At 44.4% G+C, this 72,089-nt stretch overlaps 3 protein-coding genes across 4 annotated transcripts; 2 read left to right on the top strand and 1 right to left on the bottom strand.

Moving 5' to 3' along the window:
* The first annotated feature begins 5,312 nt into the window (after positions 1 to 5,312).
* LOC127342090 (uncharacterized) lies at positions 5,313 to 8,483 on the top strand. Its single transcript, XM_051368029.1, has 2 exons — positions 5,313 to 5,731; positions 6,656 to 8,483. Exon 2 carries the CDS (start codon positions 6,664 to 6,666, stop codon positions 8,257 to 8,259), a length of 1,596 nt encoding a protein of 531 aa, XP_051223989.1. The 5' UTR covers positions 5,313 to 5,731; positions 6,656 to 6,663; the 3' UTR covers positions 8,260 to 8,483.
* Positions 8,484 to 16,636: 8,153 nt separating this feature from the next.
* Positions 16,637 to 19,831, top strand: LOC127342091 (probable protein ABIL3). 2 transcript variants are annotated; one of them, XM_051368030.2, is made up of 9 exons: positions 16,637 to 17,189; positions 18,013 to 18,095; positions 18,182 to 18,332; positions 18,483 to 18,582; positions 18,673 to 18,768; positions 18,847 to 18,883; positions 19,000 to 19,146; positions 19,250 to 19,367; positions 19,449 to 19,831. In XM_051368030.2, the coding sequence occupies exons 1-9, from the start codon at positions 17,067 to 17,069 to the stop codon at positions 19,605 to 19,607; spliced, it is 1,014 nt and encodes a 337-aa protein (XP_051223990.1). In that variant the 5' UTR covers positions 16,637 to 17,066; the 3' UTR covers positions 19,608 to 19,831. The 2 variants fall into 2 exon arrangements, with proteins under 2 accessions (XP_051223990.1, XP_051223991.1); XM_051368031.2 differs by having other exon boundaries at positions 16,640 to 17,189; positions 19,000 to 19,142; positions 19,252 to 19,367.
* Positions 19,832 to 23,170: 3,339 nt separating this feature from the next.
* LOC139837959 (uncharacterized) lies at positions 23,171 to 29,228 on the bottom strand. The gene is made up of 6 exons (XM_071827291.1): positions 28,566 to 29,228; positions 28,358 to 28,469; positions 26,901 to 27,826; positions 26,633 to 26,852; positions 26,339 to 26,509; positions 23,171 to 23,205 (listed from the first exon to the last, which is right to left on the bottom strand). The coding sequence occupies exons 1-6, from the start codon at positions 29,226 to 29,228 to the stop codon at positions 23,171 to 23,173; spliced, it is 2,127 nt and encodes a 708-aa protein (XP_071683392.1).
* Positions 29,229 to 72,089: the final 42,861 nt, after the last annotated feature.

A 72,089-nucleotide genomic window follows, 5' to 3' on the forward strand; every position in this document is an offset into this window, starting at 1 on the left:
ATTTAATGGCGTAATCTTCAATATGGATTCATCTCAAATATTTTATGTTGGATTCATCTTCAATGACTTTATCTCTCATGGCTTAATCATCAATGACTTAATATTCAAATGGCTTTAGCTTCAATGGGGTCGACAATTTCATCGAATTTTCTAGCGGAAGTCAAAAACAGGTGGCCACTACTTCGACGCAACATTTTCAGTAACACTCGGGGGCTCGACAACGACTTCGCCCTGGGTAGCAACTGCGACACGGCATATAAACAACAATCATGACATCACCCCAGCTCGGGGGCTCGGCTATTTCTTCATCAACAATTTGGCGGCATCCACTTTCGCTGTTTGGTAGCTTTTACTTCGGCTCAATTTCTTCGCTGTACTCCAAGACTTCATCGACTAAGTTGCATGATATACATCCGCGTCGACTCCGTCGTAACCAATGAGCTAAGTGTTCCTTTAATCTACACAAAGTTGATTATCATTTATTTTCGCTGCACCCGATACTCGGGGGCTGCGCAACATAAATTCACTTTACATATCATTGAATCCAAGCGTCTGACACCACATGTGAAAGAGAGATTCAATGAAAAGATAGAAAAAGTTTGTTTATTTGTGCAGGGGAAAGCAAATTTCAAAGTATACAAGTTCTTGAGCCTATGCCCGGATGCGCGCACCCGACCATAGCCTCGGGGGCTACGCCCATCAGGAGCGCTGGCCGCGCACTCGACGGAATTCTCTTCAAGGAGGACCCGACGAAATTTTCCTCAAGGAGGAACCCGACGAAATTTTCCTCAAGGGGGAACCCGACGAAATTTTCCTCAAGGAGGAACCCGAAGAAATTTTCTTCCAGGAGGAACTCGACGAAATTTTCATCAAGGAGGAACCCAAAAGAAAAAAAGAGAGGGTGGAAAAATCTTCGGGTTCATTGACTCGTCATTTATTCTGATCAAGAGCATCGGCGATGTACCTGACGACAATATAGAAGAACCCAGTATATTCGGCCATCCCATCACGCCGTGGAAAATATAGAAGAGCCTGAAAAATGCGTCATTACATCAGCCAAACAAGGCGCTAGACAACATATTCTCGGAGCGCATCCGCCGTGGTAAAAACTCCGAATGCCGTGACTCGTAAAAAGGTTACGAAGGTAATACCCCAAGATCCGTCCTATGTGGCGTGGCATCGCACCCGAATGCGCTCTGCCACGTTATCCACATCAACAGATGTGAAGAAAAATCTCGGCGGACGCGCTGTGGACCCGATAATTTTGCTAGAATTCAGTTTCGGTAAGTCCTAAAGCGGCACGTTCTGAATTACGCCAGTATCCCGAATTCGTGTCTGGGGACGCGAGTTTGAAGTAGGTTTATCTAGATTTGCAACTAGAGCAATTAACTGGTACCTGATCCGTCAGATGAACCAACCGAATTTACCAATATCCATGTACAATATATTTGACGAAGAAAATATAGTGTCTCTTTGGTCTCGAAGAATTTGAAAAAGATAAAAAAGCACGGAAATTTCATTCGATTCTGTAAATATATAAAGGTTTGTAGACTCAACTCGACTCTGCGACTCGAGTGGAGCCTACTCCCATTGGGAGCGCTGGATTTCATTAAGTCCTCCAACAGGAGTCGACAAAAAGAGGGGCTGCGTCCAGAAATATAGTCAAGTTTTTCATCGAGTAGTACGACTTGAGTCTATGCCCGAGTGCAAACACTTGTCCATAGAGTCGGGAGCTACTCCCATCGGGAGCGCTGGCCGCGCACCCGATAGAAAAATAACTTCGAGAATCGTCGACATCATCTACGCTACACGTGATCTACGATATTGGCCTGATATGGCATCGCCTTGTATTTCTTCGACTTCGAAGATGATTATGCTTGGAGTCTCTACGCAAGTCTTCAACTTCCCTAGACACTCGGGAGCTACTGACATGGGCATACCCTTTGGGTACCCATTATTACCATACCCAGCTCGGCCCAATATGGAGAAGGCCCAAGAAGGCAACCCGAAAAAGTAGTCGATTATGACTCTTGTAAACCCTAGGCTGGTTGCATATATAAAGCTAGCCAGGGCACCCGATAAGGGAGGGGACAACATAGCTCCGCCTACGGAGGCACATTGTAAACATACTTATGATCATATACCAGATTGCTATCAGCACGTAGGGATCCTCCACCGAGGGGACCCAAAGCTGGGTACATCGTGTGCCTAATCTCGCTCCCGGAATCTCCATCGTCGCCATTTCCCTAAACCCAAGTCTACAATATGTAGGCATTGGCGAGGTGATCCCTCGTCACCACCCCCTCGAGATATTTATACCCTCGGCCTCTAGATATGTGCACTGAATCCTATGGTGGTAGCTCAGCAATCGCTCCTTTACACTTCAACCACGTGTCCTAGGTCTTGAGTGGTGAAACGCCACGAAGGTACTTTTACTGATGAAATCGCTATCTTCCAAGAAAGCTATCTTTGCCGAATTTCCGCCCTGAATTTTGGAAGATTCTCGGTACAACCGTTGCCATGGAATACACGTGAAATCTGCGTAGTTACCATCGACATATCATTTGACTGTTGGGAGTCCATCTTATGAAGTTTCTGACCAATATTGGTCTGAGACATAAATTTTGGAGTCCTTCAGGATTCTCTATTATTCGTTCTAGGAGAAGACAAAGATGTACGCGCGAAGTGAGCTGGACGGAAGAATGGCGAATCTCGGAGAACGCTGGGGCCTACTGTTGGGGATATGCCAAGTAGGTATACCACAACAGGGCCTTGATTCTGGCAAGCACGGGTGGCCCATAGATGGTGGTGAGGCTTATGGCCCAATCGGGCCAGTTGTCGTAGAAGAAATGTGGCCGGATCCGGCTTGGAGACAAGCAGCTAGATTTGGCCCATGACTATGTCGGTCGGATCCGTGACATGTACGTCAAGGAATAATTAGCGTAGACTAGGCTTAGTCATATCCGGTAGGATCTCTATCCCTGTAACCCTAGATCCGGAGCCTTTATAAGTCGGATCCTGGGAGCCCTCGATGCACAACTCAACTCATTGTAAACTCGCAATGGTTCCCTGAATATTTCTAGACAAGCAACAATATGGCCTCGCTACCGCCGTGAGGTTTCTGAAGCAGGGTAGTTCGTGTGTCCCCCGTTCCGATGACTCCTCGCCCTACGTCCCCTCGCTCTCCCTCCCGTGAGGCTCCCCTCACCGGAGTACCATCGAACACGCAACGACAAAAGATTACTTTTCGTCCCAAAAATTATTTTTTGTTTAAAACGGATCTTGAACTCTCAGAATAATCCACTTTTCATCCTTTTTCGGGTGAGTTGAGGAAATAGCTCACGTGAAAAGAAGAAACAGTCCACCAACTGAATTGGTTTTAAACCAGACCAAGTACAAGCTAGTTGTGATGTGGAACCAACATCTTAATGCAAAAAAAGTTGAAACCCCTGTGTCCCAGAACCAGCCACTCGCTTGGTTTCTCCCTCTCTCAATTCACTTGAAGCGTTGCTCTACGAAGGACCGCTTGCTTCGTCCATCAGCATTGTCCTGCCTCTTTTCCCTTGCACTGTTGGCTTGAGTTTTTTTTGCCACGATTGGCAGATGTTTAACTGGCTCAACCAAGATAAGAACTAGAAGTGAACGATTCTCAGGTTCATGCATCTTAAACCAAACAGAAGTTCTAGTACCCAAAGTAAATTTTCACCAGAATTTAACGATGAAAATGAACTTTCTTCCACAAAATACATGGGGCAAATTTATGAAACTGAAAACTTTCATTTACAGCCATGCCACTGCCAAGTATACATGTCCATGTCTCGGGCCAGGCCAAGAAAAGGTTGATGGTGGAAAATCATGCCCAAGCTCGACTCAACCCAGTCAAAAGCCCGAAAAACCATGGGCACCGGGTCGTGTTGGGTCGTCGGGCCGTGGGCCAGACCACTTTGTTAAACGTCGTTTTTGGGATGCACAGGCCCGACCCAGCCCAGCCCAGGTGTCGGGCCAAAGTTTTCAGGCTTCACGCTCTCATTTCCCCCTTCCCCTCTCTTGCTCTACTACAGTAGTTGATAGACCTTTCTCTCTGGTTGGGCCGCTCTGATGTCCTCTCTGCCAGAATATCCGGCCGGAGTAGGGCAGGAGCAGGCGCCGAAGTAGATAGTTGTAGTGCTAGGTTTAGGGTTTGGTCCTATATGGCGTATGATGTCTATGCCGGGAGGGAGGCGGTGGATCTTCTCAGTCATATCTGGCGCTGCACCATTCTCTTCCACTGCTTCATGGTGCTCTGGTGGTTGGAGCCGGTGCTGCGGCGGTGGAAGGAAGTGGAGATCTCCATAAATAAGGCTGATTCGACGAGATCTGGTGGCCAACACCAGAGCCGCAGGCTTTTCTCCCCGACCCGTCATGGTGGCGTGATTGAGGAGGAGATGTTGCTCTTGGTCGGCTGCCCACGGGATCTGCATCAGGGGAGCGGCTTAGCTTCTCACCGAAGGTTCCCTACGGCGCCGCTATCGCCGTTCTACATGGCCGAAAGGCGCCCCCTCCAACCTCGAGTGATGGCGTCCGGACGTCACTTCCAGGTCTTCAACAACGTCCAGGCGTTACTGCCACTGTGGAGGCCCTCTGGTTGCGCCGTAGTTGGCTCCCACCTCCATGCCCCAAGTGGTCTTGTCCCCGGCGGCATGCAGGTTGACTACGGCGAGCCCTAGTGTGGTGGAGAAGGAGCTGGACTGGATTGCTTTTCCTGTAACTTTCTTAAGGTCCTTTGTGCAAATTGTAGGGGTCAGTTTGTAATTTCCAGTTTTATTTCAACCCTTTCTGTAATTTGTACCTCCACCGCTTTGACTGCAATGAAGCTCTAGGTTCTTCGGAGCCTCCCCTGTTCAAAAAAAAAAGATTTTCAGGCTTTGGGTGGGCTGTCCATGGCCATTGGCCAGGTATGGACGCTTTTTTTTAGAAACACGGTACAAACGTAGACGTTCACGTACACGCGCATATACCCATCCATATGAACGCGCACACGCAAACCCTACCCCTATGAGCACCTCCGAAATACTGAGCCGACAGATTGGATCTTAAAATTAATGAAGTCACCACAGGCACCTCGCTGTCGACGGGAATATCGCCTCCCACTGAATGAATATTCCACCTTCATGAGATACACAGATGTCAAACCTGGAGTTTGAACTCTGGTGCTAGGGGTAGAACCACCCTCCTAATCACTGAGGTTGGTTCTTGCCTGTTTGGTTTTGTTCCTCTGCGCATGCACGTGACGTGACGCACAGGTCAAGACCCGAGAGAAAGAAACGAACGATTCTAAAGAAGAAAAAAAGCAAATCGAACTCACACGGGCCCTTCCTCACCCGACGAGACGAACCCTATCGCAGCCACGATCTCCATCCCCACCGCCGCACTTCCGGCGCCAACCCTGCCGCCACCCCGCCGCCGCACTGCTCCTCCTCGCGCCGCCCCCGAGGTCGCTGTCTTCTTCGTCGCGAGTACCCACCCCCGAGATCGGCCGGATCCAGTCCCCGTCTTCCTCCAGCAGCCTACTCCGTCCGCCGCGTCCCCGACCTCCTCTTCCAGCAGCAGCTCCGCCCGCCTCTGCCAAAACCTCCTCCTCCTCCTCCTCCTGCAGCAGCTCCGGCCGCCTCTACCCAGACGTCCTCCTCCAGCGGGTGCTCCGGCCTCCGACCTCAACCTCCCGCTGGTGTACCCGCATCACCAGCTCAAGGTGAGGTTACGCAGAAAACGAACGGGGCCTGTGCTGCTCCTTCCACTGTTAGACTGCTATGTGAAATTGCTATTTGTCTTTCTATGTGAAGTTGCTGTGTCTATCTGCATGTAAAATTTCTATGCACACGATTGGTTAGTCGATATTGCTATATACAATTTTTTTGTCTGAGAGTAGTCGAATTGGCGTGTAAAATTGCGATGTACAAAATTATGCTATAGAAGTGACACTAATTTCATCCCAAAAAAAAGAAGTGACACCAATTTCAGGGAAGACTTTCAACCACTATGGTAGTATGTACATGCATGAAAAAGGGCCAAAGGGTTCTCATACGGAGTCAGAGTCGTTTAATCCACTTTTCTCAAGACACAAAAAGGGAAACACATTGTACCTGGTGATGCCGTGATGACATCACCTGGTGCGCGTGGTGGGATTGCAAAAAAGTGGGTGTTTGGAAATTTGCTATAAATGCAGATGCTGCTAAGCCAGGTGGCCTCCATTTGGGTGCACTCACCGAATCAGTCTCTTCCTGTTATCATGCCATAGCTTATCATCCCTTATGCATGTCCAAATTTTGCTAGCTGAGGTCTTGCAAAGAAAAGAAAAACTAACTTAAGTTGACATGGTTGGTGGTATTTTGTTTAGTAGATGTGTAAAGCGGTTGCTTCAACTGTTTTACAGAGCTCTAGGATGATCACCATCATATCTGCTAACATATGTCATTGGTTACTATATTTTTGTATACCATGATAGATGATTGTTATATAAAAACTGTGACGTTTGTGCTTCCTTATCATTGTGAGCTGATGGAACTACAAACTTGCACAATTGTTGTTGCTCACTTAAATGCTATTATGATTGTTGAACACATCAACGTGGATTTTCTTTTAATCTTTATCTCCCCTTCGCAATTTTATTATGCAGGAATCATAATGTCTTTTGAAGATAAAGCAATCGCTAGCCGTATGACCTCACCCTCACCGAAAGCTGCGGTATCAGAATCAGATCTTCGGATCATAAATGCTGCATCAAATGTGGATCATTCTCAAGCAAATAGCCAGGCAAATGCAGTCCTTGGTCCAGTGGCTATCTTTTGGGACATTGAGAACTGCCCTGTTCCAAGTGATGTACGGCCAGATGATGTGGCTGGGTATATAAGAACAGCAATACGGATGCATCCTTTTGTTAAGGGCGCAGTTACAATGCTATCTGCTTATGGAGACTTCAATGCTTTCCCTAGAAGACTCAGGGAGGGCTGTCAGCGAACTGGAGTCAAACTTGTTGATGTCCCAAATGGACGGAAAGATGCAGCTGATAAGGCCATACTGGTAGATATGTTTCTCTTTGCTCTGGACAATCGGCCACCGTCGTCAATTATGCTTATATCTGGTGACGTTGACTTCGCTCCTGCACTCCATATACTTGGTCAGCGTGGATACACTATTGTCCTTGCCATTCCATCTTCAGTTACTGTCTCATCAGCTTTGAGCAGTGCTGGGAGTTTTGTGTGGGACTGGCCTAGTCTTGCCCGTGGTGCAGGCAGTGTGCCCCCCAGATCCTTAGGACATCGTGCTCCTGATCCTTCATTCTGTCTCAATAGTGTAACGGTGGGGAAATTTCCTGAAATACAGACTGAAGAGGAGGCCATTGTTTATATGGGAACTTCGAGGACCGAGTACAGTGGCAGAACAAGCAACCAGACATATTGCTATAACTCTTCACAGATGACTGGTGAATTATGCAAAGCTTTCTATACTGTCCCAGATGGGAATTGTGGCACTAGCACATCATTGAGGTCACATAATGTATCATGCGGTTTGAATGAAGTCCCAGTGGTAGACCAAGGTTTTACAGGTGAACAGTCATGGTGGGTTCGTCCTGGTGATCTTCAGGGCTTGAAGGGTCAACTTATAAGGTTATTTGAGTTATCTGGTGGATCTGTTCCACTTTTCCGTGTTCCTTCAGAGTACTTGAAGCTCTTCGGAAGGCACCTGTATGTAGCAGAATATGGAGCTGTTAAACTTGTGCATATTTTCGAAAAGCTATCCGAATCTTTTGTTGTCATAGGGAAGGGTCAGAGAAAGATGATTTGCCTCCGCAATTCTGGTGATAGGAACCTGAAGAAATTCTCGAGTACGCCAATGATTCTGAAAAATGATAAGAGAGGCAATGCTACTCTTGAGGTAGGTACTACCGGAACATGTCGGCAGGTGAGCAGTTCGTCAGATGATTTCTCAGAGGATGAACAGAACATTAGCCCTGATGCCATTGGAGCATATGTGTTTGATAGCCATCTGGACAATTGCAGCAAGGAGATTGAGGCTCTTCTCGTTTGCTACTTGCACTACCCTATTCCACTGTGTCAGTTTGAGGACATGTACGAGCAACGGTACAAGAAGTCTCTCGACTACCAGAGCTTTGGAGTCGATGGTCTGGAGGAACTACTTTGCAAGTTAAATGATGTTGTCGAGTTGACTGTGGATGAGGATGACACGAAGTTTATCAGAGCCAAGTTAGGGAAACGCTAGTCTCTCACAGCCAATTTAATCAGCGATTTGGCCTACTGTTGTTTTAATATCAGTAGTACAGTTACTTCAGTACTTCAGATTTGGTTTCCTCGCCGAGCGTTTTTGTCAAGCACTTGAGCCGACGTCTATTTTTATCACGTCGGTACGATAAGTGCAGGCGCACAGCAAATGCTTGTAACAGTATATTGGTTACTAATCTAATCTTATACTCTTTTAGTTGTTCATCTATTGAAACGAAGCCACATCTTTTAGTTGTTCGTTGCTTGAATGCTGGATACCTATGTTTTGTTTAGGTTGGACATGACTTTCTCGTGTTGATAAATTCTGGAAGTCCCTTTTATTACTCCCTTCGATCCATATTACTTCAATCTATATCTATATCTACTAATAAAGGAAGGAAGGTTTCTCCCCAAAATTTTCGTCCGTTTTTGAATTACCCTTTATTTTCAGTTGAATTTACGAACAATGCCACCGCCCATGTTACATAACCATTCGTTTTGTCGAAATTACAGCGCCCTACCACCGGTAAGTCAAAAACAGATCTCGCATTTGATGTCTTCGTGCGTCAGAAGGCCTCGCACCAACTCAGGTCGTCTGCCCCTGCACGCTAGGAAAGGCGACGGCCATGACGCCCCTCGGGCTCGCCGGCGCAGCCCCTCCCATCCCCTGACTTGATCTCGCCGGAGCTGTACCTCGCCTGCCCCGCGCTCAATCGCACCTACCTCACCATGAGTGCCAGCGATTCGGAGACCGGCGGGGGCGGCGCGCCGGTGACGGGGACAGCGTGTAGGGATGGGGCCCCGAAATGCTAATGATTCACCGCCCCCGGCGCCGGATCTGCCATGTACGGCTCAGGAAAATCCCAAGGTGGTGGCTTCGTGCTCTGGCTGCCCGTAAAGCTGTTCTCCGACACACCTCAACCTGAGATGGAAGGGAGTCCGCGAGTGCCGGCAAGCGAAGGGCGGAGGCGGCCGGTGAGGGAAGGGATACGGGGGTGGGCCAGGTAAGGGAGGCGGCGGAGGAGGAGGATGATCCTGCCGGCGTCGGTCAAGGAGATGAGGCGATTTGAGGACTTCTCTTGCAGCTGATCGTTGCGGCGCTGGACGATAGCTAGATGGCAACCTCTGCTTCTTTTGGTCTTGTTGGGCTAGCATGAGTGATACGGCCCATTAGCTTCTATCGGCTATGTGCAAACAACATGAAAATAATAACTAGCCCAATTCATATGCTAAAAAAATATATAATTAGCCCAAATCTATGTGCTTGATGTACCAATGCATGGTTTGTCCAAAAAAAAAAGGTACAAATGCATAGTTCTAAACAAAATGTACGGACGCATAGATGTTTTTCTCCAAAGGAAAAAAAAAGAACCATGTTTGTGCCTACCAATGCCCCGTTTCATGCTGAACAATTATCTCTACGGTTACGAAAAGAGTAGTAGTCTGACGTCCTCTCACGTTTGGTCATCGTTAGAACTTGTCGCCAATCCAATAAAGTTAAGAGGAGATTCAGCATGTGGAAGGAGGGAGGATTTTGAAGATAAAGGTAGCTTTTGGTCGTTATGATAATAAATGTTTTATATGGAATTTTGGATTGAATTCAGCTCTTTTAGATGCACTGATTCTGCTATACGGATATGATACAATTTTCTCCGGTCGAATGTGATTTCCCGGTAAATTTGGTTTTACTTAAAAAAACAAATCGATCACTTTTGTTCTAAATTATAGTTTTTGGTTTGTGCTTTTCGTCTGAATATTTCTGAAATATCGAATGTTGGCCATTTCGTCAAGGCTTAGTGAAAATACATATCTTTTCTCATTATTAACAATTACAATTACATATGTAAAAGTAAAAGGCAGTTGCATTTAACCTCGTGGGTCACATGACGAAGATAGCGAACAAACATCGTTACCAAATAAGTAGTTTTGAATCGCTGAAAAAAATTTGATTTTTTCTCTCCCGATGCAACGCACGGGCATTTTTCCCTATAATAATAATAATAATAATAAAAGCAAAAGCGTTTCCGTCGTTTCGTCCGTTTGGTTTCTTCCGTTCTTCTCTTCGTCCGTTGTCCGTTGTCCGTCGTCCGTGTACACGTCCTCGAGGCTCGAGTAGAATCCGTCCCGATTACGTCTGGATCGCCCTGAGTACAACTCGATTACGTCTGGACGTTTTCTGTTCTTAACCTAGAGAGCCCATGCACTTTGCACCGGCCCAGCAAGAGCCATCGTATCCTTGTGAACTGCACTTCGCCACGTCAGGTTACGCTCAAAGTTGTACGTCGATCTGGTTTAGGCTACGTCGCACCCAATGGTTTCCTATTTATTCACGTGAGATCGAGCTCTTGAGGAGACGAGATCCACGACGAAAACAAGTAGTGTTTCTCCTGCACAAATTACTACGACCACGACGGAACCGAAAACGAGATCGTCGCAACGGAAAGACGAGGCCACGACAAAGACGAGGTCAGCCGGCTTTTTCTGCACCTCTCGGCGTTGCCGCCATAGTCGACTTGCCGTGGTCGAGCGCTGCCCCAAGTGGTCTCCGCATGAGAGCGTCTAGCACGCAGCTCAGCAACCTCACTGCGTCAACATCGGCCATCCCACCTGCACTGCCGGTGCAGCTCAGTTGAATTCAAGGTTATCGTGCTGATATGTTGGAGCGTGAGTGCGTGACAGGAGGAAGGACGTTGCTAGGTTGAAGAAGAAGAGGATGAAAAAGCACTGCTGCTCATGGACGGATACAATGATAAAAGAAGAAGTAAAGAACGGATGCAATGAAAAGAGAAGTAAAGAGCCGGCCTGAGGCCCTGAGCTCGTCGACGGTAGGAAATTACATGGAAGAGCAACGGTAGAAAAAAGATAACTATTCCGGTGAAGGGCCATGATGAGAAAAGCAGGAGGCCGTGTTTGGCCGTCGCTGACGATTCAAGGCATCGTGCGCCTGGCCGACGAGATTGGTTCTCGAAGGTTCCGCCTGTGGATGCCAACGGCAACATGGTCCGATGCGAGATATCGGACCTGCAGCACGCCGCAACTACAAAAGCAGAAGCTTGGAGGAAATCTAGCATCTCTGCATCGTGCCCGGCCATCGGCGACCCTATTACCTGCATCACACGTGGCTGGTGGCCAACTAGCAGCTGCTAAGGATGCTCCAGGATGACGCGGCACTGGATGCTTAGGTAGTTAGGTGTTGAAGTTAACGAGCCTCCTGCTCGATGTGCCAAGCAAGATCGATGCAGTCAAACGATTCTGAGATCGATCAGAGCGGCGATGTATCAGGACTTCGGGAGAAGTTGGTGCTGCTGAAGTGGCGGATTCCGTGGATGCTGCGCTTTGCCTCAGAATGACGTTATTCAGAGCTCTCCGCACATTTTCAAATCACTGGTGCCTTCAGATGCTTTGCTTTTGCTGGTATATTTTCCATCCCATGTCACATATAGCCCGCCTAAATAAATGTGTTCTATTGGTAGAACGTGAAGTAAACCTGCAATGTCAAGTTGGGGACGTCCGTAGCAACCCGAGGAGGACGTTCCGGCCCGGGAGTCAGCTCGAGTATTCGACGAGCCGTCGCGCGCTAGGATCCTCGCAGTCTAGCTCCCCGATGTCGGGACGCCCATGCTGCTTTTCTACTGTCCTAAATCATCAAGATCTAGACGTCCAGTACAAGCAGGTATGTGCGCTCCTTCTTATCTTCAGATTTGGGGCTTTATTTTCCCGTCTATTGTTGTCGCTACATGATTCGGTGCCATGGGTCGGACTGGGAGGCGTATGTTGTGCTAGGTGATACTCTCCCCATCCCAAAAGTTATCTAAAAATAGTATATAGATACATTCAAATTTTGACAAACCTCTGATAATTTTTATGCTACAGAGGGAGTACGTTTCTTTCAATGCCGTCACGTTTGTTAGCCATTCTGATTCATCCCCAGGATATGGTTTGGAATTCTATACTTAAAAGTGCTCCAAGAGCAGGAGCCAAAAGTGGGTTGCGTTATGTTTTAACGGTTGCACCAAATGGTTGGTTGGATTCTTGAATTGTAGTCGGAATTTCAGCAATTTGGTGCAAATACTTGAGACCATGGAAGAAGAGAAAAATGGAGATAACATATGCGCTGGTGGAAAATTAAAATTTCGGTTCCCAAAGTGCCAAATGAAAAGTAGAAACAACGAATATTAGGAAGTACAACAATTCAGTTCAAAAAGTATAGACAAAAATTAAAGAGACTGGCATGATTTTTTTCCGTCATCCGTTGCAACGCACGGGCAATTTTCCTATTTGAACTCAAGATGCTAAAATAAATGTATCTGTCACTAAAATGTGTAAGATACATTTATATTAGCATCAACTAATATGAAGCGGAGGGAGTAACATATGCAAATATATACCCTCTCTCCGTTCTGGAACGCAAATCACAAATGTAGCCTTCGCTACATTTTTTGAAATAATTGAAAACGACATTTAAAGTTTTAAAAAAATTCTTAAAGAATCTGGATGTATACAATGTTGTGATCTATCAACATACAAAATTTCGACTCGAACTACCTCATAATTGGTGTTATGCAAAAATGAAAAAGATGTAACATAGTAAAGAATAGTGTTAAATTTCAAAACCTGCAAATCTGTCACATTTTGTTATTTTTGGGCAGCTTCAAATATAAGTATCTTGAGTTCAAATTTTACATTTTGGTACATTTTTCAGAAAACGAAAAAAAACTTCAAAATGTCGTTACCTTTTTTTTAAAGAGTTGCCCCAGCTAAAAAATCTATTTGCAGAATATCTTTTGAAAACATGCAAATACGGAAGCGCATCCATGTAGTTAGGGTTAATGACACCAAGCACTATCGACGTGCCACCCACCAGTCATCCGCTTTCTATTCATGTCCACATTGCTTTGTTTCGTATATGTTTTCGACAACCTAGACCTCCCCATCGTGGTGGTGGTGCGCGGTGGCGGCATCCGAAGCTAGGCGGCGGCGCGGTGCGATCTCGGCCCTTGGGGCCTGGAGGAGTCCATGTCGGCTACGCCTCTTGCGCGCGACGGGTTGCTTTGTCCGCATCATATGGAAGTCGGGACGACGCCCTTGGGAACGATGACGACGACCTTGCGGGGGCAATGATATGATGGTGTGGGTAGCAGCGGCCAGGACCGCGTGGCCGCACGGCTACACCGACGTTCGTCGGGCGGGCTCGATGTGGGATGCTAGGCTCGTTTCTGGGCTGTGCGGACTAGATCTGGGTCGCGCGGGCCTCGGTTGCTGCTTGTCCACCGATCTCTGAACCTCCTTCCTCGTCGCTGGGCGGTGGATAGGGGCGTGGGGGCCTACTCGTCCGGGTGGCAGTCCTAGGTTTCCTCTTCTGCGAAGATGGTGCCCATCCTCAAGTGGGTCCTAATTCATCTGGCTGGAGTGGTGAATTTCGAAAGGCCCCGCCAGCGAATGTAATAGGACACCTTATGTCTGGAGTTTGCTGGATCAGCTGGTACTCGGTCGTGTGCACCCATACTTTTATTCCGACCATTTGGTTCTGGAGGAAGTGACGCAGCTGTGTTGCCATTAGATGATATTCTGGCCCATGGTGAAATCAAAGACGGAGAATATCATGAATGCCGGATTGGAGGACTAGCAATGAAGGTTCGAGTATCTGTGATATTGAGGGACTTAATTGGTGTTCTGTGAAAGGAGGAAGCTTCATGCTACATAGTAGAAGACTGAAGAGAAAGGAGGAAGGACGCACGGCAGACAACAACTGACCAGACCAGCCCTGCGTCCCAACTGATAATCGACCAGAAAAGAGGGCAAAACCACCGGCCCGGGGCAGATCGTTCGTTCGCAGCTTGCATGCTGCCCGTGCTCCTGCTCCTACTCCACCACGCAACAACCGACCTCGCCACCTGACATTGCGGCAGCAGGCTGCTAGCGCTCATGTTTGGGTGTGGAAAGTTTCCCCTCCACGCACCTGTGAGATGTTCACGTCCATCAGGTCTCGTTGGCTATGGATAGGCCCCATTTTTCACTCATGTTGTCAGCGTTGATTAGCATTTATTTTTTGGCAGGACGATGGATATAACTACAACGTGAGCGGGGCCAGAGTTGAGAGTACGATAATTGCCAAATGCAGACCGTTGTAGAAAAGGAACAAAAATTTAGTACAGTCACGGACGGAATCCTTTCTCCCAAAACCTATATACTGCTACACCATCATGCCATGTGGCCATAAGAGCATCTTAGCTCTAAATCGTACTAGCCAGCAGTGATTTGGAGAATTGGAGGTTTTAGACTACCCACAATGGGAGTATCATAGGTAGTATCATGCACCACATGCATGCAAAAAGCTGATGTGGCAGTGCAATTAAAGAAGAGAGAGATGGTAGTAGTATCATAGGTAGATACTGTATCATAACACGTAGTACTAGAAAATTTAATGCCAAACAAATCTTGTACATATATTTGCATTGAGATTCTACAAATTAATTAATATAAAAAGATTATGATACTAGCATATGATACCATGCATTGTGGACATAATAACATATAGTAGTATCATACACATGATACTTCTATATGATACTATGCATTGTGACTAGTCTTAGGGAGTGAAACTGCTTATAGCGCTGGTCCATTAAAAATCCACGCCACTTTGCTCCCAGTAAAATCGTTAGGGAACCCAACCCGCGACATGTACAAGGGGGTTAGATTGGGAGCGCCGGCGCGGTTGACAAACAACTCCACGTCGGATTCTCTTCTATATGGCCCACATGCTAGTGACATGAACTACCCGGCCCCGTCTTTTCTCTCCCCCGAACTACCTCCACCTCTCTCTATCCAACTGCGTCGGCACTGGTTTGGGTTGAACACTAGTGTGGGCACCTTTCCTCAAAAATTGCCGGCACTGTCGCCGGTGCTCCCCAAACGTGTTCGGCATGTGCGCCGCCGGCTAATATTTGGGGCTGCCCAGAGAAGATGCCCAAATTAAAATCTTTCGATCTCACACACTTGTTTGAGTCGTAACAAAGAAAGATGCAGATTTTCGATCAATGGTCAAGGATAGAGTCTACAAATATTAACAAGCACATTGATGCCTTTTTTTTTGTCGCCGAAAGCCATCTTAACTATTGCCTTCAACCGGTCGAATGCCAGAACAGTTAGGCGATAAACCGTAGGAAATATGATGTGCTTTTCAAATATTAAGACAATCCTGAAATCTTTAGTTCTCTACATATGAATAATGAATAGCCCAAGATTATCTTGTACATGCTCATGCTCATAATAAGATCCATAATAATACATATTAACTTTACTTACATTGAACCTAAAAATGAGTCTCTTAAGTCAAGCTAAAGAAGTTCCGAAGCAACTCTAAAGATAGCTCATTAAAAGTGAAGGCCAAAATCGGTGGAAACAAAGTTTATAGCAACGTAGAAGGTGCCCACACTATAAAAATAGTAATATGCATGGTATTTTCCCATTTTTTATCCATCCCCCCATTTGTACCATTTCATCTATAATTAGGATTGTGATGTCATTTTCTCTATGAATTGACATCTTCCAAAATAGGCTTTCAACCATCATTTCTTCATTGGGCAAACATGTCCTCGAATTCTTAATCAAGACATTGACTGAAGTAATAAAATTGTGATTTTAGATCAATAAGGTATGCAAAGCTAAAGTGAAACAAAAAAAAGACACAACTCATCGCATACCTACAGCTCGTTTCACCCACATGCCATAACCTGGAAAGAATACACTCATGACTTCCTTAAATACCCCGACATGTTTTAGGGTCGTTTTTTGTTAAATTGAAAATTATATATTGCAAAGAGAAAGAGTTAGATTTTTAGAGTTCGAAATCTGTTTTGCGCATTGTTCACTAAAACGAGCATAGCTTTCTCATACCGTTTTTAACGGATGATCACTCAAATTGTTGAAGAAAAAGATGTGCACGGCTTGTTTTCGGGCCTCCTTGTAGCCAGATATCACCATGCATGTGAACAAAAATATCATAACCAATAATGTAGAGGAGTCACTAGTTATTTTAGTAAATGGTAATGTATTGATACTAAAATGGTTTGAAATTTGCTCGGCCTCCGCAACTATAAAGCGAAAAAAGAAAAAAGAAATCAGCCCCAACAAAGTGTGCGTCTCACAGCAGCAGGAAACAGTTTTCACACCACATTGCTAACACCTAGAACGCGAAAGAAATGTTTTCGGAACAACAACACCTACATTACAGGAAGGGAAACAGTTGAGCAGAACATGATCTTTGCGGGTTAGTAACCCTGAACAATGGACCTACGGCCCACATGGCAGTGACACGGCCAAGATAAATCTAGCCAAAAGAACAGCAGTCCGTCAGTGGTAGCTCAACAACCTCTGCAGTTTGCTCCCATTGCTCCGCTCCCCCACAAAAGTTTGCAGCCAAAGCGCCTCTTTTCCCCTTCATCATCTTCCTCCCGTCGCCCCCTATCTATCCTCCCCTCCCCTACCCTGGGCCCTGCCCCCTCTCTCATGTCGCTACCAATCTTCCGAGCCCACGAGGACCCGACCCAGATCTTGCCGTGAGTAGCTCAAGTGCCCAACTCACCGTGTAGGTGAGCCGGCTCCTCACCCCCACCCCACCACCACAGACGAGCCGGCGCCTCTTCTTCAAAATCTCTCTCTTTGCTTCCCTTGTGGCGTTCCCAGAGGTTTTGGTCCGCGGAGCAGGGTTTTGGTGCGCTTGGTAGCGGCGAATCTTGGCAACAACTGCCCCCTACTCTCCGCTCGGTTGGTTGGTAGGGGGTTGGTGCCGGTGCCGCGGCTTCACTCATGGAGGCAGCCGCAATGTCGCCATCCTCCGTCTCGTCCCAGTCCCACAACCTCGACGCTGCCTCCACCAGCGACGACATGCCGTCCTTGCAAGAGGGCCTCCTCTTCTCGGACAGCCTCAAGGTAACCTCAACTCCACCCGCAAGGCGCAATCTCTGCGTTCCGCCCCTCTGTTTCCTCTCTCATGGATCTAGGCAGATGGATATGTTCTTGCGGAAATCGGGCTGCATTTCTTGATTTTGCGGCTGCGTCACCGGGAAATCTGGTGGCCGGTCTAATTTTGGGGGCCGCACTGGACTGTGCCCCGCGATGTCCCTGTCAATCACAAGATTTCCTATTTTGGGAGTCGACTCTGCACTGACCTTTCCATACTGAGTGTAGTTATTATTACTTCTGAAAATGTTCTACGAATTCCTTCTATCTTTGTAGTCCTTGTAGTTTGTATATGCAACCATGTAGTATTACTTCTTTTTAATAAGATCTCATGCTGGTTATACATAATTGGGTGTGCAACTCTGTAATAGCTGAACCTTTTTCTGCTTTCCCCCTAATTGAGCAAAAGCGCCACCACATTAAGCTTTTAAAAATGCGCGTTTTGTGCAGTGGGGTGGCTGCCAGGTACAGAAGCTGTTAGCTAGTAGGCCGCACCCAAGTTGGTTGTCACACATAGTTTGTAGAGCCTCGCGTATACGGTAGCCTTTTGCTCTTTTGAAGTTTGAATTGTAGCCTAGTTGTGTTTCAGGAAGCTTATTGGTCTGTTATTGTCAACCGTTAGCATGCTGTTGCCATCCCTTGTCAAATTTGTCGCTATTCGAGGCAAAGAAATTAGGACCCTTGTTCACGACGAAACCCCACATGGCTGCAACTTAGTTAATTGGGGATGTTTCTCCAATATGGCGTTTCTTATAGTATCCCTATGCTGAGCTTAAACTATGTTTGTTTGTAGGACTTGAGGAATCTGCGGTCACAACTATACTCAGCGGCAGAGTATTTTGAAGTATTCTACACAAACAACTCGCACAGATCTACGTAAGATGTCTTATTATGTTTTTTTCTTAGTCTCCTTGTTAACTTTTGCTGGTATGTTGCATCTCATTTACACCGATTTTTTGTAGGGTGGTGACAAGTTTAAAAGACTACGCAGTTGAAGCCCTTGTTAGCACTGTTGACCATCTGGGTTTTGTGTCGTACAAGGTGGATAATCTTGTCAATGAAAAAGCGGATGAGGTTAACGATACAGAACTTCGAGTGTCGTCGGTTGAACAGGTATTTACGTGAACGTTGAATGTAGGGAATATTTTTGTAAATCCTCTTTTTTATTTATGCTGTCTATCATATTATTGAATGGATGGGAAATACTGTCATTTGTCTCCCGCTAAGTTTTAACAGTCGCGGCATTGTTTCACATGGTTGTAGAGGGTAAGGATTTGCCAACAGACGATTGACCAAGAGGGAAGATCTCAACAGGCTCTTCTTATTAAGGCACCGCGGTACCACACGCGGTACCTATTACCAGGTAAATTCACGGCGTAATTTTATTTTGTTGCTAGTGTTTTACATAATAACCTTCACGTGCTGTTTAAATAATTGTTACAATGTTGTATAGGCGCAGATATAGCGGAGTCTGCTATCCATCCAGTCTCAGAGCCCCCGCGATATAACAGGCAATACGCGGGTCGCAAAATGCGCAAGTCTCAATCTGGTAAGTTTACTGCATTTCTGATTTCTGAATCTAAGAGAGTTTGCTGTCTAACTGGTTTTTTAATGGTTTATGTTACAGCAATTTCCACTCCAGTTAGTAGGCAGACTACAATGAGGTAAACAGTGGTTTGGATTTATTTTTTTTGGTCGAAGTGTTCATAAGACACCCTTCTGACTGTTCTTTGTCAAGAAAGACATAGTACATGCTTATTTAAAGTATGTTCTATTGCAGGAGTATCCGTTCACAGTCTCCTACAATTCGTGAGACACATCACCGATCACGGTCCATGTCACCTTCTCGTAAAGCACGAGGGAAATCACCATCGCCCCAGCCAGGGTGGCCCCAGCCCGAAGTTGTGAACTCAAATCCAAAAGGTATAGTATTGTTCTATTCTGACACCTGAATGAGCAAGCACTGCATTTTTTTAATGATCAGCTTGCAGAAAAGAATTTAAGTGGACAATAATTGCAATTTCACCTACAGAAACTAGAGCAGAACCAAGGGCAGAAACAAGAGCAGGTTCGCCGATACCAACTCCCAGTCCCCTTGCGCGATCTACTACAGTCGCAAGAAGACCACCTCTGGATCCGAAGCATTTTGTATGTTTTCTTTCTGTTTACTCGTATTATATATTCTGGAACCACTTTTTTTCTAGTTTCTGATGTGATAATATCTTGCAGAGACAAACTTCGATGCAGCTCCATTCCGACTGGGAGAACCAAAAAGACAAAGAGCGGGAGAAAAGCTCGAGCAAAGGCCGGGGTTTCCTCAAGTCATTGCTCTCAAGACGTCGGTGGAGGAACGACGAGTCGTTGTACAATTACTTGGACGAGTATTGATTGCTAGATAAATGTTTCAAACTAAATTTCCATATAGTATGATGTTTGAGATCTCTGTTCAAGTCATGTGCCCTGTTGCTTGATGGGTGTCGATTTCCATGGGTTTATATAACGACGGAAACAGAAACATCCTCAATGTTGCTCATGGCAGTGCGCAAGCACGTCCATGAGCAACTGAATACAATTTCAGATAAGCAACTTCAGTACAATGCCCAATTTTTTTTTGTTTTGCCATTTCTTTGATGACTGGTTTGTGATCTCAGTGGCAGCAACAGTATGCCTGAATAAGCTAAGAGATACACAGTAATCTGTTTGTGTAAATTAAGAAAACTGGAGTTGTAGCTCTCCTGTTGCGCCCACCAAGGCCCATCATAAGGTAATGTGCAAAGCCATCATTAAGCTCTAATATAATATCATTGGATGTACATTGGAGCTAAAACTTGTGAAGGACATTTTAATCGAGACAGTGACCAAGCTGCTAAGCAAGCAGTACAGTACTAATAGTAGCCTGGTGCAGTAGTAGTGCAGTAATCTAACATGGACACTTGCTAGGTTGCTGTGCACGTCCCATTGTTTCGATTTCTTACCCCTTTTCGGAGCCCACTAGAGTCCCTTTTCTTTTCCTCTCATGTGATCATCATCAGGGTCTACACGATGCAATGTCTTGTTTTAAGGAACCATGTCGTTTTGCGTGTCAGGTAACTTTCCCATAAAACATGTTCAGTCCAAATCCCATTTCACCTTGAGTAAACCTGGACTCGACTATCCGGTTAAAAGCAAGACAGGCCTAAGTGCATCAATCTTAGCTCAAAATTCTGCAGCTCCTTGACTTCGTGCCCTGGCGTCACGACAAACAGGCCTGTACACAGTCAAGTTGGCCTATTACCTAGCTCGATCTGAATCTTCCCATGGTGACAGAAGTGGAGATGGCCGTGGTGTATCCTCCGATTGTTGGGGCTGAGGAGAAAAATTACAAGTCTTTGTGGAAAGTACAGGTTCCAAACAAGATGGTTGAGCCTGTTTGAGCTATCACAGCGTCAGTTAGCTACTCCACCAAAATTGCTTCAACACCATTCGGATCTTAAGGGCTGGCTACTGGACTGGAACGGTAAGGCTTCGAGTGACGATGTAGCTCTGATGATTACCATGTTGTATAATCTCTGGCAGGCTCGGAATGATGCAAGAGAGAGTCAGAAGTTGGCGGACCAGTCAGTGGCGACACGTACTGTTGCAGGCATTGAGGAGTGGAAGAGTGTCCAGACCTTGGCGCCCTCCGTCTCGGTTAAATTGAATGAGCACTGGCTCAAGCCGGACTGGGATTGGGTGAAGATTAATACTGATGGTGCTTATCGAGCTTCGGACGCATATGGCGGAGGCGACGTGGTTATCAGAAACCACCATGGAAGCTTCGTGGGTGGAGCAAGCCATTTTTTCCTCACCTTTTGGACGCTGAAGGAGCTGAGCTACAAGCATGTCGGTTGGGTCTTCAACTTGCTCTGAATATGCCGGTATCATGGGTGATTCTGGAAACAGATAGTACAAGGGTGGCGGCGAAGCTTTCGCGGGACAAGAAGGATCGATCAGTTCATGGTCCATTGGTCGAAGAGATCAAGTCCCTTTTGTGGAGTTTTGGCGATTCTTCTGTTAGAGCGGTGCGGCGTGCAGCGAACAAGGCAGCACATCTACTTGCCAAGGCCTCTTTGTTTGGGCTTTTAGCTGCTTTTCATAGAAAAAAGCAGAGCAAACGAAACAAACGGGTTGGCTATGTGGTAGGCTTTTCCAAAAGCAGGTCCCCTTTCCACACAGTAGAAAAAGCATGGGTCTTTCTCAAAAAAAAGTAGAAAAAGCATGGGTGGGAGGTGTTTACCGAGCTTTTTTTAGGCCTCCCGAACCGTTCCCTTTCTTTGCCCATTTGGTTTTCGGAATTTACTGGTAAACTGCCACCGCCTAGCTATCCAAAATTCCTTTCCGTTTTTTTTTTCTGGGCTTATATTTTCTTCCCAAAGGCCCGAACGGGTTCTCTGCATACACGATAGGGTTGCCGAGCTGCGCGCCGCCGCCCGCTGCACCCTGCAGCTCCGGCCGCCCCCCACCAGAGGCCGGTGTTCTTCGCGGCCGGCCGTCTTCCCCGTGCTATCTCTTCCGTATTCCGCGCACAGCTGACCTCGGTCGTCTCCCAAACTCCGTACGGCCGGCGAACTCTTCCTGGCGGACGAAGTCCTCCGCACGAACGACCAGCTGGTGAGAATCGTTTTCCGTTTCTCCTCTCCTTGCTTGATGCGCTGTAACACAGCTGGTCATATGATGCTAGATGCTTTGGTAGTTGAGCTGAGCAATTCATCAACCTGAGTGATGTATATGTATACATGCGGAGATAATACATGAGTCGTGCAGCTAGCCTTGCGAACACTGAGCTAATGCATGTAACCGATTGATTAATGCATTGGCTTTAGCCAACAGTCTACTTGCATGTTTGATTTTATCTCGCGTGTAAGCCTACAAGACCAGCTATGGCATGCACCATGATCTGGTTAGATATCATGATTAATCAAAGGAAAAATCTAGCTACTGTATATACAATTAGTCAACTGATAATTAATCTCTGGTTAGATATGTTATGATCCTAGATGGTTTGGTACACGGTTCTGTTGATCCAAATTTTCATTACTATCTATTTTATGTTGTGATTAGAATTCAACGCGTGGTGTCCATATGCATGAAACAGAATTGCTGCACATTTTCCATGCTGCTGATTTGCTAGATACATTTGTTTGGTACATACATTTGTCATACACGGATGCTGCTGCCAATATTTCAACACCTTGTAATTTTGTAGTGTTTTTCTGTATAGTGTTTTAGTGCTTTGCAATGGAGAAGGCTGTTTGAGATGCATACCACACTAGACTTTTATGCGACATATGTATGGATGAAGTCAACGCAAATAATAGGGATAGTGGTTGCTTGAGTAGAAAGGGATACAAGAATCGTCAAGAAGGGCTACCTACAAAGAAGGAAGAAATTTTTAACTATGTGCATGCTCAGAATCAAAATGCTATCGAGCGTAATTTTGGTATCTTGAAAAATAAGTGGCGCATGTTGAAGGGTATCCCTTCTTACGATTTGGTTACACAGAAGAAAATTATCCTAGCTTGCATTGCTCTTCACAATTTCATTAGAGACTCTCACTTACGTGACAAGCAATTTGATCGGTGCGACTCTGATGAGAATTACACCCCTAAGGTGCAAAGGCAAGCAATAACGACAACAGGTGATAGTGCTCCGGGTGGATAACACAGCATAAGCATGAACTCGACACGTGATGACATAGCCAACGCATTGTTCAATGCTAGAGAAACCTAGAACTGTTTGTGCTACATAGGAAAATACTATTGAAACGTACTTTGCATAAATATATATTTGTAATGCATATGTATTTGATGGATCCATATGTTATTTATTACACGTAAATCAACAATAATACATGTTCTCATGTCTCTAAGGTTATTTTCGATAATTTCCCAGTTTACTGCTTAACAGCCAGCCAAGTTGCCAAAGGCTACAACTCAGAACAGCTGCTTCTCCTGCACAGCAGCTTTTCCTGCACAGCAGTACAGCCAGCCCAAACAAAGAGGCCCAGCTGCGTTAACAAACTTTATAACATGTGGAATGGTGCTGTTCCTATGTGTATTAGGAACCAGCTGACCTGTCGTAATAAAATCGCAGCTATTCCTTCTCAAAAAAAAAAGATGAAGATCATCCTATGGAGGTTTGGCAAATGGTTTTCATTGCCAAATTAAGCCGAATACTACCAAAAGGGACCACCACTAGGCAAGCTTGAAGGCTCTTCTTGGTGGAAAGCTCACATCAAACTAATTGATCTATACAAGCAACACGCATAATGCAAGCTAAATAATGGGAAATCTATCCTTTTTTTTGGTCAGATAATTGGCAAGATCTGACACAAGAAGAGCAGATACCAGAACTATTTTCCTTCTCAGTCAACTCACAAATTTCAGCAGCAAATCTCCTAACAATGGCCGACCTACAGGAACACTTCCACAGACCTTTATCAGCGCAAGCTTATCACCAATTCAATCAGCTGCAAGCAAATCTGGCAACGATTCAGTTACATGATTCTCCTGCCAATGGTCTTATACTTGGGGAACAATTACTCCTCAAGGAAGATGTATAAAGTTTTAACGCACAAGGAACCTATTCATGACTTGTAAAAGTCGATTTGGAGAAGTGCTTGTCAGTTTAAACACAAGGTCTTTCTTTGGCTGCTAATGCAAGATAGGCTAGATACAAGGGGAATGCTGCAAAGGAAAAACTTTCATCTGCCGAGCTATAGTTGCGTTATATGTTCTGATTTCTGAAGCAGTGGAATCACAATTGCACCTTTCCGGGACTGTAGCTTCGCTCAAGGCTGTTGGAATTCAATATTACGATAGAGGAAAAGAGGAACATGTTCATATGATGAAATTCATTTTCTCAAACAGAATCTACATAGGCATGTTTTTTTTTACGAATACATAAGCATGTTTCAATGGAAGGCATTACGCTGGGATGTTGGACCATTTCGTTAGAAAGAAATGGGAAAATATTCAAAAATGAAAGATTTTTTATTCAAAACTGGAAGAGAAACCTCAAAGAAGAAATGTCCTTGGTTATCCATATGGCTAAACAAAAGAAAATTCTTGTACTCAAGGACTGTATACAAACTTTCCTATTTTTTTTTCCTTTTTCCTTTATTGGTAATTAATGAGATATTTGCTATAAATAAATAAAATTAAGCCGAATATATCTAACTTTTTTTGCGAAAGGAATAGATCTAACATTTAAGGCCATTACTATGGTGTAAGATAGGACATGATTGCTTTGATTTTTTTCAGTCACGCAAACCTTTGATTTGATCTTGTCTGAGGAGAATATTGAGCCAGGGACCGGTGGGCTCTGTCTCCATGTGCGATGTGTCACATGGGGAGACCAGCAACACCCGGGTCCAAGGCCTTAGTGGGCCTATGGAGTTTAAACCTCATTATGCTGGGCCTGGCCTACATAATGCTAGTAATTGACCCACATTGTAGACCAGTATCATATCATCTATATATACATCTGGATATTCTAAAAAACATCTGGAAAGTTTCTCAAAATAAATATACATCTGGAAAATAATGGCCTATATTTGATTTGCATCCTGATTTTAAACAAACAAATATAGAAAATACACACAGTTATGTACATAAAATGCAGTCAAGCGATATTTTCATCTATGATCCTTCCTAGTTGAGTACATGATAAATGGCATCGATTTGTATAAAGTGCGTTGAATGAGAATCTTCGACCAATTTGACAAGCAACAACACTACTTTTCTTTCTTCCCAACAAAAAAACATTATCTTTCTTCACAAAATTAGTGGTTGGGACCAATCAGCAGCAGCTTCACACGGTTTCTTTCTCCCTGATATTTGTGGAGCATATGGATCCATGTGTATCTTCTAGTTTTATTTATGTCTCTTGGAATCATCCGCGATTGTCAAAACAGCCGTGTGACAACAAATCTAGAAAGATAAACATTCTGTCATATTCATCAGATTTTAAAATATTTCTTCTACTCCCTCAGCAACTCAAACCCGAAAAGATCAAGGTGCAACAACCTGGCCGAAGTACAAATAGTTTTTTATTTGGTCAATTAATTAAACCAACTAACCAAATCAAATGAAACTGCAGCATGTCGTAAGAGTATTGGGGGTTACATATTTATATTCTCTCCTATGTTAGCACACGGAACATCTGCATTGTATAATGCACAAGAGGTAAAATAAACCATTGACTTCTAATTGCCAAGTTTAAGTCTTGTTGAGAAGGACCATTAGTGCTTAAATACCCCAGTAGATGAGGAGTTTGGTTTAGGGCAATGAGTTGGATGGAATAAGAAAACTATGTGGAATCATGAGACGGGAATGGTTTCAGACTTTCAGTTGGGTCTTGGCATTATTAATTGTATGAGCAGAACAAATTGAAGCAATTCAAACAACTAAGTTCATACAATTTGAATCCTAATCTAGAAGGTACAAGTTTAGTTACTAAATGTATCACAAAACTACCTATTTGGGATGCACTCCGTATCTCATAAAACCTACGCTCACCTGGCATGTTGATTCTACTACCTCATATTACAAAAAAAAAAGTATATTTTTTAGTATTGCTAAATCAGTGGTTTTGTGGAGGTAAAAAAACATGTTTTCTCTTGTATAAAAAAGTTCTTTTTTTTCGAAAGTGGTTGTATATTAATTAAAACATAATATCTGGATTACAATCATTGCAAGCCGCTCTCGACACGCAGGTCGGGACCGCACTTAGCAGAACACCACTACTCAACTCTCTACGACTAAATTGACATAATTCATGAGCGACCTTGTTACAGTTTCTATTAATTTTTAAAATTTTCACTTGTCTATCTGGTGGCTTCTTCCTTCTAAACTCCTTTGCGATGATACTGATTTCGGATCTATCCATACTCCCTTCCCGGAAAGCCTCAATGGTTAAAGAGCTATCTGATTCGATAATCATGTCAGCTTCAGAGTTGTTTAAAGCAACTTGCAAGCCATTTAGACACGCAATTGCTTCAGCCACATAGGCCGATTGACAGTGGGGTATTAATCCCCAAGCTGAGCAGATGATTTTTCCAAAATTGTCTCTGACTACTGCGCCCCAGGAGCCCGTCTTACCTTCTGACAGAAAGCTTGCATCAACATTGCACTTTATCCACCCTTCCTCAGGTTTCATCCAGGTGTTATTTTCATTATTTTCCTTCAAGATTGGCCCCTGTCTATGAACATTTCCTTGTGAAATTGTACCTTTTCCTTTCCGATCAGCAACAATATGACCTGCAGCTATACCTTGAAACGTAGTGAGATAGTTTTGTAAAAACCGAATCGAATTATCCACTGAAGCCTGGCCATTATCAAAGATGATATTGTTTCTATGGTGCCAAGCCCTCCACCATAGGAACATCATCTTACTTCTTTGGTCATGAGTTAGGCTGTCCAGAAGAACCAAAACCCAGTCGGGACCGGTGTGAATTAACTTTGATTCCGGTGGAAGATTCCAGGATTTTTCCAGGCCCTGTCTCAAGGCAATAGCTTTTGTACAAACCATTGTAGCATGGTATCCGGTCTCCTCCTCCATCCCACAGATAGTACACATAGGCAGGATATTTGGAAGTCTGCGAGCTCTATTAACCTGTACAGCAATATTATTAGTAGCAAGCTTCCAAGTAAAGATTTTTACCTTTGGGGGCACATTTGTACTCCAAATGACTTTCCAAAGATTCCTATCACCATTTTGGCAGCTGCTTGAATTAGGCGGTGTTCCGTTTTTCAGGTCGAGCGCAAGGTTGTACGCGCTCCTGACAGTGAACATGCCATGATTTTCAAGTGTCCAGGAAATAAAGTCCTCATCATCATAGGATGGCAGTCTAATACGTAAGACAGCATCAGCATCATGAGGCATAAAGATATCACGGATAACATCTTCCTTCCAGGTGTGGTCATGGTTGTTTATCAATTGAGAGACTCTTCTTAACCGTGAGTTGTTTACATTAGCAGATATTTTCATATTTCCCCTTGGCACCCAGTTGTCTCTCCAAATACGTACTTTGGCCCCATTACCAATTCTCCATATAGCCCCTTTCTTCAAGAGCTCTAGGCCATGCATTATTCCCTGCCATCCAGGGGATGGGTTCTGGATAAAAGCTGTGTCCATTAATTCCCCATTCGGGTAGTATTTTGCTTTCAGCAACTTTGCACAAAGACTGTCAGGGAAGGCAATCAACCTCCAGGCCTGTTTTGCCAGCAGAGCTTGGTTAAAAAGATGGAGATCTTTAAAACCCATGCCACCTTGTCCTTTCCTCTTTGTTATTTTATCCCAGCTCATCCAATGCATCCGTCTTCTCTCTTTTTCATCACCCCACCAGAAGTCTCTAGTTAATTTCATCAAATCTTCACAAAGCCCTTCAGAGAATTTAAAAACACTCATTGGATAAGTGGGGATGGCCTGGATAACAGATTTTATCAGGACATCCTTCGCTCCACTAGACGCATATTTTTCAGCATAGTCAGAGAACTTCTTTTTTAATTTCTCTTTAACCGGCTGAAATTTACCATCTTTCATGCGCCCTTCTGGCACTGGCAAACCTAGGTACTTTTCCTCAAAACCTATAGTTTGAATGTCCAGAATGGAAGCCACTACTTGGCTTTGATCCTCAGAACACTTATTTCCAACAAGCAATGAACATTTACCAGGGCTTAGGAGTTGTCCTGTTGCCTTCTCATATTTGTTTAAGACTACCTTGACCTTGCTTGCTTGATCCGGGTTGGCTTCAAAAAATAACAGACTATCATCTGCGAATAGTAAATGAGAAATACCGGGGCTTCGTCTGCACACTTTCAGCTCTGTAATTCTTCCTTCATCAATTTCTTTCTGGAGAAGTCTTGATAAGCCATCCGCAACAAAAAGGAACAGATAGGGTGATAATGGGTCTCCCTGTCTTAATCCTCTAGAGGGGGTGAATTTATTTAACAGCTCCCCATTGAATCTAACTGAGTAAGAGACTGATTTGATGCAAGACATAATCCATCCAATCCATTGTTCAGCAAAACCAAGCTTTACAAGTACACCTTCCAAATAAGACCAGTCAACTCTATCATAGGCTTTAGCTAAGTCTAGCTTATAGGCACAGAAGTTACCTTTTCTATCATTGCTTTTTTGAAGAGAGTGAATGCATTCAAAAGCAATCAATGCATTGTCAGTGATCATCCTCCCAGGAACGAAAGCGCTCTGGTTTGGTGCAATTATATCCTGGAGAATCGGTCTCAGCCTATTAACCAAGCATTTGGAAACCACTTTATAAATAACATTGCATAGGCTTATTGGTCTAAAGTCTCTTAGACAAACCGGGTTTTTCTTTTTTGGGATCATCACGATCACAGTATCATTAATACCCTCCGGCATTCTCTTTGTTCTAAAGAATTCTTTTACTGCCTCAGTGATATCCTCTTTGAACACTCCCCAATGTCTCTGGAAAAATCTTGCCGGGAAACCATCCCTGCCAGGCGCCTTTAGTGGGCCTATTTGGAATAAGGCAGTACCTATTTCTTCATTAGAGAAGTCTGCACATAATTTCTCATTAATTTCCTCTGAGATCTGAGGGACCATATCCTCTAAAATGGCTTCAGGTTGCACACCAGGGTCCGCTGTATATAGGTCTTTGAAAAACTGATTTGTCATCTCTTTCATCTGTTCCTTATCAACAATAACCGAGCCATTATCTTGTTGTAACTTTTCTATTTTATTCTTCTTCGATCTCCAGGTTGCTTTTCTGTGAAAAAATTTTGTATTTCGATCACCTTCTTTTAGCCAGTTTATTCTTGATCTTTGCTTCCAGTACACTTCTTCTTGTTCCAGTAACTTGTCAAGCTCCTTCTCAATATTTCTTCTTGTCTCTTGTTCATTATCAAAGTTCCTTAGATTTAATTTCTTCAACTTCTTTCTAAGCTTCTCTATTCTATTGTTCACCGATCCAACTGTTCTTTTACTCCAGGTCTGAAGACAGTCCATCACGCCTGATAGGTTAGAAGCCACTGCACCCAGATCATGTGGTTTTGCATGCTTCTCCCAAGCAAATTGTATTTCCTCCATGAGTGATGCCTCTGCCTCCCAAACCGCTTCATACCTTCTCGGGCGAGCTGAAATATTTCCTCCTCCTTCCTGGTACATATCAAGTAAAATAGGACAGTGATCTGAACGAGAAGAAGTAAGGTGAGTCACTTGGCTTTGAGGGTAAATGTTTGTCCAGCTAGGAGTGGCTACTGCCCTATCTAGCCTAACTTTCACATTATATTTTCCTTTTTGTTTATTATCAAAAGTCCAAGGCGTTCCACTGAAGCCAAGGTCATGGAGATCACAATGAGAAAGTACTTCTCTAAAATCTAACATTTGTTTTTCATTTCTTTTCTTTTTTGATAAATGTTCACATTGCCACATGGTTTCATTAAAATCTCCTAACATAAGCCAAGGCAAATTCATCATTGGTTTTATCTTTTTTAACATATCCCACATATGATGTCTCATATGTGTTTTAGGCTCACCATACACAAACGTGCACCTCCATTTTATTCCTTTTTTCGAATCAAAAACGGTTACATCGATAATTCTATCATTTATTTTAAACAGCTCAACTTCTAAGTCTTCATGCCAGAAGAGGGCTAGACCTCCCCCCTTCCCTTCTTCATGGTAGGAAACCACATGTTTCAGTCCAAGCCTCCACCTGAGGTTTTCAACCACATCCTTTCTTTTCCTGGTTTCTGATAAGAATACAAGCTGAGGCTGGTGAGTGTGCACGAGGCGTTCAAGCTCCTGAACCGTCCGGGAGTCGCCCACCCCCCGGGGGTTCCATGCCAGGGCTCTCATGGCTTCTGACAGGCACGATCATCCGCGCCTGTCAGTTGATCAGCGGCCCCATGGCTGGTTGCCTCCTGTTCTTCCTCCTTGTCTTCCTCCACATTCTGCTGCACCTCTTGGCTGTTATCTTCTAGAGCTTTGTTGCGCTTGCCTTCATTCCCCCTGAACCGGATCACAAAACTCTGTCCTCCTTCCTCCATGCTAGAGTCTTCTGAATTTGGGCGCTTGCCTAAAATCTTGCTTTTCGTCTTCAGAAAAGCAGTCGCAGTTTTGGCAGCATTTTCTTTCAATTCTTCATATAAGCTTCCATCTTCACGAAGGCAATCCAAGATGGAAGGAACTGCCATCGTCCTTGGTCCACCTACAACCCTCATCGCCCTGGTACCGCCATGATTCTTTTTCAACTTATTGTTCCTAGTCCAGCTCATTCTTTTCTTTGCCTCCTGGGTTGCCTTGGTCACTTGCTCATCTGTGATCCCTTTGCCTATTTCATCATTGACTTGCAGATTTGTAACAGCATCGGCAAGCGCCTCTTGGATCATTTCAGGAACTGCATGTGTCTCTTCTTCTACAGCTGCCTGGTCAGAGGTCACAATATCATGCTGAGCTTGGACGAGAATATTACCCATCGAATCAGTCTCAGGGGTCAATTTCCATCCAGAACTAGCAGGTGAGAAATGCAGGCTTCTCTTGGTCTTCTTTTCCTCAGCTGGGACATAATAACTTCGATTTTCAGCATGCCTAAATGGGGAAGCACGCTGTTCCTCACAATATCTGACAAGTTTCTCTTCTTCTGGTAGTAGACACGATCTTTCACTATGGCCGAAAATACCACAGAAAAAACAGAAATGCGGTGCTCCTTCGTATTTCACATCATACCTCTTTGGCTTACTTCCCTCTTTTGCAGCAATGGGGATCCATCGTTTGATTGGATGCTCCACATTGTGCTCAACACGGATTCTTAGGAAGGACGCCCACACATGTCCATGGTTGTCCTTCCCTACCTCACGAACTTCACCCAAACACTTTTTTCCCAGCTTCTCTCCCCACTTTTTTGTCATCATTGGGATAGGCAGGTCAAGAATTCGAACCCAGATTGGCATGATGTTTATTGGGACCTCTGACGCAGATGAGACTCCATCATACTTTGCAACCAGAAATGCATCATTCTGGTACAGCCAAGGTCCTCCTTTCAGTATATGTTTATAATCCCCTTCATGCTCCAGCACAATCAGAAACTTCTTCTCGCCAATCCCTTTTTCAACCATGCCTCCCTGGGGCTGCCATAGGTGGCGCAGCCGAGCAAACAAACCAGCAGTGTTGAAAATTCTCTTGGTGTTGTATCTTCCAACAATGATCCAGGGTGTCTGCAGCTCCTTTTTTGCTTCTTCAAAATCAACCACCAGGATCTCTTCATCTTCAGGGGCTCTATCTTCATGGATCTTCACAGCCGTCTTCTTCCTTCCCGTGCCTGCTGCGATCGCTGCTGCCATGAGTTTCTTCCCTGGGGCCGCTGCGCTTGCAGCCGCCAGCTGGTGAGGTCCTGTGCGTCCAACCCCTGTCCCTGCTGCAGCCCTTCGAGCAATGGGGGTGATGTTCTCCCCCGCACTGCTCCTCTCTCCTTCTCCTTGCTTCTTCTTTCCATCAGCGATCTCCATCCTCTTGTCCATCAGAGCCAACTTTCTAGTGTGAGTACAGTGTGTTTTCAGGTTGCGTTGATTTTGAGTCACACCATCTTCTTTGCCTGATATAAACAGAGCTATTCTGTGTTCTTTTGGATAGCAATCAGAACATAAATGGGTATCACGTTTTTCTGCTTCTAGTTCAGTCAAATCAGATATCCACCAGGTAAATATGATGTCGTTCCAAAATTTGCCTTGAAAAAAATTAAGATTACCAGCACCATGATCTGATTCCGTTATTACATTCCATTTAGATGTATTATACTTTCCCTCACTAGAGCATCCTAAATCAATCTCTTCAATTATTTCCCTGGAGGAAGAACTTTTTTGAATTCCTCCTCCTTCATCGCATATGTATCTCAGGCCCAGATCACAAACTTTTTTACTGTAATGTGCATGGATTGGATTCTCCATTATCCGCGAATTCGAGATCTTTTCATTAACACCTACATTATTCTTTCCTCTTCCCACACAGGCTAATCTGTAATTTCCCCCCAAATCGTGTATAATCGATCGGGGCTCTATTTCTATGATTTCTTTCTCTAGGAGCGGAATCTCATAGAATAAATCAGTTTTATCCCTAATATCACTTGATTCCGTCCTGACCTCAGTATCTCGATTGCACAAATCAATTTGGTAGGAGTCCGGAATTACCTGTGCGATCTCCTCAGATCTCCTATTTTCTCCTTCCAGGATCTTCATTGCCTTCCTGCGCATGTACTCCATTTCCGGGCAGGATCGCCCAAGGTCCTCCCTTTTACCCGTGTCCTGCGTCGATTTCCCACGGATCGCCGCGATCCGAGCTATTTTCCGCACTCGCTGTCTGAAATTGAGGCCGTCGAGGAGCCCTCCATGGGAGTTGTCCTCAGTCCTCTTGAGACGCGCCCAGGAAGCCGGGCCGTCAGTTGCCGTGGCCGCAGTAGCGGCGCCGGTGGTGTATTCGGCCGTCGCCAGCGGCGACGCCGTGATAGCGCCTAACATAACGCTTAAAATAAGACTACACCAAATCTGTCATGTAAGAGGTATAAAAAAGTTCTTGACAAAATGAGAGATGTAAATGTAGTAATCCTTTATTTGCATGTAATAATGGAAACATATTGTGTTGTTTGCAATTAAACAAAGTTTAGAGGTCCATGAAAATATCTTAAACCAAACACTACCGACCAAGCTCACAGGAAAAAATATAGATGGAGGTATCGCGGTATGTCTTGGTTCATCGAAGGCGACGGGTCCAAATCACTGTAAATAAAATAAATCAAGAACCCCTTGTCGGCCTTGGTAGCCAGCCAGGCAGCCAGGACCCAAGAACCTACCCTGCCCCAATCTTTTTGGACGCCCTGATGAGCCAAAAAGACCGACGCAGCGATTCTACAACGTCGTGGGCGTCCCGGGCTTATCTTGCCCGTCAATTTGGTGAAGATTCGTGCTAGTTGCACTCTTGCAGAAACAACCTGCTCTTGTACACCTTCTTCTCCCTAAAGGATCGAAAGTGGACACGGCACACCTTGTCTTGCCTCTGTGAGTCCGTGACCCTCTTCTTATCCTCTCAGTCTCGTTGTCTCCACCCTCCGCCCCACCTCCTTTCCCTCTTTCTTCCATTGCCGTCTCCTTCTAGGCCTCCATGGGCGAGCTTTTCTGCAACCTCCGGTGCTGCTCGGCATGGGCGAGCTCGTCTTCTGCTAGGCACGTGTGAGGGAACCCACTGGAACGCTGCCAGCCTCCATTAAGATCCAGATTTGTTCTTGATTATTTCTTGGAGCCTCTCTCTTGGTTGCTTTTCTTTGAATCAAGATTGACTAAGTTGCAGATCCATTTTCCTTTAGACATTTTAATGCATCAATCTATGGTATTGGTTCTTAATTTTTTTTCTTTCGAGAATGTACTGGTTCCTAAATGGAAAATCTATTGTTAGGGATAATTGATGTTTATTAATATCCATGATTTTTTTTTGGATCTGTCAAGAACTTGTGTATGAATATGACCCGGATCATTTTTTTCTCCACCGTGTGTACTTGGATCCTACAGTTCCTAATTTGATGAATTTAACTCCATTCATATCCAGATTGGTTCATGGAAAAAAAGAGCAGAGTTAGTTTTCTGCCCTATTTCCTCTGTGTACAAATCTATCCGAAATTTCTTACATATGAAACAAGTGAACTCATCTAAATTTCTACAATATAAAAGGAATGAGGGGTATGTTATGTAAAATGAGAGGGGCTTGCTGACACCAATTGGAAAAAGTTCGGGGTGTTTTCTGTAATGTGCAGCATGATGCTACACGAATCTCAAAGCAGATTGGGCGGCTAAGATAAGCCCGTGACGCCCACCTATATGTAGAGTTGTATTTCCGCAAAAAGACCTATATGGTGAAGCGGAGGGATTATATTTTATATTACATGCATTATTTCGAGGTTATAGATGTTCTTTGGTACGTAGCATAAGATGATGAGTATTTTGTGAATATTCATTTATATGCATTTGGTATTTTATATTGTGAATACTTATTTGTACTTGTTCAGACATTTGATAGTTTAACTTTGACTAAGCTCAGAATGCACATGATAGCTATGAACTGAGGAGGGAGTAGAGTTTCAACTAAAGTAGGAATTGCTGCTAGTTATCGCCAGTGAATTATAGATGGCGGTACCGCGATTTGTTCTGGTAATTCATCCAAAAGGTAACGGTCGAAATCAGTGCATATAAAAGAAATCATGAACCCCTTGTCGGCTTTGGTAGCCAGCCAGGACGATCCAATAACCCAGCCGCAATCTTTTTGGACGCCCTGATCAGCCAATGGATGATCATGAGAAACGCAAGCGGAACTCGTCTGAGACTAGCTTAACCTTTACCGTCCCTGTCCTACGATGCAAACAAAACATTGCTTGACTGGCGGACGCATCGACGGGCCGGCCAGTCAATCCCTGCCGGCTGCAGCTGGTGGCCGAGAAGTCGAGCGATGGTTATCCGGGATACGGGTAATGCAAGCAGCCGTCGCCGTCGACGTCCGGTCCCGTCCGCGGATGCGATTCCGATTCTCCCTTTGTCCCGAACGCGCGATGCGGCATCTGATGTGCTTGCGGCAGTCCACAGAGGACGGGGGTTCGGCTGCCGGAGCGAGCAAGTTGCGCCCGTCGCCGTCGGTCCCGAAAGCGACCGGAGATGCCCGTGGATCCACCGGAAAAAGCGAGCTAATCTGTAGAGTGGAGCTGACTGTACCGGCGCGCGGCACAGTGAAATCCGCCGGGGAAGAAGAGAGCGTTCCGCCCGTCGTTTTCACGCGGCCGCGCGCGGTCGGCGGCGTGCGGCTAGATCGGCAGCCGCGCGAACTACCGGGCAAGCACATGACACGCCAATTTCGGAAGTGGTGCATACTGTTTCGGGCGTGGCCACCGATTAACGCCCGATTGGCGAGAAAATGTTCCGGAAAGGGAATCAGAGAAAGTACGCGACGCTCACACGGTACGGGCGCGCAACGACAAAACCGGACACGGTTCGGCTCACCACGTCGCAGCGAGCAGCGAGCTCCTGTCGTGTGCCACACGTACGTACACGGGTTTATGCATCCATCCGACGGGCACTCGCAGGAGCCACCCCGACGTTCCATAGACCCCTTTGGGACAATTTGACTACTCACTTCTTTTCGCTCAAAATATCGACGACCAATTTCTGTTTGACACTTGCACTGGAGTAGTATTAATTCTCTGTGATAAAAAAAGGTTTTGTATTGTCTATCGATCGTCTTTGACAGATCCACATGAGCACATGCGGTCGGCAACACGCAATACAAACGATTTTATTTAGAACATCGGTATCCCGCATCAGAGGCGAGAAAGTAAATTCAGTGAAATACTTACTTACTTCCTCGGTCGCATGCAACTTGCCTGACGATTGCTAAAATTTAGATGTATCTAGATGATATTTAATTTCTAGGTACATCCAAATATAAATCAATTTTAGACAACTTTTATGGAACGGAGAGGATACATGAATTTTAAAAATACAAAAGACCATGCATGTAGAGGATGTATCATGTATGCATGTATATGCATTCAGTTGGTGGGGCGGGGGGGGGGGGGGGGGGCTCTCCTGTAACATCCCAAATTTTCCAAACAAAGAAGAAAATGAATTTACTTTTTCCAAAAATGAGAACCAACAAAAACTTTTATTAAATTAAGTTTGGTACATAGTGAGAATGCTTATATGTTGTGATATTGCCATGATTGTTTGTTTATTGCATTGAACATATCTTTCCAAAACCCTAAACCCTAAGCCAAGGTCATTGGGATCAAAGGGAGACAAATAAGAAAAATAGGAAATGCAAATACCCTCACATATGAGGCTATGGCTATTTTTGTAAAACTTTACCCTAAGCCCTTCTACCTTGTTTAGATGATTTTAAAACATTAATAAACCCTATATCGTACTTAACAAGTCAAGTCTAAGGTGAAACAAAAAGAAATAAAAAGAAAATAAACATATGCATAGATGCATATGTGGCACATAGCCATATTACCAAATCTTGCCCTATGCCCTCATACTCTACCCAAATGGTGTGAAACCATCTCTAAACCTAATCTAACCCTAAATGGACCTTAGACCATGCCCAAGTAAAACAAGGGGAACAAAATAGAAGATTAAGAAAAATTGGAAATTCACCTCTTATGTGTTTATGGCCATTTTTGCAAATCTTTGAACTAGGCCTTTTGGAATTGTTTCAATGGTTTGGAAATGTTCCTAAACTAATAAGAATCACTTTTTACTCAAGAAAAAACCAAATCAATTAAAGAGAAAGAGAAGGAATGGAGAAATACCCATTTTCACTCACATACACTTTGGCCAACTTTGCAAATCCTCAACCAAGGCCACCATTGATTGTACCAATACTTGTGAAACACTAATATATCAATAAAAAACACTTTTGCATCAAAGAAACACAAATCAAATCAAAGGAAACATCAAATTTCACTCACATATGATAATGGTCAATTTGAACTTTATAACATCATGCCCACTTTGAGCCCCTGGTTTGGCAGATTCTTAAACTAAACCTTGCCAACTCTTTCCACCTCATCCAAGACCATAAGAAGATGAACATTTCTTGTGTTGACCACCATGGTTAACTCTGCCTAGTTTGACCAATATAAATGAGACAAGTTGCAACATTAAAACAAAGTGTAGATCATCCACTTTTTGAAACTTTGCAAACCAGCACCAATTTGCACACCACCACCATCATTCTACTCTATATATTATTCAAATCAACTCCGCCAAAAAGAATTGAAAAATTTGAATATTTTCTTCATGCGGCCATTAACACAAACACTTGGCAGGCATCAAATTACTTTGCTCATACATGCTTTTACCCACTAGGTTTTAGACTAAACCAACTTTATTCTGGCCACCATTGATCTCCTCCTACCCCCAGTACCTCATGTCAGGCTTTGGAGACAAGGACCAGAGCTAGATATGATCAATATCAAACCATGCCGGCCATCATTAACATCATCATGCCAATTTTCTCCCCTGCCCTCTCCAGTCACCTCCACCATGTCAACTAGCTTCCGTACACTCCCCTACTCATGCATGTACCTTCCCTGACCAGAGACGAGCACGACACTGGCCAAACGACGCGCGCCCAGTGACATAGGCATCCCCAATGGGCCTGCCGAAGATGGTACCCGGGGTTTAATGAAGGCCCACAAGTCGAAGAATATGAAGTTCGGAAGCCCAGTTAATATTAAGGAAAGTTGGAGTTGTATTAGGAAATATAGAGACTTGTAATTTTACGGGACAGGTTAGAAACCCTCCCGGACTCTGTAACTTGTGTATTACGAATCCCTCGGCTCCGCCTCCTATATAAGGGGGAGTCTAGGGACAAAGAGAGGATCGAATCCATGGTCAACATAACCCTAGTTTCTTAATCGTCGAGTACTTTTCGGCTGAAACCTTCGAGATCTACTTGCCCTCTACTTCCAACCAAACCCTAGTCTACAATACGTAGGCATTGACAAGTTAATACCTTGTCAATTGGCGCCGACCGTGGGGACTAGAGGAGACAAGGAGCTGATCTCGATGGCACATTCAAGATCGTCGACTTCGTCGGTAGCAAGCAACGCGATGGGTCGAGGTAAATAGATCGAAACTGATCTAATTGATTTTGTTCCTCACCCGCCCTCCCGTTTGGATGCATATGCGTATCTGGAGGAGCCCATGGAGATGACGTTCGGAAAGTTCCGATTCTGTGTCGAGAAAGAAGGATCATATCGTCTCGAAGTTCCGATCTCGTCGGGATTATCAGCGGACGATTCCGACTTTTCGTCAGGCGAAGAGGAGATTTCGTCGCCACGCTTCATCAACACCATGGCAAGCGAAAAGCTCGCCAAGATCTTCAGTGACATGTCCTTCGAGTCGTCTCCGGACTCTGATATAAGCAGCGACTCAGACAGCATCGACAGCTTCAATTTCATCGACAGATCTATTGTTGTTGGAAAGGTCTTCGCCAATCTATACGATGGTGTCACCAATCCTGACAAAAATCAAAATTCAAAATATCATCAGATCTATGCAATTGAAGAAACAAACCGAGCAGAGCCGGAGACGTCAGAGGCTTTCGACGATGTGGGAAACCCATATGTCGATCCCGCTGATCTCAGGCGAGGTCTAGGCACTAAATATGTTGGGCCTACACCGCGTCTAAGGGTTCAACTCCCACAAGAAGCGTGGGACAGAGCCGCAAGAGCCATGGATGGTACAGAACCAATGACCACAACTGCTACGGTAGAAGAATTGCAAGCTTACCAATACAGACTCGCTCGTGTTAGCAGAGAGTTAGAAAAACAGACAGCTGCACTAAATAGAAGAAAGGAGGCAGCTTCCGCGTCAAGCAGACAAAGGACGGATTTAAGTCGACAATCAGGAAATTCGGGAGATAGTCACAGAGAAGCTCGAAGGAGAGCAAGATCTCGGCTGCAAAATATACCTGAAGCAGAGAGGGAGAATTTAGTTCAAAACCTCGACATGTATTTTATGTCAATCGACACAAGGGGAAATATTATCCCTAAAACACCGGAAGCTGGATACATGGCAACGCAAGCTTTCATCCTCGCGTCCAGACCACCTCCTGGGGATCCGAGAGAAGCGTTGTATAACATGGCAATGGCAGGAGTTGGAGCCATGGGAACAGCGTTCGCACCTACACCTCCCGAAGGAGCTGCAAGGCAAAATAGTCCGCGACCTACCGCAGCAGTGCAGGATCCACCGAGAGCAAGTGGAGCAAGAGATTCAGCGACTCAGGCAAGGGTGGATAGAGCGCGACAGGACAGAAGAGAACATCGGCATTCACCAGAAGTCGATGAGGAAGATATGTGCGGACTTCCATGTTTCACGAGACGAGTTCGAAAAACCTGAGTCCCGTCAGGGTTTAAGTTACCTGACAATTTCAAAAAATTTGATGGTCTACAGGATCCCGAGGATTGGCTGGTTGATTACCTCGAGACGGTGAAGTTGATAGGTGGAACTAGGGCAACAGCCATGCAGAGCATCCAAGTACACTTGAGTGGAGCAGCACGATCATGGATAAAGAAGTTACCTCCGGGGTCCATCGACAGCTGGGATAGTTTCGAGGACGTTTTCGTGAAGAATTTCCGATCCACATGCAAACAAACCGCATCACTAGAAGAGTTCAGGGCTTGCAGGCAGAAGTATGACGAACTGATGTCTACGCACGCTTCTATTCCTGTAGACAGTGTTGGGCCTCCAAGAGCAGAGGTTTGTAGAACAACAACAAGTTTCCCTTAAGTGAATCACCCAAGGTTTATCGAACTCAGGGAGGTAGAGGTCAGAGATATCCCTCTCAAGCAACCCTGCAATTAAGATACAAGAAGTCTCTTGTGTCCCCAACACACCTAATACACTTGTCAGATGTATAGGTGCACTAGTTCGGCGAAGAGATAGTGAAATACAAGTAATATGGATGATTGTAAGTAGCAATTGCAATCTGAAATAAAAATGGCAGCGAGCGAACATGTAGCAGAACTTGTTGGAAACGGTGTTTCAATGCTTAGAAACAAGGCCTAGGGATCATACTTTCACTAGTGGACACTCTCAACATTGATCACATAACTGAATAAATAAATGCTACTTTCTACACTCTCTTGTTGGATAACAAACACCATTCATTGTGTAGGGCTACAAAAGGACACCTCAAGCCGGAGTAAACAAGCTCCACAACATCCGGAGTTCATATTAAAGTAACCTCTAGAGTGCATAATAGACCGTTGCAATTTAGACCGAGTACTAACATAGCATACACACTGTCAACAATAGCTATGAAAGGGGGAATAGATCGCATCAATACTATCATAGTAATAGTTAACTTCATAATCTACAAGAGATTACAATCATAACCTACGCCAAGTACTACATGATGCACACATTGTCAACATTACATCATGGAGGAGGAATAGACTACTTTAATAACATCACTAGAGTAGCACATAGATTAATAGTGATACAAAGCTCATGATCACATAAAGATCACACCATGGGAGAGAGAGATGAACCACATAGCTACCGGTAGAGCCCTCAGCCTCGGGGGAGAACTACTCCCTCCTCATCATAGGAGACAGCAATGGTGATGAAGATGGTGGTGGTGTCGATGGAGATGACTCCGGGGGCAATTCCCCGTCCCGGCGGCGTGCCAAAACAGAGACTTCTGTCCCCCGAACTTGGCTTCGCGATGGCGGCGGCTGCGTAACTTTTCTCGTATCGTGGCTTATCTTTTTAGGGTTTTCGCGACGGAGAGACTTTATAGGCGGAAGGGCAGCCTCGGAGGGGGCACGGGGACCCCACACCATAGGTCGGCGCGGGCCCCATGCTGGCCGCGCCGCCCTATGGTTAGGGCGCCTCGTGGCCCCACTTCGTATCCTCTTCGGTCTTCTAGAAGCTCCGTGGAAAAATAAGACCCTGGGCGTTCGTTTCGTCCAATTCCGAGAATATTTCATGTGTAGGATTTCTGAAACCAAAAACAGCACAAAACAGGAACTGGCGCTTCGGCATCTCGTTAATAGGTTAGTGCCAGAAAATGCATATAAATGATGTAAAGTGTGTATAAAACATGTGAGTATTGTCATAAAACTAGCATGGAACATAAGAAATTATAGATACGTTTGAGACGTATCAAGCATCCCCAAGCTTAGTTCCTACTCGCCCTCGAGTAGGTAAACGATAACAAGGATAATTTCTGAAGTGACATCCTACTATCATAATCTTGATCAATACTGTTGTAAAGCATATGAGATGAATGAAGTGATTTGAAGCAATGGTAAAGACAATGACTAAACAACTGAATCATATAGCAAAGACTTTTCATGAATAGTACTTTCAAGACAAGCATCAAAAAGACTTGCATAGGAGTTAACTCATAAAGCAATAAATTCTTAGTAGAAAGTTTTGAAGCAACACAAAGGAAGATATAAGTTTCAGCGGTTGCTTTCAACTTCAACATGTATATCTCATGGATAATTGTCAACACAAAGTAATATGATGAATGCAAATAAGCAAGTATGTAGGAATCAATGCACACAGTTGACACAAGTGTTTGCTTCTAAGATAGAAAGAAGTAGGTAAACTGACTCAACATAAAGTAAAAGAATGGCCCGTCGCAGAGGGAAGCATGGATTACTATTTTTGTGCTAGAGCTTTTATTTTGAAAACATAGAAACAATTTTGTCAACGGTAGTAATAATTCATATGTGTTATGCATAAGACATCTTATAAGTTGCAGACCTCATGCATAGAATACCATAGTGCTCGCACCTTGTCCTAATTAGCTTGGATTTACATGGATTATCATTGCATAACATATGTTTCAACCAAGTGTCACGAAGGGGTACCTCTATGCCGCCTGTACAAAGGTCCAAGGAGATAGATCGCATTTGATTTCTCGTTTTTGATAGATCTCAACTAAGAACATCCATACCGGGATAACATAGAAAACAGATAATGGACTCCTCTTTAATGCATAAGCATTCAACAACAGATAATATTCTCATAAGAGATTGAGGATTAGTGTCCAAACTGAAACTTCCACCATGATACATGGCTTTATTTAGCGGCCCAATGTTCATCTCTAACAATATGCATACTCAAACCATTTGATCATGATAAATCGCCCTTACTTCAGACAAGATGAACATGCATAGCAACTCACATGATATTCAACAAAGATGTAATAGTTGATGGCGTCCCCAGAAACATGGTTACCGCTCAACAAGCAACTTATAAGAAATAAGATACATAAGCTACATATTCTTTACCACAATAGTTTTTAAGGCTATTTTCCCATGAGCTATATATTGCAAAGACAAAGAATGAAATTTTAAAGGTAGCACTCAAGTAATTTACTTTGGAATGGCAGAGAAATACCACATAGTAGGTAGGTATGGTGGACACAAATGGCATGAGTTTTGGCTCAAGGATTTGGATGCACGAGAAGTATTCCCTCTCAGTACAAGGCTTTGGCTAGCAAGGTTGTTTGAAGCAAACACAAGTATGAACCGGTACAATAAAACTTACATAAGAACATATTGCAAGCATTATAAGAATCTACACTGTCTTCCTTGTTGTTCAAACACTTCACCAGAAAATATCTAGACTTTAGAGAGACCAATCATGCAAACCAAATTTCAACAAGCTCTACAGTAGTTCTCCACTAATAGGTTTAAACTACATGATGCAAGAGCTTAAACATGATTTATGAGAGCTCAAAACAATTGCCAAGTATCAAATTATTCAAGACCATATACCATTTACCACATGAAGCATTTTCTGTTTCCAACCAAATAGCAATCAACGAAGCGGCTTTCAACCCCGCCATGAACATTAAAAGTAAAAGCGAAGAACACTAGTGTTCATATGAAAAAGCGGAGCGTGTCTCTCTCCCACACAGTGTATGATCCAATTTATTCAGAGAACTAAGATAACAAAACGAAAATAAAAGCACACAGACGCTCCAAGTAAAGCACATAAGATGTGATGGAATAAAAATATAGTTTCACTAGAGGTGACCTGATAAGTTGTTGATGAAGAAGGGGATGCCTTGGGCATCCCCAAGCTTAGACGCTTGGGTCTTCTTGAAATATGCAGGGATGAACCACGGGGGCATCCCCAAGCTTAGACTTTTCACTCTTCTTGATAATATTATATCATCCTCCTCTCTTGATCCTTGAAAACTTCCTCCACATCAAACTCAAAACAATCTCATTAGAGGGTTAGTGCATAATAAAAAATTCACATGTTCAGAGGGGACACAATCATTCTTAACACTTCTGGACATTACCCAAAGCTACTGAAAGTTAATGGAACAAAGAAATCCACTCAACACAGTAAAAGAGGCAATGCGAAATAAAAGGCAGAATCTGTCAAAACAGAACAGTCCGTAAAGACGAATTTTTTAGAGGCACTTAACAGGCTCAGATGAAAAAACTCAAAACTAATGAAAGTTGCATACATATCTGAGGATCACGCATGAAAACTTGCAGCATTTTATGAGTTTCCTACAGAGAGATCTACTCAAATTCGTGACAGGTAGAAATCTGTTTCTGCGCAGAAATCCAAATCTAGTATCAACTTTCTATTAGAGATTTTACTTGGCACAAGAATGCAATAAAATAAAGATAAGGAGAGGTTGCTACAGTAGTAACAACTTCCAAGACACAATAAACAGTAGCAAAATAAAAAAAAACATGGGTTATCTCCCAAGAAGTGCTTTCTTTATAGCCATTAAGATGGGCTCAGTAATTTTAATGATGCTCGCGCAAGAAATAAGAGTTGAAGTAAAAGAGAGCATCAAGAAGCAAATTCAAAACACATTTAAGCCTAACCCACTTCCCATGAAAAGGAATCTTGTAAATAAACAAGTCACGTAAGCATAATGCAACAAGCATAGAAAGGCAACACAAGCGCAACTTCAAGATTCTCAACATAAAGAGGGGAAACTTAATATTATTAAGATGCATATAACCATGTTTCCCTCTCTCATAATAACTTTCAGTAGCATCATTGATGAAATCCACAATATATCCATCACTTAAAACATTCTTATCATGGTTCATGTGCATAAAAGTATCATTATTTTTGGCATAAGAAAAACTCTTCTCATTAATAGTAATTGGAGCAGGATCATTATCAAGAATTTGAACATGTTAAACAAGTTGCATACTAAGGGAATGGTTTTTGGAAATACCATCATAACTATGACAAGTTTCATAATGATAATTATAACATGTGTCATATCCATCTCTATAACGATTATCTAAACCAGAATATATAATATCATCATTTTCACTAAAAGTAAAGGTCTCAAATATAGGATCTTCAAGCACAACATCCTCAATCTTAGAGCTTTCAATATCAACATTTGAGGGAAAATAAATGGTGCTAACATCATTACTTTCATAATCAGTACCAAAGAGATTTCCAATATCAAAGGTAGTGTGCTCTTCCAAATCATGATCACTAATATGGGTAAAGGGCATAGGAAGATCATTGTACTCAGATTCATTATCATAATAATCATTAGGAGCAACATACTTACGGTTACCTATCGTTATCTCATACACACGGGGATATGCCGTTACCTCTTTCTTCTTATTCCCCCTCTTCTTCCTCTTCTTCGTTCCCTTCTTCTTCTTTTCCTTCTCCTCGTTCCCTTCTTTAGGAGGAAGAGGCTTGAAGGGAGGCTTCTCCACATAACCTGCTTTATTTCCAGAAACAATAAAAGAAACTTGGGAGGATTCCTCCTTTTCATTAATAAGTTCGAAACACACAGCGGTCCTATCGTATTTTGGCAAAGTGTCATCTTCTAAAATATTTTGTATGTAAGTATTTGTGTGGCAATTATCAATGCAATAAGAAAGACACCCATGCATGACACTATTAATATCAAGAGCACTCATATCCACCAAAGAAATTTTTCTCAATAACTCTTCACACAACAAAAATAAAGTAAGTTCATCATGCTGATTAGGAGTGATTTCATCATCACAATACAAATTTGCAGCACTCTTAAGGTTCGAATTATCATTGGGGGAGCATTGAAAATTAAAATGACCCGCTTTATGGCAAAGTTCACAAATAAAAGGATAGAGGGCACAAACTTTTTCACCTAGATCATCTAGAGCCCTAGACCACTTTCTAGTTTTTTCATTCCTGTGATGGATACAATATTCTTCTTCAACTTTATTCTTTTCACAAGGTCTATGAACTCCACAAAAATTAACATGCTTATTGGAAATAACATTTTCAGAAGTTTGAGCATGTTTATTACAATCATTAACAACAATTTCATTTTCCATGCAAGTGTCTTTAAAAGGTTCATGATACATGTACCAATTTTCTTTAGGAACATTAATATGAGAAGCAAAGGCTCTATAGCAATCGACCATAATTTGAGGATCAAGACCATATTTAGCACTAAGCTCTTGAAAATCAGCAGTTTGAGCGAAAGAATTAATGCAATCATACTCGTAGTTTATACCTGATTCCTTACCTTTGTCATTCTCCCAATCTTCAGTATTGCTTTGAATTCTTTCAAGAAGATCCCATCTAGCTTCAACCTCCTTGCTTGTGAAAGATCCCTCCAAACAGGCATCTAGATAGTCCTTGTGGTGTCCTGAAAGCCTTGCATGAAAATTATTAGTAATAACATTACGGGGGAGCTCATGAATGGGACATTTGAGCATTAGTGACTTCAATCTTCCCCATGCTTGGGAAATACTCTCTCCATCACGAGGATAAAAGTTATAAATGTAATTCCTATCAACATGCACTTCATGAGGAGGATAAAATTTAGAATAAAAGAGAGATACAATTTCCTCCCAACCAATAGATCGACCATTCTTCAGCATCTTATACCATTCCGCAGCTCTGCCCTTCAGAGATATAGAGAATAGCTTCCTCTTAACTTGGTCCTTTGAAATACCTGCACTCTCAAACAACTCGCATAATTCATGTATAAAGAGTAAATGATCACTAGGATGGACAGTCCCATCTCTAAAATAGCAATTGTTCATAGCAAGTTCAACAATTTTCATAGGTATCTTGAAGGGAATACTTTTAGTAGGTGGATTTGAAATATCACAAGCATCATTCGAATCACCACATATTGGAGACAAAGCATTATCAAGGCAAAATGTTTCTTCCAAAGCTGAGGAGCAAAAAAGATTATTTTTATATAAACTAGCTTCCCCAAGCTTAGACTTTTCCATAGCATTAGCAGTAATTGCGTTCATACTAATAACATTGCTACTAACATGCGAATAAGGTTCCATTGGTTTTTTAATTTTCGCATCGAACAATTCATGTCTTAACTCTGGAAAAAGATTAAAAAGCTCACTAAATTTTTTGTTGTTTTCCATTATGCCTAACTAGTGAAAATAAAAACAAGAGACAAAAAGATAAAATTGCAGAATCTAAAGGAGATGCTTCGAGCACTCACACAACGGCAACAGTGCTACGAAATAGCTTAGTAGTCGGAGGATGGGAATACCTTTTACCTTACCTCCGCGACAACGGCGCCAGAAAATAGCTTGATGTCTACGCACGCTTCTATTCCTGTAGACAATGTTGGGCCTCCAAGAGCAGAGGTTTGTAGAACAGCAGCAAGTTTCCCTTAAGTGAATCACCCAAGGTTTATCGAACTCAGGGAGGTAGAGGTCAGAGATATCCCTCTCAAGCAACCCTGCAATTAAGAACCAAGAAGTCTCTTGTGTCCCCAACACACCTAATACACTTGTCAGATGTATAGGTGCACTAGTTCGGCGAAGAGATAGTGAAATACAAGTAATATGGATGATTGTAAGTAGCAATTGCAATCTGAAATAAAAATGGCAGCGAGCGAACATGTAGCAGAACTTGTTGGAAACGGTGTTTCAATGCTTAGAAACAAGGCCTATGGATCATACTTTCACTAGTGGACACTCCCAACATTGATCACATAACTGAATAAATAAATGCTACTTTCTACACTCTCTTGTTGGATAACAAACACCATTCATTGTGTAGGGCTACAAAAGGACACCTCAAGCCGGAGTAAACAAGCTCCACAACATCCGGAGTTCATATTAAAGTAACCTCTAGAGTGCATAATAGACCGTTGCAATTTAGACCGAGTACTAACATAGCATACACATTGTCAACAATAGCTATGAAAGGGGGAATAGATCGCATCAATACTATCATAGTAATAGTTAACTTCATAATCTACAAGAGATTACAATCATAACCTACGCCAAGTACTACATGATGCACACACTGTCAACATTACATCATGGAGGAGGAATAGACTACTTTAATAACATCACTAGAGTAGCACATAGATTAATAGTGATACAAAGCTCATGATCACATAAAGATCACACCATGGGAGAGAGAGATGAACCACATAGCTACCGGTAGAGTCCTCAGCCTCGGGGGAGAACTACTCCCTCCTCATCATAGGAGACAGCAACGGTGATGAAGATGGCGGTGGTGTCGATGGAGATGACTCCGGGGGCAATTCCCCGTCCCGGCGGCGTGCCGGAACAGAGACTTCTGTCCCCCGAACTTGGCTTCGCGATGGCGGCGGCTGCGTAACTTTTCTCGTATCGTGGCTTATCTTTTTTAGGGTTTTCGCGACGGAGAGACTTTATAGGCGGAAGGGCAGCATCGGAGGGGGCACGGGGGCCCCACACCATAGGCCGGCGCGGGCCCCATGCTGGCCGCGCCGCCCTATGGTTAGGGCGTCTCGTGGCCCCACTTCGTATCCTCTTCGGTCTTCTGGAAGCTCCGTGGAAAAAAAAGACCCTCGGCGTTCGTTTCGTCCAATTCCGAGAATATTTCCTGTGTAGGATTTCTGAAACCAAAAACAACACAAAACAAGAACTGGCGCTTCGGCATCTCGTTAATAGGTTAGTGCCGGAAAATGCATATAAATGATGTAAAGTGTGTATAAAACATGCGAGTATTGTCATAAAACTAGCATGGAACATAAGAAATTATAGATACGTTTGAGACGTATCACGAACCAATGAGAAAGTACATCCAGAGGTGGAACATCATCAAAAACTCGGCAGAGAACATATCTGACGAGAGGGCAATAGATGCGTTTGTGGCAGGAATTCGACGAAGAGATTTTGTTGAAGACCTGGGGAGAACCAATCCAAGGACAATATCAGCATTAATGGAAATAGCGAACAGATGGGCGGATGGAGAAGATGCTATTCACAACAAGCGACATAGGTCGCCAGAGGAGGACCACAGTCGAAACTTCCAAAATAGACGACGATTTTCTCGACAGTTCTCGAGTTATGATGCTCCTGGCCAAATATCGGCTGGGTTTCGAGGAAATACTGGAGGAAACAGTCGAGAGGATTATCAAAGAAGTAGCGAGCAGCAAGGCGACAACAGAGGTGATTCCCGTAATAATAGACAAAATAGTGGACCAAGGTTCCAGAGACCTTATGTATCTCCCGAGGATATGATGAATGGACCGTGTCAAATGCATTTTTATCTAGATAATAATGGGAAGAGACAGTCAGGACATCTGCAGAAGGACTGTCGAAATTTCCAAGCAATGTTGAGATTTGCAGGGCAAGCTAATGCTCAAGCAACGAATAGAAACCCCCAGGGGCCAAGGAGTGAGATCCACCTACCACCTCCTCCCGCAATTACGGACGAAAATCGACACCAGCTCAGAATAGCGGCAACACCACACCCACCTCCATATATCGACCCCAACGCCAACGGCGCGGTCTCGATGATTCAGAAGGCTAGGCCATCCAATAGAGCTCAGAAAGTAATCTCGCGACAAGTTTTTATGGCAGAGAAGATGCCGCCACCTACAATAGAGTACCTAAACTGGTCGGGACAGGATATCGGCTTCACAATAGCAGACCACCCGCAGCAAGTTCCTCGACCAGGGCAATCAGCACTCATTTTACCAGCGGTGATCGCAGGATTTGACGTTTCTCGAGTATTCATAGATGGAGGCAGCAGTTTAAACCTTATGTACGCAGATACACTAAGGAAGATGAACATATCCCTAGCGAATTTAAAGCCAACCGACACACGTTTCCATGGAATCACACCAGATAAGCCAAATTATCCGCTGGGAAAAATCAATCTCGACGTTCAGTTTGGAACCCGAGAAAACTACAGGATAGAGAGATTGGAGTTCGAAGTCGTGGATTTCCCGTCACAGTATCACACTTTATTGGGGCGACCAGCGTATGCCAGGTTTATGGCGGTACCACACTATACGTACCTGCTATGGAGGCTCCCTGGACCCAAGGGACCAATTACAGTAAAAGGCAGTTTTGCGCTAGCTGATAAATGCGACAAGGATTTTCATCGACTGTCAGAAACTTTCGCGATGCAGGCAGAATACATGGCATCAAAGCTAACAACGGATTATGATGTGTTGCCGGATTCAGGGAGGCCACTCAGGGAACCAACCTTCGACACTACTAAGGATTCTAAGGAAGTCCAGATTCACCCGACAGATCCCAAGAAAACGACATCCATCGCAACAAACATGGATCGCGCATAGGAAAGCGCGCTCGTCGAGGGAACTTGCCGATCACCACCTCAATTTGGATCCAGTGGCGAAACCAATCAAACAACCCTTGCAGCGTTTTTCGGAACCAAAACCGCAAGGCTATGATGTCAGAAATCAATCGACTCAGAGAAGCTGCCTTTATCAAAGAACTGCACACGGAGGCCACATGGGTAGCTAACCCAGTACTGGTCCCGAAGAAAAACATGAAAGTTCTTCGCATGTGCGTCGACTTCACGTGTCTAAATAAACATTGCCCAAAGGATCACTTTCCCCTCCCGAGGATTGATCAAATTATCGACTCCACGGCAGGATGTGAACGTCTTTCCTTCTTGGATGCATATTCTGGTTATAACCAGATTAGACTAAAAGAAGACGACGAGGTCAAAACAGCTTTTATAACACCTTATGGTGTGTTCTGTTATAGAACAATGCCTTTTGGTCTGAAAAACGCGGGAGCAACATATCAGCGGATGATGCAAAAGTGTTTGGCAACACAGATTGGTAAAAACGTACAAGTATACATTGACGATGTCGTCATAACAACAAAGAAGGGGTCAACTTTGATCGAGGATCTGAAGGAAACTTTCGACAACCTTGACAAGTTCTGCCTTAAGTTGAACACGACAAAGTGCTCCTTTGGTGTTCCTGCGGGAGAACTTCTCGGGTTCCTAGTTTCAGCAAGAGGGATTGAGGCCAATCCAGAGAAAATCCAAGTCATCGTAACAATGAGAAAGCCAACAAAGTTGAAAGAAATACAACAGTTGACTAGGCGAGTCGCAGCTTTGAGCAGATTCGTCGCCAGGCTAGGAGAAAAGGCATTACCGTTCTACGCACTGCTCAAACAAGGAGAGAAATTTCAATGGAACGAAGAAGCGGACAGAGCTTTCGAGGATCTCAAGCGCACAATCTCGACACCACCAATCTTGGTGGCGCCCAAAGAGAAGGAGCCTCTCCTATTATATATCGCAGCCACACCTCAGGTGGTTAGCACAGTGCTTGTGGTTGAAAGAGAAGAAGAAGGAAAAATCCATGGAGTACAGCGGCCGGTATATTTCATCAGCGAAGTTTTATCGCCTTCCAAACAACGGTACCCGCAGTACCAGAAGCTAGCATATGGGGTGTTTACAACAACAAGAAAACTACGACACTATTTTTCGGCGCATCCGATAATCGTGGTTAACGAGGCGCCTTTGTCCAATATATTAAACAATCCAGAGGCTACGGGTCGTGTCTCCCTTTGGGGAATAGAGCTTTCCCCTCGGGACATCACATATGAAAAGAGAAAGGCAATAAAGTCGCAAATATTGCCAGATTTTATTGCAGAGTGGATGGAGCTACAAAATACGGGACCCCCGGATTTATCGAGAACTTGGACTATGAACTTCAACGGGTCCAAGAGATTGGAGGGGGCTGGAGCAGGCGTGATACTGATATCACCACAAGGCGATAAATTGAAGTATGTTTTACGGATGATGTTTCCAAACACGTCTAACAACGAGGCAGAATACGAAGCTCTTATACATGGGATGAAGATGGCAAAAGCTTGTGGCGCAACTCGATTAAAAATCTTTGGCGACTCGCAATTGGTGGCTCAACAAGTCATGAATCAATGCGACGCAGTCAATGATAGTATGATAGCATATAAGGAGGTGTATAAGGAGCTTGAGAAGCTGTTTGACGGGTGCGAGGTGAATCACATCAGCAGGCTAAGTAATGACGAAGCCGATGTTCTTGCAAACATTGGGTCGCAATGTCTCGCAATACCACCTGGTGTGCTCTGGGAAGAGATATCTGAGAGATCCACCAAGGCGAAGAAACAACAGAAGAAGGAGAAGGAAGAGAAACCCTCGGGGGCTAAAGAAATACCATCAGGAGAAGAGGATGAACCCGGGGTAGTAATGATGATACAGATTCCGTGGATGCAGACGTGTATAGGATATATAACGAAAAAGGAACTACCCGATGATCCAGTTGAAGCAAGGCGAGTTATCAGGCGATCCAAAGCATTTACTGTGATAAACGGAGAGCTGTATAAACGAAGTATCTCGGGAGTATTACAACGATGTGTCACACCTGAGCAAGGGAGGTTAATTCTGAAGGATGTACACGAAGGAGTGTGCGGACACCATGCAAGCAGTCGAGCTATAGCAGCCAAGGTTTTCAGAGCAGGGTTCTATTTGTTAACAGCAATTGAGGATGCCAAAGACATAGTACGCACTTGTGACGCGTGCCAAAGGTTTGCCGCCAAACCTCATTCTCCGGAAGCAGAGTTAATGCCAATACCGTTGTCATGGCCTTTCGCTCAGTGGGGCCTTGATATGGTGGGAAAATTGCACAAAGCTTCGCCAGGAGGATACGAGTATATGCTCGTAGTTGTCGACAAGTTCATGAAGTGGATAGAAGCAAAGCCGATAAATTCACCAGATGCGGCATCAGCAGTCAAGTTCGTGAAAAGTATCGTTTTTCGATTTGGAGTTCCTAACAGCATCGTCACGGACAATGGTAGTAATTTCACATCCAATGAATTCAAGGCATATTGCGCAGAGGTAGGCATCAAATTACACTTTGCCTCCGTTGCGCACCCGCAGACCAATGGTCAGGTCGAGAAAGCCAACGGTACCATATGCAATGGTATCAAGAAACGTGTGCTAGCACCATTGGAGAAAGCCCGACACACCTGGCCAGAGGAGTTGCCCAGTGTGTTATGGAGTATTCGAACAACACCAAATACAGCGACACAGGAAACTCCGTTCTTTCTGGTCCATGGAGCTGAGGCCGTGCTGCCGATAGAAATAGAGCATAACTCTCCAAGAGTAACGGAATATGAGGAAGAAGCCTCAAGAAAAGCTTTGGAGGACGATGTCGATGCACTCGATGAAGCTCGCGACGAAGTACTATCCCGAGTAACCAAGTACCAGCAGGACTTGAAAAACTACCACAGTCGACGTTTGCGACCAAGATCCTTCCAGGTAGGCGACTTAGTTCTTCGGCTCACACAAAAAAGCCATGAGAAACTCGAGTCGCTGTGGCTCGGCCCTTACATCGTCACAGAAGTAATCGAAGGAGGAGCATACAGAATCAAGGACAAGAAGACAGGAGTCGCCGAGCCAAATCCTTGGAACATGGCGCAACTCAGGCGTTTTTATGCCTATAGTCGAAATATAGTCTTCCTTGTAAATATACAATGTACTGAAACGCCCGCGAGCTTCCAGACGCACTCTTTTCCTTTTCAGGGCACCGAGTGGGGCTGAAAAGGTTTTTAATGAGGCGGGCTCGCGGTGCTGCAATATAATGAAGATATTGATGACCTATATTTTTATCGTCGACAGGCCCGGGGGCTCATAAACAAAATATATAACTTCTTGCGCAATATAGTTATTTACCTCGGCAGAAAAATAGTTCGCCAAACAAAAGATAACTACAGGTCAACGATACGCTCGGGGGCTATCACCCGCAAATACAGTATACACTCAATAAAATTTATTTGCTTTGGTTTAAAAACCTCGCAAACACAAATAAAAATATAGACATTAGCTGCTGAAACACTCGGGGGCTTGACGAGAAAAAATAAGAAAAACATATCTAGCGGCTGTACAATATAGATTGTGTTTACAACATACAAGATGAAACTACTTAGATAAATTCGACAAAATAAAAGAAAAACTTTCAATCGATGCCAAGTATATCATCTATGTTTACTCGCTCATTATTTGCAGCACGAGTACTATGTTCAGTATAGCTACCTTTCACGAAGATCTCAGCGTCCATCCAAAGAAGTTCATCCATCATCTCTTCTGCTACAGGGGTCACAACATCATCAATTTTGCCAATGTTCCTCTTCCTCTTCGACATCTTGGCCAGGCACTTGGCAACAATTCGACTCATGTTTAGCTTCGGATAGCAGATTTGTATCATAATCATAGCAAATCTCACGCCGGCAGATAATTGGGCCTGCACAAAGCCATGGATTCGAGGGGCATCCCGAAACTTGTCCATCAGAGCAGGAAGGGTTTCTGGCATCTTGTTGCGTGGGAACATGGTGCTATAAACTAAGGACAATGTCCTTGTGCAGAAGTCGAGGAAATCACGGACCTGACTCGCGGTTCTTGAAATTTGACGATTTGGCGGGTACGTTCAGGCGTAACCCAAAAATTAGAACCATGTTCCGATGCAAGTCTGAGAAGCACATTGGATCGAGCTTCAACACGTTGATCGTCGGCAGCGGTATCCAAAAAAGAACCTGTTTCAGTGGAGGAATCAGCGAGGAAGGAAAGACAACAAGAACAAAATCAAGTACGGTCAAGTGAACGAAGTATACCTGTCATATCCAAGCTGGAGTCATTCATCAGTTGAAGCTTGTAATTCTCTCGTGAAGAAGCTTCGGCAGCCTCAGTAACCGCGGTTTCTTTTACCGCTATAGCATCCTGAGCCTGTTGAAGCGCAACCTTTTCCCTCTCCGATGATTTTCGAGACTGCTCCATTATTATAAGTGCTTGCTTCTTCATAGACTGAAGCTGTTGGCGAAGTTCTTCCAAGTCCTGTGCTGAACCCTTACTCGAGGAATCTTCAATAAGTTCATCATCGACAGACATTTTCTTCGAGTAGGACGAAGCAGGAAAAGCATCGGAAGGACGAGGAGTCGAAGTGTAGTTATCAAATACCAACTGGAAATAAAAGTTTCGACATCAATCATCAAGCAAAATAGATTTCCATTGATCTTCAAAGTATTTACATGGCCCTTACAAAAGGATGGATCCTAGTGATCCAATCATACGCTGTCGCAAGCTACATCCATTGCGACGAGCGTCAAAAGAAAGAAACGAAAAAGAATAGGTAGGGTATTCTACTTGACCTCCGTTTTGGCGGAACTGGAGGAAGGCGTTGGCTTGTACCCGAGGAAGGCTAGGATTTTCTTTGAGTGGGGCTTTGCAGCCCTTATCAGGTTCGGCCATTTATCCTGCTTCATCTTCGTAGCCTCGCCAACTTTTGCCCAGTCGACGTCCTGCTGGCTCGCCGCAACCAGCGCTATAGTACCCTCAACGCGAATCTTCAAATTTTCTTGGCAAAGAGCAAGGCCAAGATCTTCTTTAGGGATGAAGCTTTCGGCAAGGGCGGCAAAAGTATCGAGCTCCTTTTTCTTCGCGAAGAAGTAAGGGAACAAGCGTGAAAACGCTGTATGAGCATTTAAAATGCTACGGCGCACCAGGTCAGTATGAATTTCGAGGAGGGACAACGCGTCAAGAAGACGGTTGTTCTCAGGTTTATCCAGCACAAAATCTTGATTCATCTTCCCTGCTGAAACAAAAGTCGGTTTCTTCAACAAAAAAGGGGGAGAAAAAACAAAGACAAAGATGAAGATGGATTATTGAACTTACTAACAAAGTGCTGATTCAATGACTCGAGGCGAGCAGCGATTTCTCCTTCTTGGACAATATTCTGAGCGATTTTGTCAATCAAAGCAGTTTCTGCCTCATGAAGCCTCTTCCGAAGATCTTCAATGCAAGAAGCGTCTTTTTCAGCTTTCTCGCGAGCCTCTTCACTTGCCTTGAGTTGGGAAGCAAGGTCGTCAGCTCTTTTGTCCGCCGCAAGGAGAGACTCTGTTGAAAAGCCATAGGAGCAAAGTTGAAATAGAACAAAGGCCAAGGATGATATTACCAGAAGTAATAAAAATGGATTGTTCGATAGTTTACCTTTCAGCCCTTCAACAGTGTTGCGGTACCCAATAAATTGGGCACCAAGGTTTATGAAAGGCTGCATTAAAGGCTACAGAGAAGCAAACCAAAAAGAAAGGTTCAGGGAAGTGAAAAAACTCGACAAACAGGAAAGCAAAGAGAGTAGACTTACATCGTCCAAAGCCGGAGTCGGGGAAACTCCGGCAAGGAAGAAGTGTTCGCCTAGCTCAATCCTTGCTCTTTTAGCGAAGAGGCTCGGGGGCTAGTGGCAGGAGTTGACCTCTCGGAGTTTGGATGAGGAGTCGACGTTTCTTCCGCCGTGCGAGGTGTATCCGACATGGCCAAAGTATGAGACGTGCTCATAGGAGCAGTCGCATTGATGGCAGGTTCTTCTTCTTCTTCGCTGCTGAATACAAAATAGAATGAGTTTATTTGCAAGGGAATTATATTATTCGACATATAGTAAACTAAAGAGAGCGCCAAGGCAACTTACGAGCTAATAAGGGCGGACGTGTAGGCGTCGAAGGGCTGAGGTTCTTCGGGGGCAGTTTCCTCGAGAGGAGAACTGCTCGGTTTGGAGGTGCCGGAATCTTCCATGTCACCCCTCTTCCGCTTGTTCTTTGGAGAAACAGCGGAAGGGACAGACTCGGTTGATTCGGAAGCCTCGGATCCACTTCTTTTTCAGAGGGAGCCGCAGATTTCTGAGAAACCACGGCTCCACTCACAGGTTGAGAAGGAACCTGGGTATCGTCGGAGATGACTGCGCGCTCTTCGACATATCCATTTTCGGGAAGAGGAGGAAGAGGCGATGCAGTCTTATGATTCTGGACAAAATAGTAATATATCGACAGGAGATTGTATAAATTAACAACAGTCGAAGAAATAACAGCCGGAAAATTGCAGAACGAACAAGTAAACGATAAAAGATAGATTACCTGGGGGAGCGCATTGGTGGCGCTATATGGTTTCACGCGGCAAGACGACGGGACAGGATCTTTCTTGTTGAGCAAAGAGATTTTTCGGATAAGTTTTTCTAAGTCCTTAACCGATAAATCTACCGACAGGCAATCCACATATTTGTCGCCGGCATACATCCAGAGGGGGTTTTTGCGAGCCTGCAGAGGCTGCACCCTAATCCTAAGGAAATACGCCGTGATTTGGATACCCGACAATTCTTGTCTGCGGGTATTTTGCAGTTCATGGATGCGTGTCATCAACGCCTCTGTCGACGATTTTTCTTCGTCGCTAGCCTCTGCATCCCAGGAGCGGCGGTGAAAGATTTTCTCGTTGCCGTTGAAAGGAGGAATATTGTGTTCCAGCGAGTCGACGCATTCCTCGTGGACATACAACCATTTTTTGCGCCACCCTTGAACTGAGTCAGGGAATTTGACATCGAAATATTCGACATCAGGGCGGACGCAGATAACAACACCGCCTATGTTATAAGCGACATTGGAGGAGCCATTACGGCGGAGAAGAAAGATGCGTTTCCATAGAGCCCAGTTAGGTTGTACTCCAAGGAAAGACTCGCAAAGAGTGATAAAGATAGAGATGTGGAGGATGGAATTGGGAGTGAGATGATGCAGTTGCAACCCGTACACAAAGAGTAAACCACGCAGAAAATCGTGGATGGGTGCAGAGAGACCACGGATAAGGTGGTCGACAAAACTAACCCGATACTCAATGGGAGGCGTCTGGTAGCTCTCCTCGCTGGGGAAGCGCAGCGCGTCCTGTTTCTTGCTTATCCCAAGCTTTTTCAGCATATTGATGTCCTGCGCGGTGATCTTCGATCTCTCCCACTCTGATGCCCCCAGATCTGGTGCCGCCATCTTAGATTCGGGAGTACTATGCCTGGTGAGTCTACGTGGTGGCATCAACAATGGCGCAAGTGGGATTGGGAGTATGGCTGAGCTCAGGGGGTGTTGAGCGCAATGGGGGATTTTTGGAGAGAGAACAGAGGTGCGACACGGTGAAGCGGCGAACGGAGGAAGAAGACGACCTTTTATAGGAAGCGTGCAGGTCGACGCACCGTTGGATGGAGCGGTGATGAACTTGATGAATTACACGTGGACTAGAGGGTAAAATTGTATTTTCGCGAAGATGGAACTGGACAGGCGCCACAGTGCGCGTGCCAGAAAAAGTGGAGAACATGTGCCCCCACTTGCGCAAATGTGTCAAACTGCTGCGGATTTTGGGTCCACCAGTCTGGGGCAGAGGAGAATTCGTGTCTCTTAAATAAAGAGGTCGTGGCTAACGTCAGCATTGATGTCACTTTGGTAGAGGACATTTTCGATAGCAACAAACCAAAGACCGGTCAAAGAGTACAAGTGATGATAATTTCGAGAGCTTTTGATCACAAACAAGTTTTTGATCAAATGCTCGGGGGCTACTTTTGAAAGAAGGAAATTTCGAGTATGACAAAATAGAAATGGCGAGAGCCTATGATCAAATGCAAGCATTTGTTCATAGCCTCGGGGGCTACTCCCATCGGGAGCGCTGGTTGCGCACCCGATAGAAATAGAAAATCAAAAAGATATGACAATATAGCGACATCAGGCGTTAAAATGTTGAGCCTACAACCAAGTAAAAGTCCTTGGCTGTAGCCTCGGGGGCTACTCCCATCGGGAACGCTGTTCGCGTGCCCGATGAAATTGAAAAAGTATAATGCGTATATTTCGAGTTATGCAAATAACTCTTCATATACTCCCATCGGGAAGACAAGATAAGTCATCCATTGACTCAATAAAATGTGCTATTCCAACAGCCGAACACTCGACAATATATACTCAGAGCGCTTAAAGTTACGAATAATCTCTGAATGCCGCAAAACTTTGCGAAGGTAAGACCCCAGATCCGTTCTGAGCGGCGTGGCACCGTCTCTGACGTCGGTTTGCTGCTTTTTTTCGTATCAACAGATACGAAGAAAAATCCTAACGGACACGTTAGGTACCCGATAAAATATGACTGGGACTCGACAGATGGTAAGACCTTAAGCGGCACCTGTCGGGTTAACACCAGTATCCCGAGATCATGTCCAGGGACGTGATCTTAAAGTAGGTTTTTGCGGATTGTCACTAGAGCAGTTAACTAGTACCTGATCCGTCAGATGAACTAGCCCCAACTACCATTATCCCTGTACAATATATAATTATTTATCTAAAGATATGTGGTGGCTTGAAAAAGTTACTTGACGATTATAAAGTTGGAGATTTTCCCTGATTCTTCGATTCAAGCAAAATCTCGGGGGCTACTGACATAGGCATCCCCAATGGGCCTGCCGAAGATGGTACCCGGGGTTTAATGAAGGCCCACAAGTCGAAGAATATGAAGTTCGGAAGCCCAGTTAATATTAAGGAAAGTTAGAGTTGTATTAGGAAATATAGAGACTTGTAATTTTACGGGATAGGTTAGAAACCCTCCCGGACTCTGTAACTTGTGTATTACGAATCCCTCGGCTCCGCCTCCTATATAAGGGGGAGTCGAGGGACAAAGAGAGGATCGAATCCATTGTCAACATAACCCTAGTTTCTTAATCGTCGAGTACTTTTCGGCTGAAACCTTCGAGATCTACTTGCCCTCTACTTCCAACCAAACCCTAGTCTACAAAACGTAGGCATTGACAAGTTAATACCTTGTCACCCAGACCACGCCCAGGACGCCCAGTACATGCCAGGACGCGCATGGTCCCGACGCAGAGCGCACCAGAGCGCACGCTCGCCCGATCGCTGTCCTCCTCCTCTCCCTCTCTCCTTGCGCACGCGCACTCCACACCTCACCAGGAAGTCGCCAGACACTCCCAATTGGACGCGCTCGACCTGCTGCCGTCGCCATGATCGCCGTCCTCCGCCACGGCACTGTCCGCTCCCATGAAGCTCCTGCACACTCTCGTCCATCATTGGCCACGCTAGCACACTCCCTAGCTTCGCCTAGACGTCGCCTACCTCACGCGCAACCTCCCTTGCCCCTTCGCAGCTCCAAACCGCCGCACCGTGGTCGACCCGACGCATACCCCCGCAACACCCCTCCATCCTATAAATACCAGCCCTCCCTGGACGATTTATTCACACTCTCTTGCTCCCCTCTCACCTCTAGTCCCCCTCGATCACTTCCCCTCTTCAATTACCCACCAGCTCGATGGAATTTCGCTGGAGACTGCCGCTTCCGTAGCCAGATCGAGACGGAGATTGCGACCACCTCAGCACCATCTGCGACCACCACCTGCATCGCCACTCTCGACAACACCGCCGCGCACCCTCGCCGAGCCTCGCCGGAGCTCAGGTGACCCTCCGACCCCCTAGCCTCGCCGCAGTAACCCTGGCTCTCGCCGCGGTAGACGACGACCGTGGACCGTGCGATTTTCCTCTAATCCTACGGTCCAGGACAAGGCGTACCGATTCGGGTTTAAATAGAGACTGACCGCTGGGTCCCACCCTGTCAGGCGGCCTGCGGCGTGAGCAGCACTGTTGGGCTGGCTTTCGCCTTTTTAAACCATTTCGGCCCGTTAAGTTTCCCGCCTAGGCCCAGAAGTTTGATTTCGTTTTAAATCTTTTCAGTCAAATGCTTTACATATGCTTTGTTCAAAATCAAATAACTTCAAATCTGCTCAACCAAATTTAGTGAATTTGATGTTGTTGGAAAGCTTATGAAAAGCTCCATCCAGCCCCACTGGATTCAAACCAAGATCTGTGGTAGAATTTGAAGAGTAAAAATGACAAGTCAGAGAGTTTTCAGAATTCAAATAAATTTATAAAATCAACCATAATGAATTTTAAGATGATTCAAATTCTCATAATTCACATCTCAAATACTCTAATTGTTTATGTAAAAATATGATATGGTTGTTTCACATGATCATGGGCTAGAGCAAAATAATGGCTATGTGGCTATTTCTAGTCCATTTAAATTATCCCAAATTTAATTATTTAAATAATATGGGAGATAATCCCTCATTTAAACCATTGTCCTAAGTAATCCAATATGAAGTAATTTTAGCACCTCATATGAAATTAGTTCTCCCAAACTAAAAAGAAACCCTAATCCACATTTCAATGAGAAGGAAATTATTTTCCTAACACTAAGTAAGAAAACCCTAGCATAATTTTGGGTAGCAATGTTAAGTGATGATGCTAGATCATCTTGTGTGAGCCATTAAGGCTAATTAGTCTACTTAAGTATTGTTTGGTGATTGTATCCTCGTATTCGTTTATAGACGCTAGTACCGGAGACTATCAAGAGGAGGAGGCCTTCTACCAAGAGGAAGAAGAAGAGAACTTTGATCACTACACCAATCAAGGCAAGCTAGACTAATGCAAGTTCTATTGTGGCAAGCTAATAATCTTGCAAAATGCAAAGCTCTACAAGAGCAAGGCATCACCACATTTTACTTTATGCTTAATAGTCCTATCCCAAGTTTTTACCTTACAAGCTTTATTGATGTTGATTTATCAAAGTTACTTTTTGATTTATGATTCACTTGGTCTAGAGTAGCACAAGAGCATCAAATTTAGCCTAGAGTAATCAAAACTAGTTAGCACCCCTCATGACTAGTTGCTACTGCTAAGCAAATAAAATTGACTACTCTAGATGGGAACATGTGAAATGAAATGACTTTGAAAACCTTGGAATGATGAATCATTCTATTGAAAGATTTTGAAGGTGAATACGACTTGTGAATGACTTGGTGAATTTTACGAAAACTGATGGTTGGGTTCGGATGCGATACCATTCCAATTTGCAAGTACCCCCACAATACCCAACATGGGTAAGGGCTTAACTAGAAATTTGTGTGCTTTAGTATGGGTTCCCTCTAAACAAGCGTCATCGGGGTTACGCCCAGGGCTGCCTCCAAAGAAATATGAATGATGAGAAATGACGTGAAATGAGGTGAATGTCCGGCCCAAGCCCTGTGCAGTTCCCAGGCTGACAGTTTGTCTTCACTGGGAGGCCAAGCTCATGGGGAGAGGTGCCTATACTAGAGTATGTAAGTGAAAGGTTATGGTTGGTAGTCCGCACACGGAGTGTGATAAATCAGGGCCAGTTAACCCTGACGGATTATTGCAAATATTGTGGCAAAAGTGTGCGACCTCTGCAGAGTGTAAAACTATTCGAATAGCCGTGTCCACGGTTATGGACGGTTGGAAAGGCCATACTGTTCCGTCATCAGACCATTTTCAAACATGTGACATATGACTTGTGATTTGAACTTGAAAGGTGAATGGTGAATTTGACTTGGATCACAACAGAGTTGTGGGAATGACACTAATGTTCCCACTTGAGTTAGTTAGCAAATGAAGAGGCTTTTATTAAATGTTTGTGAACTAAAATTGGCTTTATGCAAATAAACTTAGAGCTTAGCACCCCCTTACTAAAATTGATAAGTACTTACACTAGTATTAGTTTGCGAGTACTTTAAAAGTACTCATGGCTTTGTCCCTGGCTATTCAAATGGCCAGACTTTGAAGGAGAACCGCAGTACGAGGAAGATGGACAGCAGGATGTCTACGACAACTAGGACTACTCCTGACGTCAAGCGTTGGCCTGTGGATTAGATAGCCACTACTACTTCGCTTCCGCTATTTGTGATGTTCGTTGATCAATAGATCAACTACTATTGTAATATTGGATCATGTGATCTACCTTTGTAAGACGATTATGTGTTGTAATAAATGATGACTCTATGATATTCAACTGTTATGTCTCGCAACAACAATCTTCCTGGGATTGCGATGTATGGCATAATAGGCATCTGGACTTAAAAATCCGGGTGTTGACAAGTTGGTATCAGAGCCATTGTTTGACCTTAGGAGACCCTAGTTAGAATGGACGTCTGAAAAACTTAGTTTCAAAAACCAATGAAGTGAATATTTATGAAAAAATATTCTCACTCTTATCCTTGAGATCTTTTTCAAAGTAAGAAAATCCATGCTCTACTTTCTTTGCAATTCTACATAAAAGTTTGCACACTTGATCACTTCATTAACTTACTTATCCTAATTGCTCACAGATGGAGTACCAATGTGAGTCCTATCAACTTGGTCATGGAGGAAACCTGATGTTCGAGAAGGATTTGAAGCAACTAGTTGAGTATCTAGGACGCCTGTATCCCAAGTTCTTCGGAATACCCCTCAACCATCCGCCGGGAGGACCACCTCGGTGGTAAGTGACCGCAGATCTGAGAGGAAAGCTTGGAGCCCCAATATGGGAAACCATCTGGTTTTCTGTAACGGGAAACACTTGGAAGGATGGAATAGCCAAGGCCATGCAGGAAGCAATTGCCCGTCTGTGTGGACAAAATGAGAACAAGATCAAGAACACTCGCTTTGTTTACTACCCAAGACATGACCCCATGGGAAGACCACTAACCATGCCACCGCACCCGGAGATGAACTACTATATGGCATGCCTAGACTTCCTGCTGCACAAGACCCGCAAGGAGTTGGACAACGCCCGCGCTCGTCGCTAAGCACACCACCCCTGAAGATGAAGAACCCACCATGAAGAGTAGTATCACTAAAGCACTATCGTAGGTGTGAGTTTGTATCAGGATTCCCTTGTATCGTAGACCGATGAATGGTTCTTAAAACCAACGGTGTGTTAGCTTTGTAATGTGTGATGTTTGGTATGAATGAAAAAGTGTTGATGGTTGTACCCCCTCAACACTACTCAAGTTTTGAAACTTTGTGAACTTTAACTCAAACAAACCATAGAAATTTCCCTCTTATCTTATCATCTACCTCAATGATCAGATGGCCCCACCAACCCGCAGTACCAATCAGGATGCAATGATGCAGATGATCCAGATGATGATGGAAGACCGTGAAGCCGAGAGAGCTGAACGACAAGCCAACATAGCTGCACTGCAGCAGATAGCTCAGAACAACCAAGGACATGGAAACCATGATCACCCTGGATCGAAGATGAAGAATTTCCAGAACACCAACCCTCCGATGTTTAGCAAGACCGAAGAGCCACTTGACGCAGATGACTGGCTCCAGACAATGGAGAACAACTTAGAAGTTGCGGGAGTTGAAGCCGCAGAAAAAGTACTGTTTGCCACCCACTATCTGTCAGGACCTGCCCAAGCCTGGTGGACAAGTGCCCGTGCCATGAATGCCGGACAAATGATGACCTGGGAAGACTTCAAGCTGAAGTTTAGCAAGTACCATGTGCCCCAAGGACTGATCAAGAAGATGAGAGACGAGTTCCGTGAACTCAAGCAAGGAAGGATGTCCGTGGTGGAATACCGCGACAGATTCCTCACTCTGTCAAGGTATGCCCCGGATGAGACCGACACCAACGAGAAGAGGAAGGAAAGATTTCTGAACGGACTACATGACGAGATGCAAACTGTGTTAGTGAACATTCCGTTCGCTGACCTAGAATCCCTGGTGGACTCAGCCATACAAATGGAAGGAAAACTGCACCAAGCCAACGAGAACCGCAAGAGAAGAATGATGAACCAGAATGGACCAAACAATGCACAGAAACACCGCAACAACTCAACTGGAGGATTTGCCTCAAGATACAACAAGCCCCCTGCTCAGACATATCGCCCAAACTACACCAACAACAACGGAGGACCCCCGAAGCCCGGAGGCAACCACAACAACAACAGCAACAGCAACAACAACAACAACAACATCAACCACAACAGCAACAACAACCACCCCAATGGTAACAACAACAACCCCAATACTGCCCCGAGGACTGGAAGCAACGCTGTTCCCGTCAACCCCAAGGACAAGTCAACTGTGAACTGCTATGAATGTGGAGTTGTGGGTCACTACTCCAATGAGTGCCCCAAGAAGCTTGCCAAGATTACCGCCAACACCGCTGCACCTGCTCAGCAACAGCGTCGCTTCGCCGCTAAAAGGAACCCGAACAACCGCAATGGCCGTCTCTACCACATGAATGCCACTGAAGCCCAGGAAGCATCCCAGGCCATGCCAAGTATGTTTTCCTGTTAATCCAATTGCTCAATCTCTCTTAGGAACCTAACTTTTCTTAAAATCTCGGGACGAGATTTGTTTAAGGGGGAAGGGTTTGTAACATCCCAAATTTTCCAAACAAAGAAGAAAATGAATTTACTTTTTCCAAAAATGAGAAACAACAAAAACTTTTATTAAATTAAGTTTGGTACATAGTGAGCATGCTTATATGTTGTGATATTGCCATGATTGTTTGTTTATTGCATTGAACATATCTTTCCAAAACCCTAAACCCTAAGCCAAGGTCATTGGGATCAAAGGGAGACAAATAAGAAAAATAGGAAATGCAAATACCCTCACATATGAGGCTATGGCTATTTTTGTAAAACTTTACCCTAAGCCCTTCTACCTTGTTTAGATGATTTTAAAACATTAATAAACCCTATCTCGTACTTAACAAGTCAAGTCTAAGGTGAAACAAAAAATAAATAAAAAGAAAATAAACATATGCATAGAGGCATATGTGGCACATAGCCATATTACCAAATCTTGCCATATGCCCTCATACTCTACCCAAATGGTGTGAAACCATCTCTAAACCTAATCTAACCCTAAATGGACCTTAGACCATGCCCAAGTAAAACAAGGGGAACAAAATAGAAGATTAAGGAAAATTGAAATTTCACCTCTTATGTGTTTATGGCCATTTTTGCAAATCTTTGAACTAGGCCTTTTGGAATTGTTTCAATGGTTTGGAAATGTTCCTAAACTAATAAGAATCACTTTTGACTCAAGAAAAAACCAAATCAATTAAAGAGAAAGAGAAGGAATGGAGAAATACCCATTTTCACTCACATACACTTTGGCCAACTTTGCAAATCCTCAACCAAGGCCACCATTGATTGTACCAATACTTGTGAAACACTAATATATCAATAACAAACACTTTTGCATCAAATAAACACAAATCAAATCAAAGGAAATATCAAATTTCACTCACATATGATAATTGTCAATTTGCACTTTTATAACATCATGCCCACTTTGAGCCCCTGGTTTGGCAGATTCTTAAACTAAACCTTGCCAACTCTTTCCACCTCATCCAAGACCATAACAAGATGAACATTTCTTGTGTTGACCACCATGGTTGACTCTGCCTAGTTTGACCAATATAAATGAGACAAGTTGCAACATTAAAACAAAGTGTAGATCATCCACTTTTTGAAACTTTGCAAACCAGCACCAATTTGCACACCACCACCATCACTCTACTCTATATATTATTCAAATCAACTCCACCAAAAAGAATTGAAAAATTTGAATATTTTCTTCATGCGGCCATTAACACAAACACTTGGCAGGCATCAAAATTACTTTGCTCATACATGCTTTTACCCACTAGGTTTTAGACTAAACCAACTTTATTCTGGCCACCATTGATCTCCTCCTACCCCCAGTACCTCATACCAGGCTTTGGAGACAAAGACCAGAGCAAGATATGATCAATATCAAACCATGCTGGCCATCATTAACATCATCATGCCAATTATCTCCCCTGCCCTCTCCAGTCACCTCCACCATGTCAACTAGCTTCCCTACACTCCCCTACTCATGCTTGTACCTTCCCTGACCAGAGACGAGCACGACACTGGCCAAACGACGCGCGCCCAGACCACGCCCAGGACGCCTAGTACATGCCAGGACGCGCATGGTCCCGACGCAGAGCACACCAGAGCGCACGCTCGCCCGATCGTTGTCGTCCTCCTCTCCCTCTCTCCTTGCGCACGCGCACTCCACACCTCACCAGGAAGTCGCCAGACACTCCCAATTGGACGCGCTCGACCTGCTGCCGTCGCCATGATCGCCGTCCTGCGCCACGGCACTGTCCGCTCCCATCAAGCTCCTGCACGCTCTCATCCATCATTGGCCACGCTAGCACGCTCCCTAGCTTCGCCTAGACGTCGCCTACCTCACGCGCAACCTCCCTTGCCCCTTCGCAGCTCCAAACCGCCGCGCCGTGGTCGACCCGACGTACACCCCCGCAGCACCCCTCCATCCTATAAATACCAGCCCTCCCTGGACGATTTCTTCACACTCTCTTGCTCCCCTCTCACCTCTAGTCCTCCTCGACCACTTCCCCTCTTCAATTACCCACCAGCTCGACGGAATTTCGCCAGAGACTGCCGCTTCCGTAGCCAGATCGAGACGGAGATTGCGACCACCTCGGCACCATCTGCGACCACCACCTGCATCGCCACTCTCGACAACACCGCCGCGCACCCTCGCCGAGCCTCGCTGGAGCTCAGGTGACCCTCCGACCCCCTAGCCTCGCCGCAGTAACCCTGGCTCTCGCCGCGGTAGATGACGACCATGGACCGTGCGATTTTCCTCTAATCCTACGGTCCAGGACAGGGCGTACCGATTCGGGTTTAAATAGAGACTGACCACTGGGTCCCACCCTGTCAGGCGGCCCGCGGCGTGAGCAGCGCTGTTGGGCTGGCTTTCGCCTTTTTAAACCATTTCGGCCCGTTAAGTTTCCCGCCTAGGCCCAGAAGTTTGATTTCGTTTTAAATCTTTTCAGTCAAATGCTTTACAGATGCTTTGTTCAAAATCAAATAACTTCAAATCTGCTCAACCAAATTTAGTGAATTTGATGTTGTTGGAAAGCTTATGAAAAGCTCCATCCAGCCCCACTGGATTCAAGCCAAGATCTGTGGTAGAATTTGAAGAGTAAAAATGACAAGTCAGAGATTTTTCAGAATTCAAATAAATTTATAAAATCAACCATAATGAATTTGAAGATGATTCAGATTCTCATAATTCACATCTCAAATACTCTAATTGTTTATGTAAAAATATGATATGGTTGTTTCACATGATCATGGGCAAGAGCAAAATAATGGCTATGTGGCTATTTCTAGTCCATTTAAATTATCCCAAATTTAATTATTTAAATAATATGGGAGATACTCCCTCATTTAAACCATTGTCCTAAGTAATCCAATATGAAGTAATTTTAGCACCTCATATGAAATTACTTAGTAATATTAAATTGTTCCATAGTGATATTTAAATGGCATGAGATGAAGTATCTCATTTAAACCCTTTTCCCCAAATAAGAAATATGAAGTGTTGACCTTGGTCAACATCATACCATACTTGTTATTTGAGGAAATTAAATCTTAAGAAGATTCAATGAGAGGAAATTATTTCTCCCAAACTAAAAAGAAACCCTAATCCACATTTCAATGAGAGGAATTTTTTTCCTAACACTAAGTAAGAAAACCCTAGCATAATTTTGGGTAGCAATGTTAAGTGATGATGCTAGATCATCTTGTGTGAGCCATTAAGGCTAATTAGTCTACTTAAGTATTGTTTGGTGATTGTATCCTCGTATTCGTTTATAGACGCTAGTACAGGAGACTATCAAGAGGAGGAGGCCTTCTACCAAGAGGAAGAAGAAGAGAACTTTGATCACTAAACCAATCAAGGCAAGCTAGACTAATGCAAGTTATATTGTGGCAAGCTAATAATCTTGCAAAATGCAAAGCTCTACAAGAGCAAGGCATCACCACATTTTACTTTATACTTAATAGTCCTATCCCAAGTTTTTACCTTACAAGCTTTATTGATGTTGATTTATCAAAGTTACTTTTTGATTTATGATTCACTTGGTCTAGAGTAGCACAAGAGCATCAAATTTAGCCTAGAGTAATCAAAACTAGTTAGCACCCCTCATGACTAGTTGCTAGTGCTAAACAAATAAAATTGAAATGACTTTGAAAACCTTGGAATGATGAATCATTCTATTGAAAGATTTTGAAGGTGAATACGACTTGTGAATGACTTGGTGAATTTGACGAAAACTGATGGTTGGGTTCGGATGCGATACCATTCCAATTTGCAAGTACCCCCACAATACCCAACATGGGTAAGGGCTTAACTAGAAATTTGTGTGCTTTAGTATGGGTTCCCTCTAAACAAGCGTCATCGGGGTTACGCCCAGGGCTGCCTCCAAAGAAATATGAAATGATGAGAAATGACGTGAAATGAGGTGAATGTCCGGCCCAAGCCCTGTGCAGTTCCCAGGCTGACAGTTTGTCTTCACTGGGAGGCCAAGCTCATGGGGAGAGGTGCCTATACTAGAGTATGTAAGTGAAAGGTTATGGTTGGTAGTCCGCACACGGAGTGTGATAAATCAGGGCCAGTTAACCCTGACGGATTATTGCAAATATTGTGGCAAAAGTGTGCGACCTCTGCAGAGTGTAAAACTATTCGAATAGCCGTGTCCACGGTTATGGACGGTTGGAAAGGCCATACTGTTCCGTCATCACACCATTTTCAAACATGTGACATATGACTTGTGATTTGAACTTGAAAGGTGAATGGTGAATTTGACTTGGATCACAACAGAGTTGTGGGAATGACACTAACGTTCCCACTTGAGTTAGTTAGCAAATGAAGAGGCTTTTATTAAATGTTTGTGAACTAAAATTGGCTTTATGCAAATAAACTTAGAGCTTAGCACCCCCTTACTAAAATTGATAAGTACTTACACTAGTATTAGTTTGCGAGTACTTTAAAAGTACTCATGGCTTTGTCCCTGGCTATTCAAATGGCCAGACTTTGAAGGAGAACCGCAGTACGAGGAAGATGGACAGTAGGACGTCTACGACAACTAGGACTACTCCTGACGTCAAGCGTTGGCCTGTGGATTAGATAGCCACTACTACTTCGCTTCCGCTATTTGTGATGTTCGTTGATCAATAGATCAACTACTATTGTAATATTGGATCATGTGATCTACCTTTGTAAGACGATTATGTGTTGTAATAAATGACGACTCTATGATATTCAACTGTTATGTCTCGCAACAACAATCTTCCTGGGATTGCGATGTATGGCATAATAGGTATCTGGACTTAAAAATCCGGGTGTTGACATCTCCCCTCACCGTTCTCGCTCCCAACCCTTTTGAGAGTCTGCCACACGTCCTCAGATCCTACCTCCACCCTCTTCGGCGACCTCGCCTGCCGGAGGGGATGCGGGAACGAAGGCCTGCCTCTGTATACTAGTAGTAGTTGGGATCTCGGCTGTGTGCGGGTAGTGGGCCTTATGCCCGTAGTTTGGAGTGGATCTCCAGGTTCTGATTCGATCTGTAGGGTAGGGTTCCTCCTCTTCGTGTTCTTGCTCCAGCGGTCGGAGTGGAAGACGGAGGAGACCGGCGTCGCTCCCCTGAATAAGATCGCTTTCTGCCGGCAGGTTCTACGGCGGAGCATCAGTGGCGATGGGCATCCTCTGGCCTGCCGTGGTGGCGAGGAGAGGAGGTAGGCTATCTCGCCATATTCTGCTCCAGGTTCTAGGTGGGTTGACTGCTTGATGCTGCAGAGATTAGTTGTGTGTCTCCCTCTGGCCGGTCGTGGAGGCGAGGGGAGGAAGAAGAACATCTTGCCTCTCTATAGATCGGGAGGTCTAAGAAGGAGTGAAACCTCGACGGTGTGGCCATCGCCAACGACATTAGCTGAACTCAATGGTTGTAGGGAAGCCGTTCCCTCCTTGTTTGATGCATTGCCGGCGAAAGGTGTTCTTCCTCCAGTCCATGGCGCCGATGCGAAGGTCTTCTAGCTTCGGGGCGGCATGCTCCCACTGCTCTGCCCCAGGTGGCAATGTCCCCGGTGGTGGAGTAGTTGGCCGTGCCCGGTAGGGGTGTACAAGCGGTGGAGAAGGAGCAATGAGAAGAACAATACCTTATTGCGTTTTTTCTTCTATTTTAGGGTCTTCTTTGCAAACTTGCAGGGCCATGTTGTATTTTCTCTTTCTTCTGAGGCCCTTTCTATTATTGTAATTCCACCATTGATAATATAAGGCAGCATCGGGGGTCCTTCCAGACCCCTCCTTGTTCAAAAAATAATAATGTATATGCATTCAAATTTTGGAACTTAATAAACACAAAAAGGTCACACTTGGGGAAAATACTGCCTTCGATTCGTATTAGGTGCCACTAATATAGATCAAGAACATGACTTTCCACCGTGCAACTTTTTTTGGAGACCACATGTGATCACACTTTTTCCTGAAAATTGCAGAATAAATTACAAAAATTTCTGAAACTTTCATATATGCACCATCGCTACACGTTCTGAAACTTGGGATCACAAGTACCCGAGAGGCGGAGACAGGGACGGAGACAAGGGGGGACGAGGGGGGCGCAGCCCCCCATGCGCCCCCCATGCTCATGATTTTCCTTTGAACACAAGCCATGATAGCTCTTTATTTGTGTGATTTTAGCTAGTTCTGCCCCCCTTATACTTCATTACTGGCTCCATCCCTGGGCGGAGACCATACACGTATTTATAACCAGGCTAGCGCCAGGTGTATGGACAAGGACCTGCACAGCCATTTGACTGCAGATGAAAAACAGAAAAGAAAATCGAACAGAAAATGGAGAAGATAAATCAGGACAGAATAACACTGATTGGAGCACAGTTCTCCGTCATGTACATGTCACGAAGATCTCACGTAGTCACGTGGTATATTCTCTTTAGAGAGAAGATTTTGTGTAGCAGTGCAAGGAAAAGGCCATCGAAGATCTTATCTTATCGAGCAAGCACAAAATATGCAGTTTTGGGAAGGTGTGTAGCGGAGGGCTTCTTCTGGCCAGCGATTATTGGTGATCGAGAAAAGTTCTCGAAAGGGAATCGAGATGTACACAAGTCTCACACGGTACGGACGCGTCCGGGTAAGACAGAATCCGACACTGTTCTGCTCACCACGTCGCAGCGCCGCACGAGCGCGCGCAGGAGCCGCCGGCGCTCCGTACACCCCTTTGAGACACTTTGACGATTCACGCGTTGGCACTAGAGCAAATATCAACGGCCTACTTTTTTTTTTAATCTAGGGATTAGACATTCGTAGTGCTATTTTCTACCATATCATAGGCATTGGACCTTACATATTTTAGGTACACGAGAGAAAATCGTGACTCTAGATCCAAAGTCATCGGATCGATTGCTCCTTGGACATCAACGAAACTAAAAATTGAACTTTAAACATTCAACAAACTAGTAACTAGTCACGTGCATCGAATCACACCATAGATGTGTATCTCTATCGTGTAGAGATTATCTCGAATCGAAACAACGTTAGAGCATCTCCACCGGTAGCCCCCAAATAGGCGTCAGCAGGGGGCGCCGACACCTCGGTTTGGGGGACGTCGGCACAACAACTTCCATTTGGGGGAGCTGCTCCCACACCGGTGGCCCCAAACAGACGGCCCGATAGATTTTGAAATTTAAATACAAATTTGCAACACGATATTCATACGTAGTTCGAACGAAATTTGTACAAATTTAACACGAATTCAAACTAAAATACTAAAAATAAACATCTAGCGGCGCGGGGAGTCGAAGGCGCTGAATTCCAGTTCGTCGCCGCTGGATGACCCGAAGGACCAGTTGTCAGCGTCGTTGCCCTCCTCCTCCTTTGGCGCCGGTAGCTCGGATGGTCCGGCGAGGTCGACGTAGTTGGCGCCGTGGCCCCTGGCGGACCACACCGCCGCCTGCCGCGGGTCGATCCGATGTGACGGTAGTCCTCGTCGACGGAGCGGCCGATGATGAAGCTCTGGGCGGGGAACTCCTCCTCGTCGCCGTCGCCACGGAGGGCCGCCTGCGCCTCGGCCTCCGATGAGAACCGCCGCGCCCCCTCGCTGACAAGGCGCCCCCATCCGCGAAAACCGTCGTTCCGCGAGGCGCCGGCGCGCCCGATTCGCGCCCTTGGCGAAGGGGCCGGCACGGGGTTGCCGACGATTCTATTGGGCTCCAAAATTGGCCGGCGCCGTTTGGGGCGCGCCGGTGCGAGCCCATTTTCGCCCCCGGCCCCCAAATTACTATCGTGGCCGCTATCAGGGCCGCCGGTGGAGATGCTCTTATGTAATTAGAATTGATTAACATGAACTAACTAGATTAGATAAACACAACACATGGCAAAGCCTATCTCACGATTTTTTTTATTTATTTCTAGACATCTAAACAAGGTGTAAAAATAAGCTCATAATAAATTATGTGCAAGGAAATACAGTGAAGAAACGTGACTCTAGACTTGACACAAACCATCATAGATTATCTCAGACTATGCTTCTCAGA

The sequence above is a fragment of the Lolium perenne genome, chromosome 3 (genome assembly GCF_019359855.2).
Source record: "Lolium perenne isolate Kyuss_39 chromosome 3, Kyuss_2.0, whole genome shotgun sequence".
Taxonomy (NCBI): Eukaryota; Viridiplantae; Streptophyta; class Magnoliopsida; order Poales; family Poaceae; genus Lolium; species Lolium perenne.

Bases quoted from the DNA above. Each gene is read 5' to 3' on its own strand.
- LOC127342090 (XM_051368029.1), top strand. From the start codon at position 6,664: ATGTCTTTTGAAGATAAAGCAATCGCTAGCCGTATGACCTCACCCTCA.
- LOC127342091 (XM_051368030.2), top strand. From the start codon at position 17,067: ATGGAGGCAGCCGCAATGTCGCCATCCTCCGTCTCGTCCCAGTCCCAC. The intron at 19,147-19,249 runs AGTATTGTTCTA...AATTTCACCTAC, and splicing joins AACTCAAATCCAAAAGGTAT to AGAAACTAGAGCAGAACCAA. The intron at 19,368-19,448 runs GTATGTTTTCTT...AATATCTTGCAG, and splicing joins CTCTGGATCCGAAGCATTTT to AGACAAACTTCGATGCAGCT.
- LOC139837959 (XM_071827291.1), bottom strand. From the start codon at position 29,228: ATGGACTGTCTTCAGACCTGGAGTAAAAGAACAGTTGGATCGGTGAAC. The intron at 28,470-28,565 runs GTTTGTCTAAGA...CCGATTCTCCAG, and splicing joins TCCCAAAAAAGAAAAACCCG to GATATAATTGCACCAAACCA. The intron at 27,827-28,357 runs GTAACTTCTGTG...TTCAAACTATAG, and splicing joins AAAAAGCAATGATAGAAAAG to GTTTTGAGGAAAAGTACCTA.